This window comes from Taudactylus pleione, unplaced genomic scaffold, assembly GCF_031769625.1.
Source record: "Taudactylus pleione unplaced genomic scaffold, aTauple2 ptg001123l, whole genome shotgun sequence".
Classification (NCBI taxonomy): domain Eukaryota; kingdom Metazoa; phylum Chordata; class Amphibia; order Anura; family Myobatrachidae; genus Taudactylus; species Taudactylus pleione.
The window spans coordinates 1,582,893-1,654,981 of NW_028285524.1; the positions used below are offsets into that span (position 1 = coordinate 1,582,893).

General features: G+C 50.1%; 2 protein-coding genes across 2 annotated transcripts; one reads left to right on the top strand and one right to left on the bottom strand.

Annotated features, from left to right (window-relative positions):
* Nucleotides 1-10,453: 10,453 nt before the first annotated feature.
* MRPS14 (mitochondrial ribosomal protein S14) lies at nucleotides 10,454-36,698 on the bottom strand. Its single transcript, XM_088461884.1, has 3 exons — nucleotides 36,596-36,698; nucleotides 29,975-30,142; nucleotides 10,454-10,747 (listed from the first exon to the last, which is right to left on the bottom strand). The coding sequence occupies exons 1-3, from the start codon at nucleotides 36,638-36,640 to the stop codon at nucleotides 10,565-10,567; spliced, it is 396 nt and encodes a 131-aa protein (XP_088318010.1). The 5' UTR covers nucleotides 36,641-36,698; the 3' UTR covers nucleotides 10,454-10,564.
* Nucleotides 27,268-28,737, top strand: LOC148453651 (uncharacterized). The gene has a single exon (XM_088461896.1). The coding sequence runs from the start codon at nucleotides 27,268-27,270 to the stop codon at nucleotides 28,735-28,737; it is 1,470 nt and encodes a 489-aa protein (XP_088318022.1).
* Nucleotides 36,699-72,089: the final 35,391 nt, after the last annotated feature.

Sequence of the window (72,089 nt, forward strand, 5' to 3'; positions counted from 1 at the left end):
TTAGAAATAGGGACCTCCATTAATCAGAGAAGCTGTGACGTGGCCTGGAGGCTTAGCCATATTTTTGCAAATATATGCAACTAAGATCTCTGAATTATATACCACCATGTAGTTTTTAAAATCTTATTGCTGATATCAGAGTGCTGGGGGATACCCTTTGCTGTTTCTTGTATAGACTAAAGGTGCATACACACTAGACGATATGCTCCCTGAGCGATATCGTCTAGTGTGTCCCCGGCAGGCTGTGCTCAATGTCGTTCATGACATTGAGCACAGCCGCTGAACGATATCATTAGCGATATCATTCAGCGCCGGGCTCTCTCACCCATTCCCTGACATGCAGCAACCTGACGAGGTCGTCAGGTTGGCCTGCATGTCAGCCCGATGAAGGAGGATGGCGAACGACCCGCGGGAACGCGCGTCGTCGTCATCGTTCATCTTTTTTGTGTTAAAAATGGACGACTGAACGATAACGATATCGTTATCGTTCAGTCGTCCACTTTAATCGCCCAGTGTGTACGCACCATAACCCCTCCCTTTCATGCACCTGAGTGATATTACTAAGGTGATTGAGCAGCTACCAATATGCATTGCAGTTATCACTCATAATCAACTGTTGATTGTATATTTAATTTTTTCTCTTTGTATTTTTATATTATCTATACCCTTTATTACAAAAAAAAAAAAATAATAATTTTTTTGTAAATAATGTATTTGCTCATCTTGAAGCTCTACATCATGCCTGGCCAACCTGAGGCTCCCCAGCTGTTGTGAAACTACAAGTCCCAACATAGCTTCCCACCAATCCGCTGATAAAGCATGCTGGGACTTGTAGGTTACAGGTCTGCTCTACATTGTGTATTTTATGTAATCTCAAAACCATGTTATCTTTCATATTCAGAAAGTATCAAGTTCATCCAAGTATTTCCAGATCGCTCTTGTCCATGAACTTATTGAAAGTAACAAGAAAAAGATAGCAACTAAAATAAAACCTGTTTCCACACATGCTGCTACATGTGACACATTCATAAAAATGGCTTTGGCGTGATAGTGTTCTATTTAGATTACTTGTTTCTCTTTGCATGAGCTGTCCTGCAACATTGTCCCGGGTGATGGAATAAAAGCAGCGATATTTAGTGCATACAGGGAAGTGTTGTACCCTTAGAGTAAGGGAAAAAAATAAATCATCTTTAGCCATGGTAAATTTAAATGGAGGGCTGAAGAGGATGGAGCATTGCAGCTTAGTTCATATAAAAGGATAAAGACCCTTTTTAAAAGGAGTTATACTCTCCTAGGGGTCTATTCATTATCACTTAATTCCAACAAAAGCAGGTGAAAATTAAGATTTCTACTTCAGGGTCCATAGGAGGTCCACAGAGTTGACCTTGGGGGATATAGCTGGATCAGGATCCATGGGCACCACACAGTTAAGCTTTTAGCTCCCAGGATGCACTTGGGTCCTCCTCTATACCCCGCCCCCGAGCCACAGGCACCTCAGTGTAAGTCGGTCGGAGTCGGTCACCGCGCAGGGGGGCTGCAGGAGCAGCCCCCAGAAGCTTTTTTAGTTTAACATACATTTAGTTTATTTAATCTTTCTTTTTACTACAGACTGCAGCGAAGGGCTGTCTATTCAGACGCCCACGCTGCCGCTCTGATCCCCTACTGGCGCCGCGACGCCAGTACTGATCTGGGGATCGCGGCGGGAGGACAGAGTCCGTGCTAGCCGGACTCTGTCTACCTCCCAGGACTGCTGCCGGAGTCGCCGGGGATTCAGGTAAGCCGCGCGTCGCTGGCTAGCGGCGACGCGCGGAATGCCTTAAAATGCAGTCCTTTAGCCTCCGGTCCTGGGGACAGACCGGAGGCTGCTGGCAGTGGCGGCGGGCCCCCCATAACCCGTGGGACCACTAGACCACCAGGGTTAACAGGCATGCGGGAAGCCAGCATCCCTGGGGTTATGGCCAGCCAGGGGAGGAAGCCTTCCCTGTTCAGCGGCTCCTCCCCTCAGCTCAGCACGCCTTTCAGCACGCAGTCTGGCGTCGCTGAGCTGCAGTTTCACGGCCACTCCTCCTCTGAGGTCTCTGGGGGCCATTTTCTCTGTGGCAGCGCAGATCTCAGGGAGCACGCGGACCGGTCCCCCTGTGTATCTCTCCCCCGATTTAAGGGCAGTGTACACAGCACTATAGCCCTCCCAGACACTGAATCTGGGCAGGTTGATTGTAGTGGAAAGGTGCAGTGAGTATATCTTCTCTGCATGGTATGTGACTTTTGCTAGTGCTGCCTGTCTGTGCTTATTTTCCGCTTACTGTCAGCTTATACCTGTCCCTTTCCTTCTCCTACAAGCCCTACAGGTGTGTGGGGGAGGGGCGTTTCTACTGACCTCACTTATATAGATCACGTATTTGTGAGGTCCGTCACATACAGTTGTGTGCTACACAGTGCCATATTGTGGGCTGTTGTTCAGCACACCGGTGAGTGCGTTTACTTCTGCCCTGTTGCCAGATAGAATATATTATATAGTCAAAAAAATATATGTCATGTCAGACGAGGAGGTTGAGCGCTCAGTGGCTTCGGTGTTGGCCTCCTGCGGACGCTGTTCTGCAGGAGTGGATAGGGAGGATTTGTCACAGGATGGCCTGTGTAGTCGATGCCAGGTGGCTCCTGGCCCATCCAGACCTTCTCTGACGCAGGAACCACCGTGGGCGATGTTTTCTCAAGTGCTGGTGTCTATTGCGGACCGTCTGTCGGTCCCGACTGCTCTTCCTACTAGGGCGTTACCCCAGCCGACCATCCCTCATTCCCCGTGTGTCCCGCAGTTATTGCGGAGTTCTCCTGGGTCTCAGTCAGTGGGTCCCTATGCGGGGTTGCCTATGTATATACAGGCTTCCCCTGTGCCACAGCAGCCTGTGGTACCTTTTCAGGCCCCTGTGGCGACTCCTCCACCCTGGGTGGATGTGCTCTCCAACTCCGTGCAAAATTTGGCGTCCGCTTCCTCGGCTTTTCAGTCAATGTTGCATACTGACATGCCTTCTAGGATTTCAAAACGCCCACTCATGACACGGGCTGCTCAGGTATCGGACTCAGAGGGTTCCTCAGATGATGGGGAGGTCCCTGATGACACTGACTCGGACGCCTCGGTCCAGGAAATGGATACCAAGTCGTCCATTAATGTGCGAGCACTAGTTAGGGTGGTGCGAGCTATTCTTCTTATAGAGGATGAGGCACCGGTTCCTAAGTCGAAGTTTCCTAGTTTCAAAAAAACTAAGGTGGCTTCTGCGGTGTTTCCCCTGTCGGATCAGTTGACGGATCATATGGCGGTAGCTTGGCAGGCGCCCAGTAAGAGATTCCTTCCTCAGAAGCGGTTGGCTTCTAATTATCCCTTCCCTGAGGCACATTGTAAAAAATGGGAAACTCCACCGCCGGTGGATTCCCATGTCACCCGTTTAACTCGGGGCGCTACCTTACCATTACCGTCGATATCCTCGCTGAAGGATCCCACGGACAGGAAAGTTGAGACTTGCTTAAAGTCTATTTACTCCCTCTCCGGCGCGGTGGCCCGACCGTCCATGGCCATCTCCTGGGTGGCCAAGGCCATTGAGGGGTGGGCCAATGCATTGGAAGATACCTTCCCGGACGACGCTCCGGATGTCCAGCGGGCGTTGTTGGGACAAATGAGGGACGCTGCTTCTTACATTGGAGAAGCTTCTTTAGATGCTAGTCTGCTGACCTCGCGGGTATCAGCTGTAGCGGTGTCTGCCCGCCGATCCTTATGGTTGCGGTCCTGGAGAGCGGACTCTGATTCAAAGAAAGGTCTGGAGGCCTTACCTTTCAATGGGGAATTACTATTTGGTCCGGACTTGGACAAAATAGTGGATACCCTGGTTAAATCCAAGTCGGCCTTCCTCCCTTTGGCGGCACTGCCTGCTAAGGTTCGGAGTTTGGCTTTTTGTTCCTTTCGGGTTCAGGGTAAGGCAAAAGGTCAGTCCTTCCCGAGGCGAGTAAGACTGCCTCTAAACCCAAGAAGCAAGCCTGGAGTGCTCGGCGCCCTTCTTCCAAGCAGGAAGATAAACCTGCGGCCTGATGGGACGGGCCTCCCTCTGGGGGACCTCAGAGTGGGAGGCCGACTTCTTCTATTTGCCCAGTGCTGGCACAATACCACCACGGATGCCTGGGTTCGAGAAGTGGTCTCCCAGGGGTACGCCCTGTCTTTTCGGCACAGACCACCCCACCAGTTTTTCTGCACAAGTCCTTCTCAGGACAAGACCAAGGCGTTACAGGTTCAGGAGGCTATAGAGTCCTTGCTGAAAGCAGGGGTCATTGTTCCCGTTCCTCAATCACAACGAGGGACGGGGTATTATTCGTCTCTGTTTCTGGTGCGGAAACCCAATGGTTCTCATCGCCCTATCCTCAACTTGAAGTCTCTGAACAAATTCCTCAGAGTTCCCAAGTTCAGGATGGAAATGTTACATTCCATCATTCTGGCGATGGAACCGGGGGGGTTACATGGTGTCCCTGGACATCCAGGACGCCTACCTCCATGTTCCGATAGCATCTTCGCACCAGCGGTATCTGAGGTTCGCTATCCTTCAACACCACTATCAGTTCCGGGCGCTACCCTTTGGTCTCTCCACGGCACCGAGGGTGTTCACGAAGATTATGGCGGTCATGGCCGCACATCTTCGGAACCAGAATGTACGGCTGCTGCCGTATCTGGACGACCTCCTGTTGCTGGCGAGCTCCCCGGAGGTACTGCTTCAACATCTCCACCTGACGATCGCTTGCCTGCAAGCACACGGGTGGTTGATAAATTGGAAAAAGTCCTCCCTGATTCCATCACAGCGGATTGTTCATTTGGGAGCCCTGCTGGATTTGCGTCAGCAAAGGATCTTCCTCACTCCGGAGAAGGTCGCCTCCCTACAGCTGCGGATACGCAGTTGCCTGAGCAGTTGCCGCTTGTCGGTCCATTCGGCTATGAGTGTTCTGGGGTCCATGGTGTCGACATTCGACATGGTGGAATTTGCCCAGTTCCATTCCCGGCCCCTGCAGGGGCTGATTCTATCGGAATGGAACGGGTTACCTCACCGGATCCGCTCTCAGGTGCTGGTGTCTCTGGACGTTCGGAAATCTTTGGCTTGGTGGCTTCAGATAGCTCATATGGTCGAGGGGCGCCCCTTTTGGATCCCGGACTGGGTCCTGCTCACGACTGATGCCAGTCTCCGGGGTTGGGGGGTAGTGACCGGCTCATTGTCTCTCCAGGGTCGTTGGTCTGCGGAATATGCACTTCTTCCCATCAACATCCTGGAACTGCGGGCAGTATACAGGGCCCTGCAGTCGTCCGGCCCCGCTCTTCACGGAAGGGCGGTACAGGTGCAGTCCGACAACGCCACCACGGTGGCGTATATCAACCACCAAGGCGGAACTCGCAGTCGGGCAGCGATGTCAGAGGTGTCTCGCATCCTGACTTGGGCGGAGGGTCACATTCCAGCGATCTCGGCGGTCTTCATCCCCGGAGTCCTCAATTGGGAAGCGGACTTCCTCAGCCGTCACGACGTGCATCCCGGGGAATGGTCGCTTCACCCAGAGGTGTTTCAGCTACTCGTGGACAGATGGGGACTGCCGGAGCTGGACTTGATGGCCTCCCGTCACAATCACAAGTTGCCCGTTTACGGGTCAAGGACAAGAGACGCAGGCGCAAGTCTGGTGGACGCGCTGTCGGTGAAATGGTCTTTTCACCTGGCGTATGTTTCCTCCGATATCCCTACTTCCTCGGGTTCTGCGGAAATTCAAGCAGGACGGCGGCACGCTCGTGCTGGTGGCTCCGGCGTGGCCCAGACGGCCTTGGTACTCCGATCTCAGGAGCCTCTCCATCGACTCGCCGTACCTTCTTCCTCAGCGTAGGGACCTGTTGTCTCAGGGGCCCTGCCTTTACCCGGATCTGGGTCGGCTGTCTTTGACGGCGTGGCTCTTGAGACAGCCGTCTTGAGGTCTCGGGGCTTCTCCAGTTCGGTTATTGGTACCATGCTCAGGGCACGCAAGCCTGCTTCAGCACGGATTTATCACAGAGTGTGGCACACTTACTTTCAGTGGTGTGAGTCTAGACATTATGATCCTCAGGTGTTCCGAGTTTCTAGGATCTTGGAATTTCTTCAGTCAGGATTGGACTTCGGCTTACGCCTTGCATCTCTGAAGGTTCATGTGTCCGCCTTGTCCGTGTGGTTTCAACGGCGGATTGCAATACTGCCAGACGTTCACACCTTTTTCCAAGGTGTTCTCAGGATCCAGCCTCCCTTTGTGCCTCCTGTGGCTCCTTGGGACTTGGCAGTGGTGCTACGGGTCCTGCAGGGTCCTCCGTTTGAGCCTCTTGAGTCGGTGGAGCTCAAGTGGCTGACATTTAAGAGGTTTTTCTCCTGGCAATTGCTTCAGCCAGGAGGGTGTCTGAATTGGGGGCGCTTTCCTGTCGCCCTCCTTTCCTGATTTTTCACCAGGACAGAGCGGTGCTCCGCACTCGTCCTGAGTTTTTGCCCAAAGTGGTCTCGAAGTTCCACATTAATCAGGAACTTGTTGTGCCAGCTTTTCAGTCCCCTGATCTTTCAGCTGGTGAGACTTCCTTAGATGTGGTCCGGGAGCTTAGAATTTATGTAGACCGGACGGCTTCGGTTAGGAAGTCTGATTCCTTGTTTATCCTCTTTGTTTGTTGGCAGGCCAACCCCTCTTGTGAAAACCAAACGTTAGCCCGTTGGCTTCGTTCCGGTTTTTTTTTTTCAGAACTTGTTACTGTATGCCAGATAGTTTTTTTTTTTGTTTGTTTGTTTTCAAGCTTGCAGCACAGGGATCATTTCAGCTCCATCTCTTCTCCCCTTATTACAAGCAGCATGTATGACCAGGAACACTAGCAGGCTAGGAGAGCCATGTGGGGACACTGACCGGGAGAGAGGGCAGCGGGGGACACTGGCCGGGAGTCCTAAAGAGAGGCATGGGAGAGAGGGGCACTGGCCTGGATTCCTGAAGAAGGCATGGGAGAGGGCTGTGGGCAGTAAGGGTCACTGGCCGGGAGTCCTGAAGAGGGCAGCGAGGGACACTGGCCGGGAGTCCTGAAGAGAGGCATGGGAGACACTGGCCGGGAGTCCTGAAGAGAGGCATGGGAGACACTGGCCGGGAGTCCTGAAGAGAGGCATGGGAGACACTGGCCGGGAGTCCTGAAGAGAGGCATGGGAGAGAGGGCTGCGGGGGACACTGGCCGGGAGTCCTGAAGAGAGGCATGGGAGAGAGGGGCACTGGCCTGGATTCCTGAAGAAGGCATGGGAGAGGGCTGTGGGCAGTAAGGGTCACTGGCCGGGAGTCCTGAAGAGAGGGCAGCGGGGGACACTGGCCGGGAGTCCTGAAGAGAGGCATGGGAGACACTGGCCGGGAGTCCTGAAGAGAGGCATGGGAGACACTGGCCGGGAGTCCTGAAGAGAGGCATGGGAGAGAGGGGCACTGGCCTGGATTCCTGAAGAAGGCATGGGAGAGGGCTGTGGGCAGTAAGGGTCACTGGCCGGGAGTCCTGAAGAGAGGGCAGCGGGGGACACTGGCCGGGAGTCCTGAAGAGAGGCATGGGAGACACTGGCCGGGAGTCCTGAAGAGAGGCATGGGAGACACTGGCCGGGAGTCCTGAAGAGAGGCATGGGAGACACTGGCCGGGAGTCCTGAAGAGAGGCATGGGAGAGAGGGCTGCGGGGGACACTGGCCGGGAGTCCTGAAGAGAGGCATGGGAGAGAGGGGCACTGGCCTGGATTCCTGAAGAAGGCATGGGAGAGGGCTGTGGGTAGTAAGGGTCACTGGCCGGGAGTCCTGAAGAGAGGGCAGCGGGGGACACTGGCCGGGAGTCCTGAAGAGAGGCATGGGAGAGAGGGCTGCGGGGGACACTGGCTGGGAGTCCTGAAGAGAGGCATGGGAGAGAGGGCTGCGGGAGACACTGGCCCTGATCTTTCAGCTGGTGAGACTTCCTTAGATGTGGTCCGGGAGCTTAGAATTTATGTAGACCGGACGGCTTCGGTTAGGAAGTCTGATTCCTTGTTTATCCTCTTTGTTTGTTGGCAGGCCAACCCCTCTTGTGAAAACCAAACGTTAGCCCGTTGGCTTCGTTCCGGATTTTTTTTTTCAGAACTTGTTACTGTATGCCAGATAGTTTTTTTTTTTTTTGTTTGTTTTCAAGCTTGCAGCACAGGGATCATTTCAGCTCCATCTCTTCTCCCCTTATTACAAGCAGCATGTATGACCAGGAACACTAGCAGGCTAGGAGAGCCATGTGGGGACACTGACCGGGAGAGAGGGCAGCGGGGGACACTGGCCGGGAGTCCTAAAGAGAGGCATGGGAGAGAGGGGCACTGGCCTGGATTCCTGAAGAAGGCATGGGAGAGGGCTGTGGGCAGTAAGGGTCAGTGGCCGGGAGTCCTGAAGAGAGAGCAGCGGGGGACACTGGCTGGGAGTCCTGAAGAGAGGCATGGGAGACACTGGCTGGGAGTCCTGAAGAGAGGCATGGGAGAGAGGGGCACTGGCCTGGATTCCTGAAGAAGGCATGGGAGAGGGCTGTGGGCAGTAAGGGTCACTGGCCGGGAGTCCTGAAGAGGGCAGCGAGGGACACTGGCCGGGAGTCCTGAAGAGAGGCATGGGAGACACTGGCCGGGAGTCCTGAAGAGAGGCATGGGAGACACTGGCCGGGAGTCCTGAAGAGAGGCATGGGAGAGAGGGCTGCGGGGGACACTGGCCGGGAGTCCTGAAGAGAGGCATGGGAGAGAGGGGCACTGGCCTGGATTCCTGAAGAAGGCATGGGAGAGGGCTGTGGGCAGTAAGGGTCACTGGCCGGGAGTCCTGAAGAGAGGGCAGCGGGGGACACTGGCCGGGAGTCCTGAAGAGAGGCATGGGAGACACTGGCCGGGAGTCCTGAAGAGAGGCATGGGAGACACTGGCCGGGAGTCCTGAAGAGAGGCATGGGAGAGAGGGGCACTGGCCTGGATTCCTGAAGAAGGCATGGGAGAGGGCTGTGGGCAGTAAGGGTCACTGGCCGGGAGTCCTGAAGAGAGGGCAGCGGGGGACACTGGCCGGGAGTCCTGAAGAGAGGCATGGGAGACACTGGCCGGGAGTCCTGAAGAGAGGCATGGGAGACACTGGCCGGGAGTCCTGAAGAGAGGCATGGGAGACACTGGCCGGGAGTCCTGAAGAGAGGCATGGGAGAGAGGGCTGCGGGGGACACTGGCCGGGAGTCCTGAAGAGAGGCATGGGAGAGAGGGGCACTGGCCTGGATTCCTGAAGAAGGCATGGGAGAGGGCTGTGGGCAGTAAGGGTCACTGGCCGGGAGTCCTGAAGAGAGGGCAGCGGGGGACACTGGCCGGGAGTCCTGAAGAGAGGCATGGGAGAGAGGGCTGCGGGGGACACTGGCTGGGAGTTCTGAAGAGAGGCATGGGAGAGAGGGCTGCGGGAGACACTGGCCGGGAGTCCTGAAGAGAGGCATGGGAGAGAGGTTTGCAGGCAGTGGGGGACACTGACAGGGAGCACTGAAGAAAGGTATGTGAGAGAGAGCTGCGGGGGACACTGATCAGGAGTTTTGCATTGAGGGATAAGAGCATAGAGAGCTGTGGGCAGCAGGGTTTCTGCATTCAGCCGCAAAGACGGGCTGCCTGAGGCACTGTCAGGAAGTACAGAAGAGGGGGCAGCGGGGTACACTGAGCAGGGGGGGGGATCCTGATGTGAGAGAGCAGCAGGGAACACTTGAGCAGGGGGTCCTGCAGTTAGCTGCAGTGTCGGTCTGTGGGGGGCACTGACAAGCAAATATCATCGACACAGTAGGGGAAAAGGTGTAATGCCTCTCACTTCTGAAAAGCTGCCTCCGCAAAAAGAGCAGCTTTTTGGAAGTGATACTTTAGGCAGTGAGGCACGATGAATGCCTCCGAAAGCTTGTTTAAATTCGCAGCGAGTTTAAAACATAATTGTCACTAGTGATAATTATGTAATGATAATTAGACCCCCTAGTATCATACTTTTGAGAGAGATGAAAGGGGAGAAGTTGCCTATAGCATTAAATCAACCATTGTATATACTGAGCTAGATAAATGATAACGGATTGGTTGCTATGGCATCTTCTCCACTGTATCGCTCTCAAAGGTTCTATACATCTCCCCATTATTGAGTTGAATGGGGATCTAGTACATACAATTGTAAGGGGCTTCTGGGGAGCCTCTGTAATCATCTCTGAGGACCTGCCTATTAATTGTAGCCTTGCATTGGCACCTTCAGTGGTAATATTATTACAGACACTAGCCAGCAGTAGGCCACAGTAACTTAAGGACCTGGATCCTGCTGAACCCTAATTAAAAGAAATTGAAAACAATGAATCAAAGAATTGATTACTTGAATTGATAACTTAAAAATTTTGTCATTATTATGCTTTTTTTTTTTTTTTTTTAACAATTCACTGCAATTAAAAAAACAAAAAACAAAACCTTTAATTCTTGTGAAACATGTCAGATTGCCAGTAAGCCACAAGAACACAAAACATTTGACATTTATATTTAAGCATTGAAATACAGTTCTACCACATGGCCCTTTGAATGCCAGACATTTGGCTGTGGTCTGCTAGATGGCGGAATACTATTCGGCTCAACCGCCAACGTCTCTTTACACCACGCGGCCGGGAAGTGAGAACGCAACGGTTCCGGATCCTCACCGGACAACTATCCCTGGGCAGTGCAGCGATCTCCTTATCTGCCACTTCCTGCAAGACAAAACGAATGTTTCAAGGGATTTCACAAACTTGTACGGCTTGGTTACATACAGACATATCAATCAGATAACAACCTCTGACAATAGCTGACGACTGTATGAAAATACCCATGTGGTATTACTGCGTTAAAACAGTTTGTAAACACTGGTTAAAACTCAGGTGGCTATGCCAAGATTGTGCAGCTGCTGACAACACCAGTCTCCTTCAGTTTATCCCAATAATTCCACATACACACTACACCATGTGGGGGGGAGCGGGGACATGCTGCATTCAGCAGCAGGCATGGCGACAGGTGGGGGGACTAGGGGCACAGCCATACCAGGCCCCAAGATTCTAGGGACCCTGGAGGGGCCTAGAGGCAAACCCAGCTGTACCTGCTGCAGGCATGTACGGGCTCAGTGGTGTAATGTACAGCGGTGCAGCCCGGGGCCCGCAGCGGCATTGACAGCAATAATGTCAAGAGTCAGACTGACTTATTACTGTACATTGCTGCGGGCCGTAGCAATGAAGGAGGAGGTGATCCGACTCAGACTCCTCCCCTCCTCTTACCGGCGCAAAAAGCAGATGAGAGGAGTCTGGCCTGTATTCCTAGGGTATGCGGGTCCTGGTCTCCTCCATCTCTCATAGGGCTCTGGCTTTGTCCTGCTGTGCCGGCCAGGGGAAGATGCCTGCTGTAGATAGCGTCTCTGCACAAGGACTGGGTGTAAGGTGAGTTCCTTATTATTTTTTGTATTTGTTTATTCTCTCTCTCCTCTGTTTCCCCCACTGATACTTTCCCTTCATGTCCTAGTAAACTCTTCCAACCCAATTAACCCCCTTTACACTCTCCTACAGAGGCCTCACTTACCCTCTGCCCCTACCGTCACCAACTGCCTCTCACCCTCCACAGTCACCCACACCCTTTCCCTGTCACCCACTGCTTTTCCCCATCAACCTCTGCTTCTCCCTATTACCCTCTGTTTGTCACCCTTTGCCCCTACCTGTTACCCTCTCCCTGTCACTCTTTCCCTGTAACCTTCTGCAAACTCTCAAGCGACTGACCCGTACCTGAGAGACCCAGGAATGGAGGGGGTCCTAAAAATGTGCGAGTACCGGGCCCTGTGATTTCTGTTGCCGGCCCTGTTCAGCAGCATGGCATCGCTCACGATATCCCCAGATTGGGCTACTTGTACAGCCGACTGGGGATATCGTAAACGACCAGCGAATGTTTTTCGCATACACACTGGCCGATCGTGTGAACGATTACGATACGGTTATCGTTCCAAATATCGGCAAGTGTGTACGCGACTTAAAGCAGCATACACACTAGACGATGTGTGCATGCGGCGAGTGGCCAATGCTGACTGGCGACGAACGACGGCAAGGGGGGGGGGGGGGGGGGGGAGCTCTGTGGGAGGCACTAGGAGAGAGGCACGTGCTGGGACCCAGTCTATGAATGTACACCAGTCTCACTGCTGATCAGTACATATGTAAAGGTTATAGAGTCCCCATTACTGGCAGTGCCAGGTTATCATATAGGGACTAACATACAGGTAGCTCTGAGGAGAGCCTAACAGTTGTTGTATGATGGGAGAGAGGATGCCTAAAGAGGACCCAGAGAGGGTGGAGAATATTTTTTGGCTATACCAAAGGTTAAGGGTACAGAACTGTACAGAAGGGAAAAGCATAACAACGAGGCGCCTAAGGCTGGAATCCCGCACAGATAACGAACCCCACTACTAGTGATCAGATCAGCAGATGATTTATTGAGGCCATAACAAATCTGATATAATACCAACTACATAGTGACTTTCCCAAATCCTCAGGGACCTGGCTAATGATATGCCTTACCTAGCCGGGGGGATCGGTATGAATGACCGCCAGACGTGAGGCTGGCGGTTGAATCCTGACACCGGCAGCCTGAACAGCGCAGATCCCGACAGGGTAGGTAAGTACGCTATCCCTCCCCCTCCCCCCCCCAACCCTCCCTTAGGGGTGCCTAACCCTAACCTCCCCCCAGGAGTGCCTAAACCTAACCACCCCCACTCCCGGCAGCCTAAACCTAACCCTCCCGGGGGGTTGCCTAGCACTAACCTCCCTCTGGGGGTGCCTAACCCTCCCAAAGGTGTGCCTAACCCTAAGTCCCCCTGGAAACCCTAAACCTAACTCTCCCTGCGGCTGTTCGCTCGCGACGCCCGGCTTACCTTTGTTTGGTATCCCGGGTCTCGGGATTTCGGCGGGTGGATAATGATAGGCTTCGGGATTTCGACACCCATCATTACTCTCATGCCGAGATTCCACAGTCGGGAAGCCGACCGCCAGCTTCTTGACTACATGCTCTAGCCAGGGGAGAGTGCCTTGTGGCCTCCTCCTCTCCTATTATACAGACTGTGAGGTGGGATGGGAATCGGTATGAAATACCGCTGGCCACATGGCCGGCGGTTCGATTCCCGGCAGCCCCTGGCCGACAACAGCAGAGTTTGCGGCAGCGGAAGCCCGACAGCGCTGGAAATCCCGATCGTGGATAGGTAAGTACTAACTAACCTAACCCTCCTTAGGGGTGCCTAACCCTAACCTCCCCCCAAGTGCCTAACCCTAATCCCCTCCTTCCCCACTGCCTAACCTAAGTCCCCCGGGGGGGTGCCTAACCCTAAGTCCCCCCCGGGTGCCCTAAACCTAACCCTTCCCCCTGCGGCTGTCCACTCGCGGGGCCCGGCATCCCTTCGATCGAGATGTCGGGCGCCGGTCTCCCGGCGTCGGGGAAATGTCAGGCGTCAACATCTAGACGCCCGGCATTTCATCCCTCGACATGACAGTCGGGAAGCCGGCTGCCGGTATTAAGGCAGCTGGCTTCCCGATTGTATACCGGTGGGATGTTATAGCGTTCCCGCCAGGCTGTTTTAGCGGGGTGCGGCGCCCTGCCCTCCTTCTGGAGGGCAAAAAGCACCCAGAAGGAGGGTAAAAAGCGCCCCGTCCTCACAGCCTGCGGGTGCCGTCTTCACCCGCGGGTCGCAGTGTCCTGCGGGTGGAGAAATGTGCGGTGACCCGGTCAACGCCGGAGAATAGATGCCGGGCGCATACGCCCGGCATCTATTCTTCCTGTCTGCAGCACTTGGGGGCTGCCTGATGTGTCCATAAGGGCCGTGCACGCCCCCAAGTGTGACGAAAAGGGGACACGTCTTATAGACACGCCCCCTTTTCACGCGTGCGCTCCTCTGGCTCTGGCGCCCTGCCTGCCACCGAAGCTAGAGTGAACACTATGTTACATCTAGGGATAGATACTGTGGATGTCACCTTTGTTATATGCAAGTGACCTGGGTCATATTACTACATAATAGTAAGCACACCAGAGACCGCTGCACCGGAATATACCACCTAGCATTGACAGATTTATAAAAAAATCTATTGCAACTGAGACTACTGTAGATGTAAGATACTAAAGGGTCTATGTACTAAGCCTTGGAGGGAGATAAAGGGGATGCAGATATAGTATCAACCAATAATCTCCTGTCACTTTACAGACTGTGGGCCAAATGTAATAGGTAGTCAGTTTTAAAAAGTGCGAGTTTGTACTGAAACTCGCAAATTCAATAGCCTGCGAACTTTTCAGTTCGAGGCTACTGCATTTGCGAGTTTAGGCGAGTTTTTCCCTACGTAAACTGACACGTTTTAATGCGACTAGTATTAAAAGGTGTGAGTTTTACAGAAGCCATCACAGATCAGTGGGATCTGTGATGGCTTCTGTGAGTGATTTAAAAAAAAAAAAAGACGTGCACCCCCTCCCCAAAAGCCTGTTCTGGTTCTAAAAATACAGGGGCCAAAATGCGTAGGGGGCCCCTGTATGTTAAGAACCAGCACAGGGCTTTTTTGAGCTGGTTCTGGAAAATCAGGGGACAAAACGAGTAGGGGTCCCCTGAATATTGCAAAACCAGCACCAAACTCTTTCTAGCGGGGGGATAATGCCGCAGCCAGGGAAAACCTTTCACCGGTTTCCCCGGCCAAGCATTATCCCTGACCGCTAGTTAGTCCAGGCCGGGGATCCCTGGGGAGTTGGGTACCCCCCCAATAAAGGGGTACCTCTCTCCAGGGCACCCCAGGCCTAGACTGATAGCCTGGGGCTATCCCCGGCACCCTAGGGCGGTGGGTGCCGGGTTGATAGTGTAAAATTTTAGTTTCCATATTGTCTCTAGTTGTAGAACCACAAGTACCAGCAAGCCTCCCCCGCATGCTGGTATTTGGAGAACCACAAATACCAGCATGTGGGGCATTATCGTAGCCGCAAAGCAGTTCAACTAAGGGCGGGGACGCTCCTGTGCTGAAAGGAGTACCCGGCGCCCGAAGGATGCATCCTGAGAGGCGATGGTGTCAAACGCATAGAACCTCAAAAACGTTTGAATGGAAGACCAAGTGGCCGCCTTACACAGCTGAACAGCGGAGGCGCCACGTCTAGCAGCCCAAGAGGGACCCACAGAACGAGTGGAATGAGCCTTAACAGAGGCTGGCACAGGTAAACCCTCCTGTGCATAAGCCTCACAAATAACTGAACGAAGCCAACGGGCTAACGTTTGCTTGTTGGCAGGCCAACCCCTCTTGTGAAAACCAAAGAGGACAAACAACGAATCCGACTTCCTAACCGAAGCAGTCCGGTCCACATAGATTCTAAGTGCCCGGACTACATCCAAGGAAGCCTCACCAGCTGAAAGATCAGGTGACTGAAAAGCTGGCACGACAAGCTCCTGATTAATGTGGAACTTGGAGACCACTTTGGGCAAAAATTCAGGACGAGTGCGGAGCACCGCTCTGTCCTGGTGAAAAATCAGAAAAGGGGGGCGACAGGAAAGCGCCCCCAACTCTGACACCCTCCTGGCAGAAGCAATTGCCAGGAGAAAAACGGTCTTGAACGTCAGCCACTTGAAGTCCACCGACTCAAGAGGCTCAAAAGGAGGACCCTGCAAGACCCGTAGCACCACCGCCAAGTCCCAAGGAGCCACAGGAGGCACGAAGGGAGGCTGTATCCTGAGAACACCCTGGAAAAAGGTGTGAACATCCGGTAGTGTAGCAATCCGTCGCTGAAACCACACGGACAAAGCAGACACATGAACCTTCAGAGAGGCCAGGGGTAAGCCGAGGTCCAAACCTGATTGAAGGAACTCCAAGATTCTGGAAACCCAGAACACCTGAGGATCATAGTTTCTGGATTCACACCACTGAAAGTAAGTGCGCCACACCCTGTGGTAAATCCGTGCGGAGGCAGGCTTGCGTGCCCTAAGCATGGTACCAATGACCGAACTGGAGAAACCCCTAGACCTCAAGACGGCTGTCTCAAGAGCCACGCCGTCAAAGACAGCCGACCCAGATCCGGGTAAAGGCAGGGCCCTTGAGACAACAGGTGCCGACGCTGAGGAAGAAGGTACGGAGCGTCGATGGAGAGACACCTCAGATCGGAGTACCAAGGACGTCTGGGCCACGCCGAAGCTACCAGCACGAGCGTGCCGCCGTCCTGCTTGAATTTCCGCAGAACCCGAGGAAGTAAGGATATCGGAGGAAACAGATACGCCAGGTGAAACGTCCATTTCACCGACAGCGCGTCTACCAGACTGGCGCCTGCGTCTCTTGTCCTTGACCCGTAAACGGGCAACTTGTGATTGTGACGGGAGGCCATCAAGTCCAGCTCCGGCAGCCCCCACCTGTCCACAAGTAGCTGAAACACCTCTGGGTGAAGCGACCATTCCCCGGGATGCACGTCGTGACGGCTGAGGAAGTCCGCCTCCCAATTGAGGACTCCGGGAATGAAGACTGCCGAGATCGCTGGAATGTGACACTCCGCCCAAGCAAGGATGCGAGACACCTCCGACATCGCTGCCCGACTGCGAGTTCCTCCTTGGTGGTTGATATACGCCACCGTGGTGGCGTTGTCGGACTGCACCTGAACCGCCCTTCCGTGAAGAGCGGGACCGGACGACTGCAGGGCCCGGTAAACTGCCCACAGTTCCAGAATGTTGATGGGAAGAGCTTCTTCCGCAGACCACGACCCTGAAGTGACAACGAGCCGGTCACTGCCCCCCAACCCCGAAGACTGGCATCCGTTGTGAGCAGGACCCAGTCCGGGATCCAAAAGGGGCGCCCCTCGACCAGATGAGCTGTCTGAAGCCACCAAGCCAAAGACTGCCGAACCTCCGGGGACAACACCAGCAACTGAGAGCGGATCCGGTGAGGTAACCCGTTCCATTCCGATAGAATCAGCCCCTGCAGGGGCCGGGAATGGAACTGGGCAAATTCCACCATGTCGAATGTCGACACCATGGACCCCAGAACTCTCATAGCCGAATGGACCGACAAGCGGCAACTGCTCAGGCAACTGCGTATCCGCAGCTGTAGGGAGGAGACCTTCTCCGGGGTCAGGAAGATCCTTTGCTGACGAGAATCCAGCAGGGCTCCCAAATGAACCATCCGCTGAGATGGAATCAGGGAGGACTTTTTCCAATTTATCAGCCACCCGTGCGCTTGCAGGCAAGCGATCGTCAAGTGGAGATGTTGAAGCAGTACCTCCGGGGAGCTCGCCAGCAACAGGAGGTCGTCCAGATACGGTAGCAGCCGTACATTCTGGTTCCGAAGATGTGCGGCCATGACCGCCATAATCTTCGTGAACACCCTCGGTGCCGTGGAGAGACCAAAGGGTAGCGCCCGGAACTGGTAATGGTGTTGAAGTATAGCGAACCTCAGATACCGCTGGTGTGAAGGTGCTATCGGAACATGGAGGTAGGCGTCCTGGATATCCAGGGACACCATGTAATCCCCCGGTTCCATCGCCAGAATGATGGAACGTAACGTTTCCATCCTGAACTTGGGAACTCTGAGGAATTTGTTCAGAGACTTCAAGTTGAGGATAGGGCGATGAGAACCATTGGGTTTCCGCACCAGAAACAGAGAAGAATAGTACCCCGTCCCTCGTCGTAATTGAGGAACGGGAACAATGACCCCTGCTGTCAGCAAGGACTCTATAGCTTCCTGAATCTGTAAGGACTTGGTCGTATCCTGAGAAGGACTCGTGCAGAAAAACTGGTGGGGCGGACGGTACCGAAAAGACAGGGCGTACCCCTGGAAGACCACTTCTCGAACCCAGGCATTCGTGGTGGTATTATGCCAGCACTGGGCAAATAGAAGAAGTCGGCCTCCCACTCTGGGGTCCCCGAGAGGGAGGCCCATCCCATCAGGCAGAAGGTTTATCTTCCTGCTTGGAAGAAGGGCGCCTGGCACTCCAGGCCTGCTTCTTGGGCTTAGAAGCGGCCTTGGTCGTCGACTGCCTCGGGAAGGACTGACCTTTGGCCTTGCCCTGAACCCGAAAGGACCGAAAAGCAGAGCTCCGTGCCTTGGTAGGAGCAGAAGCCGAAGGGAGGAAGGCTGATTTAGACTTAGCCAGAGTGTCCACAATTTTGTCCAAGTCTGGACCAAAAAGCAACTCCCCATTAAAAGGTAAGGCCTCCAGCCCCTTTTTGGAGTCAGCGTCAGCTCTCCAAGACCTCAGCCACAAGGACCGACGCGCCGACACAGCTGCAGCCGACACCCGAGAGGTTAGCAGGCTTGCATCTAACGATGCTTCCCCAATGTAGGAAGCCGCATCACTCATTTGACCTATCAACGCTCTCTGGATCTCCGGAGCATCTTCCGGAAAGGTATCCTCCAAAGCATTGGCCCAGCTCTCGATGGCCTTAGCCACCCAAGAGATGGCCATGGACGGACGGGCCACCGCCCCCGAGAGAGAGTAGATAGACTTCAAACAAGTCTCCACCTTCCTGTCCGTGGGATCTTTCAGGGAGGAGATCGACGGCAAAGGCAGCGTAGCGCTTTTAATTAAGCGGGTAACGTGGGAATCCACCGCTGGAGGAGTTTCCCACTTCCTGCAATGAGCCTCCGGAAACGGATAGTTCGAAGCCAACCGCTTCTGCGGTTGGAACCTCTTGCTGGGCAACTGCCAGGCCCCTGCCATATGATCCGTCAATTGATCGGACAGGGGAAAAACCGTCGAAGCTACCTTGGCCTTTTTAAAATTTGGGTATTTTGACCTGGGGGCGGGCACATCCTCCTCAATGTAAAGGATGGCCCGCACCGCCCTAACCAATGCCGGCACATTAATGGAAGACTTAGCCTCCACCTCCTGGGCCCCGGCATCTGAAGACACGTCCGTGTCCGTGAACTGAGCCGCCAGTGAAGCCGGAACGGAACGCTTGGACGCCCGTGGGGGCAAATCACTGTGCAACATATTTTGAAAAGCCGATGACGAAGCCGCCAGACTCTGAACAGAGCTGGAAAGGACGTCCACCCAAGGTGGGGGTACTGCCCGAGGATACCCCTGAAAAGGTACCATCGACTGCTGCGGCACCGTGGGGGATTGCACGTATACCGGCAAACCCGCATAAGGACCCACAGTCTGAGACCCGGGAGGAGACTGCACCAGACGAGTCACACCCGGGGAACGGGGGATGGTAGGCTGGGGCAACGCCCTAGAAGGGGCCGCAGTCGGGACCGCAAGTCGGTCCGCGATTGATGCCAGCACTTGCGTAAACATCGCCCAGGGAGGATCCTGCGCCACCGGGGGTTTAGAGGGTCCAGGTACCAACTGGCACCGCCTGCACAGACCGTCCTGAGACAAATCTGCCCCGTCAACCCCTGCCGAACAGCGTCGGCAGGAAAACAACACAGGAGCCACAGAGTGCTCATTCTCCTCAGACATGACACAAACTTTTTTGCAATAAAAGTGTCTCACCGAAACGTGGTAAGGAGTATAACACCCACGCACTCCCAAGTATGCAACCCAAACAGCCCACAATATGGTACTGAGGAGCACACCGCAGTATGTGACGGACCTCACAAATACGTAGATTTATATAAGTGAGGTTACACAGAAAGAACACCCCTCCCCCACGCACCTGCGGGTCGTAGGAGAAGGAAAGGGATAGGTAAAAAGCTGACAGTAAGTAGAAAAAAAGCACAGACAGCAGCACTAGCAAAAGTCACATACCATGCAGAGAAGTATTACTCACTGCACCTTCCGCTACAATCAACCTCCCAGATTCAGTGTCTGGGAGGGCTATAGCGCTGCGAACACCGTCCTGATCAGGGGAGAGGTACGCAGGGGGACTGGTCCACTGTAAGCCTGCCTGGGAGCTCTGCGATGCTGCCTGAAGATGGCCGCCGGAGAGCACAGAGGAGGAGTGGCCAGGAGATAACAGCCCAGCGACGCCAGCACGCTTGAGAGAAGGCGCGCTTTGCTGAGGGGAGGAGCACTGAAGCAGGGAAGGCTGCCTCCCCTGCTAGTATGAAACCCCCAGGGAAGCCGGTTCCCCGCCGGTCTTACACCCTGGAGGTCAGCAGACACGCGGGGTATTCCACATAGTGGGGGAGCCCGCCGCCGCTACTAGCGCCGCCGGTCTGTCCCCAGAGACCGGCGGCTACAAGACTGCATTATCCCCGCGCGCAGCGAAGCGCTGCATGCGGCTTACCTGGCCCCTTGAGTCCGGCAGCAGTCCTTGGGAGGTCCCGGAGCCACGCTAGTACTGACTCCGGGGTCCCGCTGCGATCCCCGGATAAGTACCGGCGTCGCAGCGCCAGCGGGGCTGTTGGAGCGGCAGCGTGGACGTCCAGATGGACAGTCTGATGCTGCTGCTCTGAAGATAGTAAAAATAAAATAATAAAATCTTCTTCTGCGCAGGGTGACCCTTCTTCTGCGCAGGGTGACCCGACTCCGGCCGGGCACCAACTAAAACTGAGGTGCTGTGGCTCGGGGGCGGGGTATAGAGGAGGACGGACCCAAGTGCATCCTGGGAGCAGCAAAGCTTTAACTGCGTGGTGCCCGTGGATCCAGATCCAGCTATACCCCCAAGGTCAACCCTGTGGACCCCCTATGGACCCTGAAGTAGAAACAGACACCCTATTACATTGGGCGAGTTGATTGTTTTCAATGTGAAAACATCTGGATGCGAGTTTGAGAATGGGGATTTATAGTAACTCTGAAAAATGCGAGTTTTAGTGAACAGACATCCTATTACATTGGAGAGTTGTGAAAAATTGAGTTTAGCTCCAAACTCACAATTTACCAAAACTGACACTCTATTACATTTGGCCCTGTATTTGAAAAATGACAGTTAGTAGCAGATTGGTTGGTACTTTAGCTCCATCCACTTTATCTCTCTCCAAGACCTCAGCCACAAGGACCGACGCGCCGACACAGCTGCAGCCGACACCCGAGAGGTTAGCAGGCTTGCATCTAACGATGCTTCCCCAATGTAGGAAGCCGCATCACTCATTTGACCTATCAACGCTCTCTGGATCTCCGGAGCATCTTCCGGAAAGGTATCCTCCAAAGCATTGGCCCAGCTCTCGATGGCCTTAGCCACCCAAGAGATGGCCATGGACGGACGGGCCACCGCCCCCGAGAGAGAGTAGATAGACTTCAAACAAGTCTCCACCTTCCTGTCCGTGGGATCTTTCAGGGAGGAGATCGACGGCAAAGGCAGCGTAGCGCTTTTAATTAAGCGGGTAACGTGGGAATCCACCGCTGGAGGAGTTTCCCACTTCCTGCAATGAGCCTCCGGAAACGGATAGTTCGAAGCCAACCGCTTCTGCGGTTGGAACCTCTTGCTGGGCAACTGCCAGGCCCCTGCCATATGATCCGTCAATTGATCGGACAGGGGAAAAACCGTCGAAGCTACCTTGGCCTTTTTAAAATTTGGGTATTTTGACCTGGGGGCGGGCACATCCTCCTCAATGTAAAGGATGGCCCGCACCGCCCTAACCAATGCCGGCACATTAATGGAAGACTTAGCCTCCACCTCCTGGGCCCCGGCATCTGAAGACACGTCCGTGTCCGTGAACTGAGCCGCCAGTGAAGCCGGAACGGAACGCTTGGACGCCCGTGGGGGCAAATCACTGTGCAACATATTTTGAAAAGCCGATGACGAAGCCGCCAGACTCTGAACAGAGCTGGAAAGGACGTCCACCCAAGGTGGGGGTACTGCCCGAGGATACCCCTGAAAAGGTACCATCGACTGCTGCGGCACCGTGGGGGATTGCACGTATACCGGCAAACCCGCATAAGGACCCACAGTCTGAGACCCGGGAGGAGACTGCACCAGACGAGTCACACCCGGGGAACGGGGGATGGTAGGCTGGGGCAACGCCCTAGAAGGGGCCGCAGTCGGGACCGCAAGTCGGTCCGCGATTGATGCCAGCACTTGCGTAAACATCGCCCAGGGAGGATCCTGCGCCACCGGGGGTTTAGAGGGTCCAGGTACCAACTGGCACCGCCTGCACAGACCGTCCTGAGACAAATCTGCCCCGTCAACCCCTGCCGAACAGCGTCGGCAGGAAAACAACACAGGAGCCACAGAGTGCTCATTCTCCTCAGACATGACACAAACTTTTTTGCAATAAAAGTGTCTCACCGAAACGTGGTAAGGAGTATAACACCCACGCACTCCCAAGTATGCAACCCAAACAGCCCACAATATGGTACTGAGGAGCACACCGCAGTATGTGACGGACCTCACAAATACGTAGATTTATATAAGTGAGGTTACACAGAAAGAACACCCCTCCCCCACGCACCTGCGGGTCGTAGGAGAAGGAAAGGGATAGGTAAAAAGCTGACAGTAAGTAGAAAAAAAGCACAGACAGCAGCACTAGCAAAAGTCACATACCATGCAGAGAAGTATTACTCACTGCACCTTCCGCTACAATCAACCTCCCAGATTCAGTGTCTGGGAGGGCTATAGCGCTGCGAACACCGTCCTGATCAGGGGAGAGGTACGCAGGGGGACTGGTCCACTGTAAGCCTGCCTGGGAGCTCTGCGATGCTGCCTGAAGATGGCCGCCGGAGAGCACAGAGGAGGAGTGGCCAGGAGATAACAGCCCAGCGACGCCAGCACGCTTGAGAGAAGGCGCGCTTTGCTGAGGGGAGGAGCACTGAAGCAGGGAAGGCTGCCTCCCCTGCTAGTATGAAACCCCCAGGGAAGCCGGTTCCCCGCCGGTCTTACACCCTGGAGGTCAGCAGACACGCGGGGTATTCCACATAGTGGGGGAGCCCGCCGCCGCTACTAGCGCCGCCGGTCTGTCCCCAGAGACCGGCGGCTACAAGACTGCATTATCCCCGCGCGCAGCGAAGCGCTGCATGCGGCTTACCTGGCCCCTTGAGTCCGGCAGCAGTCCTTGGGAGGTCCCGGAGCCACGCTAGTACTGACTCCGGGGTCCCGCTGCGATCCCCGGATAAGTACCGGCGTCGCAGCGCCAGCGGGGCTGTTGGAGCGGCAGCGTGGACGTCCAGATGGACAGTCTGATGCTGCTGCTCTGAAGATAGTAAAAATAAAATAATAAAATCTTCTTCTGCGCAGGGTGACCCTTCTTCTGCGCAGGGTGACCCGACTCCGGCCGGGCACCAACTAAAACTGAGGTGCTGTGGCTCGGGGGCGGGGTATAGAGGAGGACGGACCCAAGTGCATCCTGGGAGCAGCAAAGCTTTAACTGCGTGGTGCCCGTGGATCCAGATCCAGCTATACCCCCAAGGTCAACCCTGTGGACCCCCTATGGACCCTGAAGTAGAAACAGACACCCTATTACATTGGGCGAGTTGATTGTTTTCAATGTGAAAACATCTGGATGCGAGTTTGAGAATGGGGATTTATAGTAACTCTGAAAAATGCGAGTTTTAGTGAACAGACATCCTATTACATTGGAGAGTTGTGAAAAATTGAGTTTAGCTCCAAACTCACAATTTACCAAAACTGACACTCTATTACATTTGGCCCTGTATTTGAAAAATGACAGTTAGTAGCAGATTGGTTGGTACTTTAGCTCCATCCACTTTATCTCTCTCCAAGACCTCAGCCACAAGGACCGACGCGCCGACACAGCTGCAGCCGACACCCGAGAGGTTAGCAGGCTTGCATCTAACGATGCTTCCCCAATGTAGGAAGCCGCATCACTCATTTGACCTATCAACGCTCTCTGGATCTCCGGAGCATCTTCCGGAAAGGTATCCTCCAAAGCATTGGCCCAGCTCTCGATGGCCTTAGCCACCCAAGAGATGGCCATGGACGGACGGGCCACCGCCCCCGAGAGAGAGTAGATAGACTTCAAACAAGTCTCCACCTTCCTGTCCGTGGGATCTTTCAGGGAGGAGATCGACGGCAAAGGCAGCGTAGCGCTTTTAATTAAGCGGGTAACGTGGGAATCCACCGCTGGAGGAGTTTCCCACTTCCTGCAATGAGCCTCCGGAAACGGATAGTTCGAAGCCAACCGCTTCTGCGGTTGGAACCTCTTGCTGGGCAACTGCCAGGCCCCTGCCATATGATCCGTCAATTGATCGGACAGGGGAAAAACCGTCGAAGCTACCTTGGCCTTTTTAAAATTTGGGTATTTTGACCTGGGGGCGGGCACATCCTCCTCAATGTAAAGGATGGCCCGCACCGCCCTAACCAATGCCGGCACATTAATGGAAGACTTAGCCTCCACCTCCTGGGCCCCGGCATCTGAAGACACGTCCGTGTCCGTGAACTGAGCCGCCAGTGAAGCCGGAACGGAACGCTTGGACGCCCGTGGGGGCAAATCACTGTGCAACATATTTTGAAAAGCCGATGACGAAGCCGCCAGACTCTGAACAGAGCTGGAAAGGACGTCCACCCAAGGTGGGGGTACTGCCCGAGGATACCCCTGAAAAGGTACCATCGACTGCTGCGGCACCGTGGGGGATTGCACGTATACCGGCAAACCCGCATAAGGACCCACAGTCTGAGACCCGGGAGGAGACTGCACCAGACGAGTCACACCCGGGGAACGGGGGATGGTAGGCTGGGGCAACGCCCTAGAAGGGGCCGCAGTCGGGACCGCAAGTCGGTCCGCGATTGATGCCAGCACTTGCGTAAACATCGCCCAGGGAGGATCCTGCGCCACCGGGGGTTTAGAGGGTCCAGGTACCAACTGGCACCGCCTGCACAGACCGTCCTGAGACAAATCTGCCCCGTCAACCCCTGCCGAACAGCGTCGGCAGGAAAACAACACAGGAGCCACAGAGTGCTCATTCTCCTCAGACATGACACAAACTTTTTTGCAATAAAAGTGTCTCACCGAAACGTGGTAAGGAGTATAACACCCACGCACTCCCAAGTATGCAACCCAAACAGCCCACAATATGGTACTGAGGAGCACACCGCAGTATGTGACGGACCTCACAAATACGTAGATTTATATAAGTGAGGTTACACAGAAAGAACACCCCTCCCCCACGCACCTGCGGGTCGTAGGAGAAGGAAAGGGATAGGTAAAAAGCTGACAGTAAGTAGAAAAAAAGCACAGACAGCAGCACTAGCAAAAGTCACATACCATGCAGAGAAGTATTACTCACTGCACCTTCCGCTACAATCAACCTCCCAGATTCAGTGTCTGGGAGGGCTATAGCGCTGCGAACACCGTCCTGATCAGGGGAGAGGTACGCAGGGGGACTGGTCCACTGTAAGCCTGCCTGGGAGCTCTGCGATGCTGCCTGAAGATGGCCGCCGGAGAGCACAGAGGAGGAGTGGCCAGGAGATAACAGCCCAGCGACGCCAGCACGCTTGAGAGAAGGCGCGCTTTGCTGAGGGGAGGAGCACTGAAGCAGGGAAGGCTGCCTCCCCTGCTAGTATGAAACCCCCAGGGAAGCCGGTTCCCCGCCGGTCTTACACCCTGGAGGTCAGCAGACACGCGGGGTATTCCACATAGTGGGGGAGCCCGCCGCCGCTACTAGCGCCGCCGGTCTGTCCCCAGAGACCGGCGGCTACAAGACTGCATTATCCCCGCGCGCAGCGAAGCGCTGCATGCGGCTTACCTGGCCCCTTGAGTCCGGCAGCAGTCCTTGGGAGGTCCCGGAGCCACGCTAGTACTGACTCCGGGGTCCCGCTGCGATCCCCGGATAAGTACCGGCGTCGCAGCGCCAGCGGGGCTGTTGGAGCGGCAGCGTGGACGTCCAGATGGACAGTCTGATGCTGCTGCTCTGAAGATAGTAAAAATAAAATAATAAAATCTTCTTCTGCGCAGGGTGACCCTTCTTCTGCGCAGGGTGACCCGACTCCGGCCGGGCACCAACTAAAACTGAGGTGCTGTGGCTCGGGGGCGGGGTATAGAGGAGGACGGACCCAAGTGCATCCTGGGAGCAGCAAAGCTTTAACTGCGTGGTGCCCGTGGATCCAGATCCAGCTATACCCCCAAGGTCAACCCTGTGGACCCCCTATGGACCCTGAAGTAGAAACAGACACCCTATTACATTGGGCGAGTTGATTGTTTTCAATGTGAAAACATCTGGATGCGAGTTTGAGAATGGGGATTTATAGTAACTCTGAAAAATGCGAGTTTTAGTGAACAGACATCCTATTACATTGGAGAGTTGTGAAAAATTGAGTTTAGCTCCAAACTCACAATTTACCAAAACTGACACTCTATTACATTTGGCCCTGTATTTGAAAAATGACAGTTAGTAGCAGATTGGTTGGTACTTTAGCTCCATCCACTTTATCTCTCTCCAAGACTTAGTACATAGACCCCTAAAGCATCATTACTCAGTTGTTGAGATAATAGTTATTCACTTTTGGTGGTTATTGAAAACAATTATAAATATGTAACAGTGTGTGTATGTGTATGATTGTGTTGTATGACTGAGCGTTAGGGTAACATTGTATAGCACCTAAACAGGGAAGTCAGGAACAGTATATTACTCCATTTCCTCCCCTGGGGAGGGGAAGCTACTGTACATATGTAAGGACATTGGCATGATACTGTAGTGAGGGAATAGCACAATGGTAATATATGTTTAACATTTATCTTACAGCATTACTTAGCCTAAATAGTACAGTATAATATAACCAAGGTACAGTTCTTCTAAAGTGTTTTATAATGTAAGTTGTAGAGCACCTAAAGCATAATCTCTAGAAGGGTCATCTAGCCAATACACACAGGGGGGTAATATATATATACACTTAAGTTAGAAACTGAATTCTGTTTAACTGAATTATAAATGGTTTTGTCTTTACACAAAACCTTCTTCTCATCCTATAAATAAAATACATCTACACTCTGCAACTATTGGTTATATATATTTTTACCAGTGTATTGTTTATAGGGAAGGGGTGGGACAAAGTTTCATCAAACCCATAGCTTAGGTCATTGGGGTTTCCCTGAGCTGACACCAGGGGCACATACAGCAGCTATAGTCAGTGTGTCAGTGGCCCATTGTGACACGCATGTGTTCTATGACATGTCACTGGCTATATAATCCGCTGGTTACACTAGGAGTCACCCTGTTACTGCAATCCTTGGAGAGCAGACAGGGCTTCAGACAAGTTCCCCAATTATAGGCTGCTAGACAACGTGCCCGCTCTGCAGTGTGCATCACCCGGCTCTGCGGTACACATCTGCACTTACACGCCGCCTGGGACATGCTGAGCTGTGAGTTACTTTTTCTGATGCTCGCTATTGATTGGTAGGAAGATGCTCCTGATCTCACCCTGAGTATGGAGAAGTGCTCATCAGAGCCCATGTACACGGCTGGAAGCACCTCACAGTCCCCGGGCCCTGCACTGACCTCCCACACATCACAGGCTGGGAAGGTGCTATCTGTGTCCCCAGCTTCTGGATCCTTGGATGAGAAGAATGCCAAGGAAGTTTTCCAAAACCCTGGAGCCAGCAATGGACCAGAGCAGCACCAGCAGGGGGCAGTACAGAGACAGTCCAGCATCAGCTCTCCCTGCGCAGCACATTCAGACCCAGTTACAGTGCAGACATCCACCAGTCAGCTCCTGCAGTTCCTGGGAGAGTATGTCTGCAGACGGTGTCCCAACCTGAGAGATCTGAACCCAGAGAAAGTCACTCAGTGGTTCCGAGATGCTGACTTCTGGCTTCTGCAGTGCGGCCAAGAACACAGCTTCATCACTCCAGCCAACGTGGTGTTTGTGTATATGATCTGCAGAGAGGCCATTGGTGATCACCTGGACATTGAGAATCAACTGCAAGCCACCTTCCTCACCTGCCTCTACTTAGCCTACTCATACGTTGGCACTGAGACATCATACCCACTAAGGCCCTTCCTCATAGACTCTGACAAAGGGGCCTTCTGGCAGCGCTGCCTGACCATCGCAGACTGCACCAGTGCCAAAATGATGCAGATCAACAATGACACCCATTACTTTACACAGGTGCTACAAGACCTGTGTAATGTAGGCATTAGGCCAGGAATGAACCAAAATGTGCTATCTGTGTCCCCAGCTCCTGAAACCTTGGATGAGAAGAATGCCAAGGAAATTTCACCAAACCCTGGAGCCAGCAATGGACCAGAGCAGCACCAGCAGGGGGCAGTACAGAGACAGGCCAGCGTCCGTTCCTCCTGCATATCACATCAAGACCCGGTTATAGTGCAGGCATCCACCAGAGAGCTCCTGCAGTTCCTGGGAGAGTATGTCTGCAGGCGGTGTCCCAACCTGAGATACCTGAACCCAGAGAAAGTCACTCAGTGGTTCCATATTGTTGACTCCTGGGTTCTGCCACACTTCCAAGACCACAGCTTCATTACTCCAGCCAATGTAGTGTTTGTGTATATGATCTGCAGAGAGGCCATTGGTGACCACCTGGACAGTGAGGATGAGCTACAAGCCACCTTCCTCACCTGCCTCTACTTGGCCTACTCATACATGGGCGCTGAGACATCATACCCACTGTGGCCTTTCCTCGTAGAGACCGACAGAGGGGCCTTCTGGAAGCGCTGCCTGACCATCGTAGACTGCACCAGTGCCAAAATGATGCAGATTAACACCGACCCCCATTACTTTATACAAGTGCTACAAGACTTGTGTAATGTGGGCATTAGGCCTGGAAAGCAGCAAAAGAAGAAATCTGTGCTGACATCTGCACTCACATGGGTGAGGCGAGTGGCGTCCTCTGCAAAAAGGAGGATTTTGAGGAAAAAAGACCAAACCCTGGACACATAAATGGTTCCGGACACTGGTGATTTCATCAGATGAACATTTCCGGATTGCTGTTTCTATTCAGCCATTTCCATAACAATCAATAAAAGCAGACTTTATTGTTTGCATTTAAAAAAAACAAAAAACTGCTTTAAGTTATTGTAATGTATGCATTTATATGTAATGACTGTAACTGGTTATTTCATTTAATCTTGGTGATGTGATCCTCGCCTTGTCCTCGCCTATAACCCAATTCTATTGATCCTGAAAAGGACCCCACTGTTTGCTAACATGCATGCAAACAGTGGCATAACTACCATGGGTGCAAAGGGTGCAGCTGCAAAGGTACCAGAGTTGCCTCTGTGGCCCACCGCTCCCCCTGCACCTAGTCAAGAACGCAGGGTGTGCCGGTCCAGTCAGGGCCACTGAGGGGTGCCCGGATGTCAGCGGTGCTGATTTGGTGCCAGGCCGCTAGCTGATTACAGCTGGCACACCAGCAGGCAGACATGGAGAGACAGCGCCGCTGGTCGCCAGGCAATCACAGCTCGCGGACCTGCAGCCAATCAGCAGTGGTGGCTCCTGCTTGACTGCTGGTCCATGAGCTCCGACTGGCTCGCGACCGGCGCCAGAATTCAAATTGCGCCGTGCTGTCTGTCCACATCTGCCGCTGCGCCAGATGTAATTAGCTGGCGTCCCGGCACCAAATCCACACCTGGTGGCTGCTGATGGCACACAGGGGGAGGTGAGAGGCTGCTGGAGGGACATGGGGAGGTGAGTTGCTGGAGGGGACAATGTGTAAGGGGCATTACTGTGTGGCATAATGTGTTATATGGAGCACTACTACTCTGTGGCATAATGTGTATAAGGGGTACTGAACTTGCATGAGTCATAAAATTTGACACTTGTTTAGACTGAGATTAAAAGGATACTTTTGTAGCTTTCACACAGGTTTTTGGCAGTCCCGGTACCTGTGTAATTTTTAGAGTGTCCCCATTTTTAGGGATTGCGTGACAGTGTGTGGCCCCCGATGACGTTCAAACCTAGGTAAAAACCTAATCCTGGTCAAACTACACCACCCCTTGCAAATTTGGTGGAGCTAGGTCTAAAACTCTGGCCGTGCATAAAGGACAAACAGACAGACATGCTTTCTTGCTTATTATATAATATTTATTAAAATAACCCCTAGTGGAGAAAGTACAAGTTAGATGATGGGCTGATGCCAATAAAGGGACAAGTGTCCTCTCAAACAAGACAGAAATACCTGAAGTTCCTTAGGAAGTATATTGTTTTTCCGCAGTGCATTGATCCTTAGCCTTTCATCTGCATATTCATAAGCCATCTTCCTCCTCTTCACATCCCGCCACATTCGCCAGTCTGCATAATAACCTCTCACTTGATTGGAGCACGTCATTGGAGGCAAAGTAAACAACTACAAGGAGAATTAAAAAACCACAATAAGTTAATATGCACAAATAGTACGTACGTGTGGTTATGTATATTTACAAGGGTTTAATAATATCACTATATAACTATTCACACTGCTGGCTTCTCTAAATACACAATTATGGCATGGCTTGTACTGTGTGATGTAGAACAATTGAGTTATTGAAATAAATTAGGGTGGCGGACTGCGCTTCACAATTGTGGTGTGGTGGTGGGGTTAGGGTGGGGGGACTGGAAGGGAGTTGGGATGAGGGATGAGGAAATGGTAGGTGCAGCAGCGTGAAAACAGGAGTACCTGTGCCTGTTGGTTCAAACGGAGGAATATGTGGTACATGTGCGCTCCTAAGGGTGTGTGTGTGGGAGAAAGGGATCGGGAAAAAAGGGGGGGTTGTGGGATAGGAAGGGAGTGGAAATGTGGGATAGGTAGGGGAAATGGAAGTGTGGGTATGTGGCTATTGTATAGATAATGTTTGTGGGTGTACGTGGGTGAATACAAATGAGGCAGACAATAAGTGTAGGATCCAACCTTTTATTGGGTAAGGCACAATGCTTCCCTAGGCAGTTCCGGTATATGGTGTGGGGATTAGCAGATAAGTATTGTGATCCTCGGTTGGGGAGTGGGTGTACCCTTTCAGGGGGCTCTTACTCCTGCACGTTCCCCTGCAGGACCTTTGGTCTACAGTCTTACTGAGCCGGGATGTGGGGTGTGAATAAAGTCCAGTACTTAGTGCAGTAGCAGCGTCCCGCTCTGTCACTGGGATCTTTGTACCTATCGGTAGGTGTGGATTATCCTGTGGTTCTTTGCAGCTTTGGCTGTGATCCCAAGTGTTAGCCGGATGTTACGTGACACCTCCGCGAGCCCGCGGGGTGTCTGGCAGCCGTGCGCCCGTCGACGTTCTTTGGTGGTGTGATGCGATGCGGACAGCCGTGTGGTGGGGTTGATCCACGGTCCCGTGGAGTCAATGGGTGGTATTGGGCACAGTGGTGAGGCTGGTGGGGGGGACCCAGGGTCTGCCTTGCGGCGCGGTGCTGGATCCTCCTTGAAGAAGGCACCAGTGCCGAAACACGTTGGAGAATCAGCACCCCCCACCAAAACTCTGACCATTGTACTCATTACCACACCACAAAGAAAGGCTGCAGAGGATCCAGCACCACGCTGCAAGGCAGACCCTGGGTCCCACCCACCAGCCTCATCACTGTGCCCAATACCACCCATTGACTCTCCGCATTGCATCACACCACCAAAGAACGTCGACGGGCGCATGGCTGCCAGACACCCCGCGGGCTTGCGGAGGTGTCACGTAACATCCGGCTAACACTTGGGATCACAGCCAAAGCTGCAAAGAACCACAGGATAATCCACACCTACCGGTAGGTACAAAGATCCCAGAGTCAGAGTGGGACGCCGCTACTGCACTAAGTACTGGACTTTATTCACACCCCACATCCCGGTTCAGTAAGACTGTAGACCATAGGTCCAGCAGGGGAATGTGCAGGAGTAAGGACCGCCCGGAAAGGAGCCCCCTGAAAGGGTACACCCACTCCCCAACCGAGGATCACAATACTTATCTGCTAATCCCCACACCATATACCGGAACTGCCTAGGGAAGCATTGTGCCTTACCCAATAAAAGGTTGGATCCTACACTTATTGTCTGCCTCATTTGTATTCACCCACGTACACCCACAAACATCTATACAACAGCCACATACCCACACTTCCATTTCCCCTACAGCCCCACATTTCCACTCCCTTCCTATCCCCCTCCCCCACCCCTTTTTTCCCCCTCCCTTTCTCCCACACACACACCCTTAGAAGCGCACGTGTACCACATATTCCTCCAATTGAGTTATTGTCTGATGTCAGAATTTACTGTCAAAGTAACAATAACTTTTACAGAAACAATTAATGAACCCTCACCCAGATTTCCTGATAAGAGGGAACATGGGTAAAGAATTATACTACACAGATAGCCTTTTATAAACCTCCATCCAGCAACCTTTATTATTATAGTAGCATATGCAACATTTGTGCATCGGCAAATAGTAAATTCAGTTTTCACCTGCACAGATCAGGCATTGTGACAAACTACTGGAGCAATAGTGCTGATTAATATCTAAGAAAAGCACTAGTGTGCCAGAGACTTGGAAGTCACACTGTCTGTTTTATATAAGTAACCAATGGGATGCAGTCATTATTATGGATGGCCAAAGACCATCAATGATTCAAAATCATCGATGGTTTATGGCCAATGTCAAATGGTTTTTACATCGATGGAGAGAACCAGATAGAAAAGTGTTTTTTTTTGGTTTTTTTTACCAAGTGTCGAGATACGGAACATATTTTTGCCCCCATGTTCTGATTGGCCTACGGGGCAGTCAGTCAAAAGACAGGGATGACCATCGGTTGGTGAAACCATCAATGGTCATCCAGTGAATAGTTTGTAACCATTGATGGTTACGTGCTATTTTACCATCGATGGTTACACCACCGATGACCATCCCTACATTATATCGACATTTTCAATATCGACAGTTATGATGTCGGCATTGTTGAAATGCATCTGCAGATTGTTGACAAGTGCACAATGTTGATATTCTGCACAAACTGGAGGCATATGGTTAGGCTGCAGCAACTGAGGGCTAGGCTATGGCAGAGGAGGGTTAGACACTAGGTGGAGGGTTACATTTAGGTGGTTGCGATATTCACCGTTGGTACCGATGCAGAATCAGCTGGAAGTCACTGTCAGCTATACCCGGAAGACACCACTGGAGCAGCAAAACCAACTAAGTCACCCCTAGACCACCAGGAATATTTTGTCGACAATCATTACAGCGAAGTCGACATGATAAATGTTGACGTAGTCAATGTTGACACTCATGTCGACAAAATATACAAAACCCGTAAATAACACATATGAACAGAGTGTAACATTTGGTTGTAAGAGTTATTTCCTTAAAGCACTGTTCTAGGCAGCGAAGGAGGCAACTCTGACATTCTGTAACTTCTAGCTCCTACTACAATCAGGGTGCCCCCAAGTGGCCTAACATCTGTTCACTTCTTAAATACTGCTGTACCAGTTTTCCCAGACTACCGCCACACAGGTGTTACAGACAGCAAAAAGTGTTCTCAACCCAACAGTTTTTCTTACTTGAGGACAAATGTATCCAGCCTCATAAAGGGGGAATTCAATTGTTTTTTAGCTCCCGATCTCCCACCTAAAGTGATGGGAGATTGGGAAGACGATATTCAATTGTTTTGGACGCCCATTTAGTTTTGCACATGTTGCCCCCAAATACACCTAAAGTCCTGGTAAGCTGACCCAAACAGTATTTTATGCACCCATAACCAAGTTTTCGCCTATATCTGCTCGCCACCTCGGGAGGGTGCGAGCAGAAATGCGTGCGCCTCCGGAATGTGGGCGAAAACAATTGATTTCCCCTCAAAAAAGTGGAGAAGTTGCCCATAGCAACCAATCAGCTTCTAGCTAGCATTTATCGAATACATTCTAGAATCTTGTTAATTGCTATGGAAAACTTCTCCACTTTTTAGAATTCTTGATACATCTCCTTGGTCACAACTGTTGGAGAGAACGTTACCCAGTATGTATGAATCATCTAGCATGTCAAAGACTGGAGTAAAGTTCTCAGACCCCCTTGACAGCTCCCTGCCACCAAGTTTGCTTCCTATAATGTACACCAGGGATGTGGAACCTCAGGCCTGGGGGCCGTATAAGGCCCGTGGAATCATTTGGTCTGGCCCTCGTAGCTTTTTTCTGCTAACCTCAACTGGCTAGCAGGGTACCTCGACAGGCACCCTGCAACCAAAATCTATGCAGCAGTGCCGCCTGGACGTCCTTAGGGCAGCGGTGTGACCGTCTGAAGCGTCCTAACAGCTCCCCGAAGCATCCTGGGCATTGCTGCAGTCACCAGCTATTGTGGCACCGCCCCATGTGATGTCACGCGGAGGGGGCGTGGTCTGCACCGGGCCCGCAAATTATGATATATATATATATATATATATATATCAAAATGGCCCTCAGCAGAAAAAAGGTTCCCCACCCCTGATGTAGACCATGTGAAGCATATGAGCTGCACATCCTCTTCCTTATTCCAGTGATCGAGGGAGAGAGTGTGTGTGTGTGTGTGTTTGGGGGGGTCCTTAATTCAGGGCTTGACAAATTTTTCTAAAACTTAGGAGCCAGGATGAAAGTGTAGGAGCCAGACCCCCCCCACCCCTTCCCCCCGGGAAGCATTACTGAGCACCTACACCCCTGAGAACCAACCCCCATGGCCATACCACTAACGGGGTGCCCCAGTAATAATCCCCCCTCTGCAGTGCCCCAGTAGTAATCCTCCCTCTGCAGTGCCCCCAGTAGTAATCCTCCCTCTGCAGTGCCCCCAGTAGTAATCCCCCCTCTGCAGTGCCCACAGTAATAATCCCCCCTCTGCAGTGCCCCCAGTAGTTATTCCCTTATGTAGTGCCTCTTTAATCAGTGCCCCCAGAAGTGCTCTCCCCTATGCAATGCCCCCAGTAGTAGTCCCCCCTATGCAGTGACCCCCGTAGTAGACCCCACTATGCATTTCCCCTAGTAGTAGCCCCCCATAGTGTCCCCGATAGCGGCCACCCCCTCCTATGCAGTGTCCCTACAGTAGCGGCCATCCCCCCTATTCAGCGCCCCTTAAAAAAAACCCCAAACCCGCAACTTACCTCATCCCCGCTCCTACCGACGACTGCCACTGTCCGCTCCTCCTGGCCGCTCTGCACTATGGGAGAGACGTCATGACGTGACGTCTCTCCCAACCTGCTGCGGGGTGAGCCGGAAGGTGGAGCTCATGAGTGAGCTCCAGCCGGCTCACTCCGTGAACGACGCAGCAGCCAATGAGAGTCTGATAGACTCTCATCAGCTGCTGTAACAAACATACAGCCGCCGCTGACAGATCTGTTTGTTACTCTGTAGTATGGATCGCGCTCGCGGTCTGCACTACAGGGCCCGAGGGTTGCAGCCAAATCTGGTCTCCATGGCGCCCTGGCCCCCAGGTTTTGTCGAGCCCTGCGTTAATTTATACTTTGGACTTCCAGACAAAAATAAATAAATCAGAAAACAAATATAAAAAAAAATATTGAGATGAGGAGACAAAAAACAGAGATGGGTTATAGGGAATATAGTGTTCATTCTAACACCCTGCACCTGTCACAACCCATGCAGTTTATCTTTCCAGCCTGGTGTGTCTTTCTCTACTCTAGTGTAGGGATGGACATCGGAAGCCGATGGTTAGCAACCATCGATGTTTCCGCTTCAATTGATGTACTTTTTCCATCGAATAGTGGAAATTTGATGGTTGCCAGCCATCGGATGCAGCTTTCCGATGCCCATCTGATTACTGGCTGAGGAGGGGGAGCGCACACCCGTTTTGCATAGCAGAGCAGCGGGTATGCATCAAAATAGGGAGAATCATGATAATAGAAGACATGGCATGGCATCTATTCTCTTTATAGGGGGAGCTTGGGGGCAGCCCAGCATAACGGAGAGTGCAGGGCACGCACCCACAGTGACGTGGGCTAGAGTGCTGTGAGACTCCACCCCATTTCCCACAGGCCCTGCCCCCCTTCCAACCGGTACTATAACCATTGCAATGGTTACAGTATCGCATGATTTTATGTCAGATGCCCGCTTCGATGTCCATCCCTACTCTAGCACACTCTGCTCAGCAGTTTGTTGCATCAGCTGAGTGTGCTAGAAGCGCCAGAGCAGAGAGCGACACCCCATGCAGGAAAGAGGAACTGCACGGGTTGTGAGTGACAGACGCAGGATGCTATAATGGACACTAGGGAATAAATGGAGAGTGCTCCCTACATACAGAAGCATACCACTTTTTAGGTTTACATTTTGCTTTTTTTTTTTTTAATACACCAAACCCCTCTCTGCGCTATAACCATTTGCCTATCTCACCGTTGGCACTATACAAAGAATTATAGTAATAACAGTCAACCCAACAATATCCATCTAGACTTGATAACATTTCACATGACCAAAGAATGACACTGATAATTTGCTGGTTACTGGGGCAGGGGGCACAATCCGGGCACCACAGGTTCTGACACTCCGTTGCCACAGGGCAGGGACACCACATAATTTGGGGAGATGTATTAGTCCTTCGAGAGAGATAAAGTGAATAAGTTGCCCTTAACAACGTTTGCACTATATCTCTCCCCTTATCTAGGGTCCTAACGTATAAAGGGTGAGCACTAGGAGACATGTAAGAGCTAATAGGGGATCTACCGTTAAGACCAAGCATAGTGTATGGAGGCTTGGAGAGCTGGCTGATTGGGTTTTACAACCTAGAGATGAGTGACCTGCGGTCTTGCAGCTCTGCCAACTAACTCAGGTCCGCCGAGATCCCTACTTCTATCCCTGCTGCCCGGTCCTCCCACTAACCTGCCGGGCACCGCGCAACACTGACCCCAGCACGGACGCCGCCATCTTGTCTCTGACTCTCTGATGTCAATTCAAACGGACGCAACTTTATTGTACATGACCGTGTTCCCAGCAGACAGCACAGTGTGCTGCTATTAAACTACTTTTGTCAGGTAACCTGAAAACTTGGTCACTGCAGCTATGCACAGTACATGCTGCTTTGGTGAACACATGATTACACTGACAGCACTTGTTACTTGAAAGTGTAAATTTAAAGAGTATTTTGATTTACAGCCCTGCAGCGTAAATGACAGCAATCAAACAGGTAGATATAGATTTGCACATGTAAATTACCATTATAATAGTAATACGATAATAAGGATCTTAAGGTGCGTACACACTGGGCGATTAAAGTGGGCGATTGAACGATATCGTTATCATTCAGTTGTCCACTTTATCGGCCATTTTTAACATGAAAACGATAACGATGATGCGCGTTCCCACGGGTCGTTCGTCATTCGTCATTATCGTTCTTCGAGTAAACATGTAGCAACCTGACGATGTCGTCAGGTTGCTGCATGTTGGGGAATGGGGGAGAGAGCCCGGCGCTGAACGATATAATTAATTATATCGTTCAGCGAGTGTGCTCAATGTCATGAACGACATTGAGCACACCCTGCCGGGGACACACTAGACGATATCGCTCAGGGAGCATATCGTCTAGTGTGTATGCTCCTTAAGTTGCCAACTTGCCCTAACTTCATAGGGCACGATTCTATTCAACGCGATGTAAATAGCGCCGGGAGTGAGCTCCCGGAGCTATTCAATACACTGCGCTGCCAAGTCCGACTAATGATTTCTTCTCTCATCCCTCCGGGGATGAGAGAAGAAATCCAACAAAAGTCCTGGCTCGAGGCTGTTTTCTGCCCTCCGCGCCTGGAAAACAGCCTCGCGCCGGGAAGTTAGGTCGGGGAATGCCCGTTACCGCGCCTAAACACCCTGTTTAAGGTGCGAGAACGAGCCTTCCCCGACTTAACATCGCAATGAATTGAATAGCTCCGGGAGCTATCTCCCGGCGCTATTTACATCGCGTTGAATAGAATCATGCCCATAGATTTTAAACATATTTGTAGCCTTTTTTTGTCCCTGACAAATTTCCCTCTTATACCCCGTTTCCACTGCCGCAAAAACCTGGGTTATTGCCGTGTCAACCCGGGTCGCGGCTTAGTGGAAAAGGGTCCTAGGAAAAAAAATCCAACGTTTTCTCGGGTCTCAAGCAGGGTTTTTCACGGGTAAAACCCGGGACCCGTTTACCGCATGGTGATTGGCTGTCATCCGGAAGCTGTCATCTGGGAGTGAGAAATTACACCCTCCCCATATGGTCCGTACCGATAAGGTTTTTACCCCATCCCCGCTTTATACGGGGAGGCTGTAATCTCTCACAGACAGCTTCCTGAATGACACCCCTCCTGGATAAGATCCCGGTCTGGCGTTCAGGGGGAGATCTGGAGTTTCCGACGCTTGGTGATGACATTATCTCCAAGCGCCGTCACTGCACTTGTGTGCAGTGTGAACTGCGCCAATCCGGGATATTTTGGGGTATTAATCTGTGACACTGAACAGATCATCACCGGGCCCCATAGTAAAACCTAGGTAGGTTACCAGTGTAATTTAGAAGACAAAAATAAAGCAATTATGTGACAACCAGTATTTTTTTCACTCATGGGGCCATTTCCTTTTAGCCGCGATAAGGATAAGTTTGCACGGGCGTAAACTTACGGCACTGTTCGCCCAAATATGTCATTTATCGCGTCTTTGTGGGCTTCTGCTTTTCGCACAGTCTTATTGCAAAAGTCGCGCAGCAGCATTTGCACGGAAAATCTCATGGTGTTAGCCGCGAAAAGTACAGGTGAAAATGGAGAAATCTGCCTGTACCCTACAAAAAAGTCAAACTAATATTGGGTAACATTATAGAACTGTATTAGTGGCCATAATCAAAGGGTCTGGGTTCTTAAATAGTGTCAAATGGCGGTTATAGGCATTTGTTCCTTACAGTGAAAAAATTATAGAAGGCAATATTTTTTTGGACAAAATATATGTTGTAGTTAAATTAGGGGTACATTAAAATGAGTGTAAGTAAATTTTTGTGTCATTATAGGGAATTTTAATTTAAAAAAAAAAAATAGACCTGTCACTTGCACCTGTAATGTTTAAAACACCTGTCCCATCCATACAGCACCCCCATACACTCCAACACTTTTTGCTTTTTCACCCCAAAAATTTAATTATGACAAATTAAGTTAGTCATCCCAGTGGCTCTGAACCCAGTCCTGACATGTTTAGCCAAAAATAGGGGTTTTTTCAAAACTTTGCACCTACTCAGCAAATGCTATGGAGAAGTCGCAGCTAATAGGATTGCGTGAGAAGTCTAAATTCGTACCATAAGCCGTTTTTTGCGGAAAAGCTGCTTATTGCGGATAATAGGATATGGCCTATGGACCAGATATATTGAACTTTTCTGTCATTCTGTAATTGTTATTATACATTCCAATTACACTATAATAAAATGTCTATTGTTTTCCTATATCACCCATATTTATGCCTCTCTTATGCTTCCATTGGCCCTTATTAACTAATAGTGATTGGAAATTTGTTATGTCAACTGTTTAATATTGTTTTATCATCTGATGGTTTTATAACCCTTAGATTTAACCTTTTGAAGGATATTGCCAGTATGTATGTTGTATTTGTTTCCTTCCCATCTGTATAATTCCTCTTTATCCATATTTGTTGACGCTTTGGAATACTTATTTTTTTATCCAGGGCTCCCTGTGATTATGTGTAGCATGAAGGTAACTATTACTATTATTATCTTATTTTCTTTTTAAATAAAACAAACATTCATCCTGTACTATAATGTCCAAATCTAAAAATGTATTATGATTAACACTATTGAATTAAGTAAATTACAAATTTACTACATTATTATGAATATATAGATTTTAAAAAAAAAAATGTTTATTCATTATCATCCTAAGTGAAGTAGATATAGATATAGTTGCTATATTCCTAATATATTGATTACTACCACAAATATGTGTCACTTCCCAATACCACATAAACTAATTGATAATCTCGATAGCTACACCAGTGGGCTTGAATGTAGCTAATCTCGAAATGCGTTGACAGTGGGACCTGAGAGGGTGGCCGAGCATGCACGCTGGGGTCCAGTCGTTTAGCTTTTGGACTGTGAAGTTTCCAGGACTTCCTACCTATAAGTCATAGTTACTGACATTCGGTGCAGAAGGAGTTGTGGGAGCGGCTGAAGTGGGCGGTGCGGGGAAGTGCCGGTCGTCATCGCGGCCCCCCTCTTTATAATGTCAATATTACCGGCGTTATAAAGCAGGGGGATGGAGCTACGATGAGATATTCAGTGCAAATCGCGTCATTGCACCCCCGGACTTTCGCGAGCAAACGCGGGTGGGGAGGGCCAGGGGTGGAGGGCCATTTGGGTAGGGGCCGCAGCTATTCTGGGGGACTTGCCTACTGTTGCAGGGTCCCAGGAGAGTAGGCAAGTATGCTATAAATTATACGCCTGTTGTCCAATTAGTATCTGGAAGGCAGCCTCTACCTGTGGGACTGGTCTTTTGAATTGCTCCATTGATTGCATTTATTATATGCCTCGTTGATAGGCACTCAGTTGTATGTTTTTTATTAATTCATTTTTTTAGGAATTAATATATTGTCGGTAGTATTGCACTATATATATATATATATATATATTTTTATTTTTTATTTTATTTCTATGCGTATACATCATTGGAGTTTACAAGAGTATCACAGGTGATATCTGGGATAATCTGATATCTCTTATTGGGAGAAGGATACTAGCACCATCTAGTGGCTGAAGTGTTACACACACAGTGAATAATTTATCTTCAAACCAATTGCACTATGGGCCTGATTCATAGATTTACGCTAATACAATCGCAACTGAGTTCCCTCATGGATCACAACTGCTAAAATATGCTTATGCCTTCCAAAGCTTACACGAGCCTGGGGACGCCCGCTGCTGCCTTCTTATATCAGTCCAACGATGTGCAACAGCATAAACATCGGTAACATCGAAGCACATCGGGGCGGCCATGCAGCCTCTAAGTCAAGTCTGACCTGTCTCAAACACTGTGTCTCCCGAGACATGCTGAGAGCTCTCATGTTTCGAAGGAGATCGCAATGGCTAATTTATGCAGGCCCATGAGTTTAAACGGTCAGAGTGACACGTCTGCATTTTTGTAACCCCCTCATTACCTCCCCCAAGCACTGACTACCTGTCACTCAACTTGCACGTGAATCCTCTGGGCGAGCATAATCACATGCAATCGCTGCACATGCGCAGTGCAGCTTTCGTGCATGTGCAATAGCTAACAATCGCTCAATCTCCGTGAATATCAGCATTGCGTGAATCTCAGGATCAGGCCCTATGTATCTTAATATTTTCTGTTTTTTATGTGCTGTGAAACATATTATATATGAGAGATCGCCACATCAGGAATCACACTACAACTACAAAAATTGTATCACAGATGGACGGTGAAAACTTCTCTGATACCGAAGTCCTGGGAATGACCCGAGATTTGGAACACAGGGCCTGATTCATGTTGGTTCACAGGGCTGCGTTCGCATGCACCCTTTTCGCTGCAAAAATATGCTAATAATTGCAATCGCACGGCAACCGCAGCACTATACCAAGACTCAGGGCCGTAACCAGGGGCGCCGAGAGAGGGGGGGGGTGCTGGTACTGTTTAGCCGGGCTCGGGCCTCCTGAGGGGCCCGGCAGGGGTGCGGCGCAGACCCCCCCTCCCTTCTCTCACTCTCACAGCAGCCCAGCACACACTGAGCTGCAGTGGGAGAATACTCGTGGCTGCTGAGCAGCAGCCTGCTTTGCCTGTGGGGGGGGGAGCGATCACACTGATCGCTCCCCTCCTAGCTTTGCGCCGGGCTGAGGGGCTTGCATGGCCACGCCTCCCACGATTAGACCTCGCCCCCTCTGTACCTGGGCCTGTCAGGGCTCTCTACGGCCCTGGCCGTAACTATGGTAGTGAGACCTGTGCCATGGCACAGGGCACCGCAGGGCAGGGGGCGCTGTTCTGGCCTGTCAATTTTCTGCTTATTATCATTCTCACTTGTAGCTTCCTCTCCTATTATCCCCAGCATCTCCTGGCTTTCACTATCTCTTCCCTTGCCCTTCCTCATGAGGCCATGGCCCTTTTTCGGGTGCGTGTCTTTTGGTCTTATTTGAAAAATAATGGGGAAAGGGGGGGGGGCGCACCAATGCTCTTTCTGGCACCAAAAAGTTTAGTTATGGCTCTGCCAAGACGCCCGCCACTGTATAAAGCCCCCACTTCCCATGACATGCATCCGCAAGTCAGCGAAAACATCGGTACCATCGAGTAACATCGGAACCATCCGCACAGTTGTGGTTGACCTGACCCTACTGCAGAAACTGCTAAACTTCCTGTCGCCATTTAGACTTCTGCCAGTGTATGCTATCGCAGGGGCTTAATTATGCACGCCCCTGTAACGGCGTTTAAACGCCCAGGCACGCCTGCTTTTGTCTTACCATCCCCCGTCACCACCCTCAAATGGTCACTTCCTGTCAATCACTGTGTGAAGACTCTGCGTGCTCACTGCGATCGCTTCCCGATCGCTGTGGCCAGTTCGCGCACACACACTGCGTCTTATATGCATGCGCAGAATGCAAACTTTGGCTGGCTGCATGGGAACGCAGCTTTGCGAACCAACCTGAATTAGACCCACAGTTTCAAAACAGGTCAGACCCAGGACAGACCCCTTTTCTACTGCGGTGCCGATCCGGGTTACGGATGCAGTGGAGCACTTCTCCCGGCGCTTGGAGATGACATCATCTCCAAGCGCTTAGAAACCCGGAAGTCCCCATGCTGTAAACGGGACCTGGGTCGGACCACCCGGCTTACTCGTTTACACTGCAGGGTTGCACGTGTCGTTCCCGTGTTAAACCCTGCAAGCTACCCAGGTTGGATTGCCAGGTCACTCGGCCCAGTGAATCCAACCATTGCCCCTATTACACCTAGCAGCAACCCAGGCTAACCCTGCAATAACCCTTTAGCTGTGGTGTAAAAGGCGTATAATAGTAAAGCAAATTTTCAATTTTCACATATATTGATCACATCCACAGAATCTTTTATATACAATTTCCATTGAAATACCACAGGTTTCATAAAGATTGCATATATTCTTATCTGTTTCACGGATAGTAAATCATATGCTGATATCTACAGTGTGATAATTCCCCTGCTTTATAAGCTGATAATTGGTGATTTGGATTTTACAGTGTTCCTAGAAAAATTATTTGTTTAATAAAAAAAAATTGTTATATTTTTGATTGTAATCAGATGTAACTTTTGTGATTGGGAAATATGAATGTAATGAGTCTGTGAGCATCTGTCTCCTTGCCTGATCCAGACCCGCTCGCTAGATGCGGCCGCTCGCTCCCAACGTATGGTAATTCAGCTAAGTGACGTCAAGGCAGCTGCTCGTACGGCAAGGCATAAGCACGCCCACTATGTCTTGGCGAGCGATCACTTTGTGTTTATAGACGCCCATCAGCCTGTCTTTAGCCGCCCACTAGCGTACGTCATCTCCAGGAAGTATATACAACCATCAGTACATCGTGAACCACTGGAACAGACCGCAGTGCTTGCGGTTGACTGTACCCTACCGCAAGCACTGCGAGCAGTTCAGTGTAAAAATCAACCAAGTGACATGTACTGTGACGCTGCCTGATAATTATGTATGCCTCTGAAATGGCGTTGAAACACTCTGGCACGCCTGCGTCCGCACCTCCACTCCCCCGTTACTACTGCCCTGCCCCTATTACCACCCACAAACGCCCTCTCCTGTCACTCATTGCACTAGGCTGTCATGGCAGGGCGAGCGAGCACATTCCGATCGCTCGTACTAGTTTGCACAAGTGCACTGCGAACTACACACATGCGCACATTAGCGAACATCATTGCAATGAGCGTCCGCTTGCTAGCGAGCGGGTCTGAATCAGGTCTGCCTTGTGTTTGCTGCAGCCCAATGTTTTTTTCCTTTAAACTCTGTAGCCAATAGGCCACATTTATGAAAGTAGCTGTGACGCGCAAATTTCCCAGTTCTTGTGTATATTGGTAGCCAGTGTCTAAGTGCTGGACTCTTAAGGTGTGTGCATGTTTGTGTGTGTGTGGGGGTGTTGCACTGAAATATTGGGAATATATCACTCGTACCATACTTAATAAAAAGATACATTTACAATCTCTCTTCTACATTAGATTTCTAATCCCAGATCCATACTGAATACATTGTTATGATCAGAGGTGGATTGGGATGGAAAACCAGCCCGAGCAATTTATGAAAGCAGCCGTAATTGTGGTGGGGTCTGAGGAGGGGACGGGAGTCTATCGAGGGAGCAGGATCCCTCCTTATAGGGCCTGATTCTGAGTTGGACACAGTTGCTGCCTTTTTTGCGTCTTTTGCAGCAGTTGCATCTGCGACTTTATGCTAATGCCACTACAATGCCCTTCCCTGGTTCACATCCGTGTGCCCGAAAGTGCAAGGGCTGAGAGACCCGCGTTCAGTGTCTACAGACGCTGCAATCATGCTTTGTGCATATTTAGACGCCACCATCGGTCGCACCATTAAAACTTTCACCAGCCCTATGCCAGGTGCAGATCATCCGTCTGAGTATGGCCTCCAATGTGAGCGATTCAGAGTCTCTGTACGCAACCACTTCCAGCAACCCGCCCGTGTCACTCCAATAACACACCTATACTGCGTTACATCTGTGTCTGATTAGCCAACTCCCTGTAAACGCCTAGGGACACTCAACACATTTCTAATACACTTCTTGGTGCGTACGTCTGATTCTGTATCGCAACTCAGTACAAACACCATTGTGATGCCTGCGTGGTGCAACTTAGACGCATGCGTAGACGAACAACATTGCACAAGAATGCAGTAAATCACTTTGGCCCCCACAGAAAAAAACAAACACATGATGACTCCCACAGAAGGAAAACAAACACATTGGCCCCTACAGAAAATAATAAAACACATTAGACTCACAAGAAAAAAACATCAAATTGGTCTCAAGTGGAAACAAAAAACCAACAAAATCACACACTTTGCTGCAGGGTGAATCAGGACTGACCCAATTGCCTTACAGGCCGCTGGCCACTTTCATAGAGACCACAGCAGGGTTCCCGGGTGGTCCATCTCCTGGCCAGAGGCGTAGTGAAGAGTTGCAACACCCTAAGCAGGTACATGCTATAGCTCCCCATTCTCCAGTACAGAAATGTGTCTGTGGTCTGGAAAGGGCCAGCACCCACTTTGTGTTTAGTGTGTGTTACAGGGGGCATAGTGTGGTTAGTGTATTTCCCCGGGCCGGGGAGTGTACTTTATGTCACTTTGGCCGGGGGAGGGGGATTTATGTCACTGGAGACGGGGGAGGTGGGTAGTGTATGTCCCCTGAGCTGGGGGGGGCTAGGGCGGGCTGAGTATGTCTTTGGGGCTGTGGAAGGAGGGGGTTGGGGGGTAAGAAACAATGCTAGGTTATTAATGTCACCTTGCCTTTGACCCCATTACTTAGGGTGGATAGTGTATGTCCCTGGGTTGGTGGGATAGGGACGGGAGTGTATGTCTCTGGGGCCAGGGCAATAATATAGGTCCCTGGGGCCGCGGGGGGGGGGTTTGCGGGCAATGTACGTCCCTGGGACCAGGGTGGTTGTGCATAGTTTATGTGCCTGGATTCAGGGGGGGGGGTGAGGTGGGGAGTGTATGTTGCTGGGGCCAGGGGGGGTAAAATATCCTAAGGGCCGAAGGTAAGATATGTTCCGGAGAACAGGGGGTGGTTGCTACGGTGCAACCCCCATGGAGCTAGATTCTGGAGCATGAGCTCCTAGCTAACGGTACCCGGAAATGCCCGCTAGCCGAAGCAAATTATAGCTTCCAGTTTGCATCACACAGCACAACATAATTCCCAGAAGCATGGTAGCCAGTAGGCTGCGTAAGCTGGGTTGCCCTGGGCCAGCAGGCAGTGTAAGCTGGCCCGGCAGAGGGGAGATTGGGACCGGCCCAGCAGGATTTTTCCCACTTTCCTGGTGGTCCAATCCACCTCTATTTTTATCATTGTTTGGTAAATGCCAGAGTGCTCCACAAGGCCGGATTAGGGTTTGTGGGGTCCCTAGGGTAACGAACTTGTGAGGGCCCCTGCCAATAAAATTGTCAAAATTATATACTGTTGATGTGATTCAAAACAACTTTAGTGCTCCCTGTTCCCATTTTGCCACATAGAACCCCCAGTTCACAGCCCCCACTATAAGTTGGTCTGTTCAGTAATTAAGCCTAAAGGGTAGTCGGTAGTGTAATGTCCAGTGATGTACCTGGGTGTGGAGACGCCAGCATTTGTGTGGGGGCCTCCGGGCCATCGCCCCGGCCGCCCAGTTATTTATCCAGCACTGGTGCCGGATAATGGTTAAAAGCGCACATACATAAAACAGGAACATGAAGGTAAAATAATATATGCAGATATGAAAAGAGAGAGTAGGGAGGGCCCTGCTCATGAGAAAATTTCCTGACGGAAAAATAGAAAGCTGAGACATACAGTATGTGAGGCTGAACCAAGCATTGTTTGACTAAAAGTGGTGGTTTGACTTTGTTGTAAAGGTGCTTTGTTCAAATGTGTAAACTAAAGCTTTTTCTCCTCCTCACATTAAAGCAAACTTCTTCTTTGCAGAAACAGCTGTCTTGTGCCAATATCATGTGATTGGGCAATATGCACCAGGTGCAATTTGCAAATAACATCCACTTATTTGGAGGTCTGAATTGTAAAGTCACCAGAGATTTGCTATTAATAATGCTGGCCTTCTGATTCTCGCATACATCTCAATGCTTATCGTACTTGTTCCCATGTCAGTTTACATCTTTCCACTTTGAAACACTGGGCCTGATTCAGACCCGCTCACAAGCACTATGCGCTTGCAAGCGGGTCGATGGCTGGGCAGTGTGCGAACCCCGGAGGAACGGCTGCCGTTTGAGGGCGGCCCTACTGATATCACGAGTGATGTCAGTAGTGAGCTTCCGGCTCTATTAGAGCCGGAAGCTCACTGGGGCTTGCGGCAGACGAGACCCTACCACATGGATCTCGTCGCAAGCCCGATGGTCACCTAACGAGCGGCCAGGAGGCCGTTTTTTTTAAAAAAACAAGCGGCCGCCCTGATTCAGAGCGAGCGCTCACTTTTTGCGAGCGGCTCTGAATCAGAGCCACTGTCCTTTATCTTAGCTCTCTTGCCTAGCCTCACATCCTCTATCTGCTTACAATTTGCGTTATTTTTCAAATTCTGCACACATTAGATTCCCACTTTTAATCCTCCCAATAACAAACTTGTTAATCTGCATACATATTTACCATCACTGTTCTTTCACTTGCATTTCTACAAATCTCTTGCATTCAGATTTCATTTACATTTCCAAATTCCAAATTTCATTCCTCTTGTTTACTTATAAACACCATGACAAGGTTTTCGTCAACTCCCTCCTTCACTCAGTCTCTACCTAATCTTCTGTTCTGCCCCCTGCTTCCACCTTTATCCTTTCCCCCTTATCTCTTCCACCTCCTCCTCCCCTTCTCCCCCCTCCTGTCTGCCTACTCTTCCCTCCTCTCCCATTACTCCACTTTCTTCCTATTCTATCCCGCCTCTGTCCTACTACCCCACCACTAAACCCTCCTCCTACATTCCTCTCCCTGTCACTTCACCCCACTGCCATCCACATCTCCCTCACTGCCCACCTTCTACAGGTTCCCTTTCTAGCTCAGGTGCCCGCATCATCACAAAACTCTATTCATATCGGTCCCCCAAATTAATCTTACCTCCACGTTATAGCAACCCGGATAATCTTATTCACATCTCCACAACAAATGCTATCTCTCTATCCTGTGCCCTCTGGAATGCCAGGTGAGTCAGTAATAAACTGTTCCCCACCCATGACTTTTTCATCTCCAACTCCCTGAATCTCCTTGCCATTACTGAAACCTGGATCTCACCCTCTGACACCACTTCTCCTGCTGCTCTATCCTCTGGGGGCCTTGCCTTCTCCCTCACCCCCCACCCTGGGGGTCGCCATTGTGGTGGTGTTGGGGTCCTTCTATCCACCAGTTATTCCTACCAGCTAATACCCTCTGAACCATCACTTACATTCCCCACATTTGAGGTTCATACTATACACCTCTTCCAACCAGTAAACCTCAGAGTAGCTGTCATTTACCTTCCCCCTGGCTCTCCCTCCAAATTCCTTGAAAACTTCTTTTCCTGGCTCCCTCACTTTCTCTCCTCAGATCTTCCCTCCATTATCCTAGGTGATTTTAATATTCCTATTGACATTTCCACAGAATCCTCTGCGGCTAAACTCCTTACCCTCACCTCTTCATTTGGTCTCGCCCAATGGACCTCTTCACCCTCCCATGTGAGTTGGCACTCACTTGACCTGGTCTTTACTCACCGTTGTGATATTTCTGATTACTCCAATTCCCCATTCCCCTCTCTGACCATCACCTTCTCTCATTTAACCTATCCCTCTCTCCTTCCCCTCCTTTACCTCCTAAGGCTACCATTACTAAGCATAATATTGAGGGTATTGACACTGTTGATTTTTCCTCCCTGCTGGACTTTCTTCTCTCCCCTATCCTTTCTCTCTCCAGTCCTGAACAAGCTACTTCCCTGTACAATTCCTCCCTTACTTCTGCTCTTGACTCTGTTGCTCCTGCAGTAACTACTCACCCTCGCAGATCCACACCACAACCCTGGCATTCCAAATGCAGCAACCTGCAAAAGTGTTCAAGAATTGCCGAGCGCCAGTGGAGAAAATCACGCTCTAAGGCTGAATTCCTCCATTTCAAATTATTCTCTCTTCCTACAGTGCTGCCCTGTCTCTCTCCAAACAAACATATTTCAAGAACCTCATCTCATCCCAGTCCTCAAACCCTCGGCGTCTCTTTGCCACTTTCAACTCCCTCCTCTGTCCTTCCCCTCCTCGGCTCCCCTCCTCGCTCTCTGCCCTTGACTTTGCCACCTACTTTACATTTAAAATTGACTCTATACATGAGGACATCATATCCCATCAGACCCTCAGCACTCCTCCCCTTCCTTTCTCTGACCACCCTTCCCCTTCGGTCTCACCAACTCTGACATCCGTTTATGGAGAGGAAGTTATGGCCCTCATCCGGCCCTCCCCACCTTCCACCTCCCCTCTTGATCCTATCCCTTCCCGTCTCCTGTTTCCTGTCTCCTTCTGCCTGTTCCCACCTCCTTAATCTCTCCCTCTCATCTGGCACTGTCCCTTCTGCATTCAAACATGCCCTTGTCTCCCCCATTCTTAAAAAACCTACCCTTGATCCTAACATACTTTCCAACTATCGACCCATCTGTCTTCTCCCTTTTGCTTCCAAACTCCTTGAGCGTATTGTTTCCAACTGCCTTACCACCTTTCTTTCCTCCCACTCCCTCCTTGACTCATTTCAGTCTGGCTTCCGTTCTCTCCACTCCACTGAAACTGCCCTCACGAAGGTCAGCAACGACCTCCTTGCTGCCAAATCCAAGGGCCACTACTCTCTGCTCATTCTCCTTGACATCTCTGCTGCATTTGACACTGTAGACCACCCTCTCCTCCTGCAAATCCTTTACTTTCTTGGTTTACGTGGCACTGCCTTCTCCTGGCTGTCCTCCTACCTCTCTGATCGTTCCTTCTCCGTGTCCTCTCATGACTTCTCTTTCCCCCCACTTCCACTAACAGCAGGAGTTCCCCAAGGTTCTGTTCTTCGACCCCTCCTTTTCTCCCTATATACGTCCTCTTTATGTGAACTCATAAACTTCTTTGCCCTCCAATATCATCTTTTTGCTGATGATACTCAAATTTACCTTTCCAACCCTGAGCTCTCCCCCTTGCTCCTTACCCGTATCTCCAACTGTCTCTCTGCTGTCTCTTCATGGATGTCCCAGCGCTTTCTTAAACTTAACATGTCTAAGACTGAGCTGATCATCTTCCCACCCTCTTCCACTACAACACTTCCCACAATTTCATTATCTATTGATGGCACAACTATCTCCTCTAGACCCAAAGTGCGCTGTCTTGGAATTATCCTAGACTTTTTTCTCTCCTTTAAACCACACATACAGCACCTCTCGCAGTCCTGCCGTTTCCACCTAAAAAATATCTCCAGGATTAGACCCTTCCTCACCCAGGATGCCACTAAAACCCTCATCCACTCACTGGTCATCTCCAGATTGGACTACTGTAACCTTCTCCTAGATGGCCTCCCAGTCTCTCACCTCTCTCCACTACAGTCGGTTCTCAATGCTGCTGCTCGGCTCATCTTCCTCTCCAGACGTTCTACATCTGCTTCCCCTCTCCTTCAAGCCCTACACTGGCTCCCCTACCCCTTCAGATGCCAATTCAAGGTTCTTACACTTGTCTACAAAGCCCTCACCAAATCCTCTCCCGCATACATTTCTGACCTTCTCTCCCTTCACACTCCCGCCCATCCACTTCGCTCAACAAATGCATGCCGCCTCTCTTGTCAACTGATTACTTCCTCCCACTCCCGCATCCAAGATTTTGCCCGTGCTGCTCCCTACCTTTGGAATGCTCTCCCTATCACACTCTCCACCTCTCTACAAATCTTCAAACGGGCTCTCAAGACCCACTACTTCATCAAGGCCTTCCAGCACTCATCCTAACCCACCTCATGCTCTTTCCTCCCTATCTTCCCCTTCGGTGTCACGCCTGTCTGTCGGCCCCTCCCCTTTAGAGTGTAAGCTCTCACGAGCAGGGACCTCTTCCCTCATGTGCCTCTCATTACATTTTCTTCTACTCTTTACTCCCCATAAGGGCATGTAACACGGGACTGCCAACTCCCTGCTGCTTATTGTGAGTGCTTTAATCGCTATTGCAGCAATGTATATAAATCGTGTCCTTGTCCTGCACTGTAATGTACTGCAAGTTACTTGTTTCTTGTTCACTTATTAGTTTATGTACTATGTAAGGCGCTGCGGAACACATGTGACGCCATATAAATAAAGAATAATAATAATAATTTGAGTGCCTATAATGTAAAGTCATCAAAGATCTGCACCATTCTTTTTAGGAATTGAGCAGCGTGCTGTAGGGGGATTGACAGAGCTGGTTACAGCACTTTTCTATAGGGCTGTGGAATCCCCCCCCCCCGCCTTCACACCCACACAAACTCATACAATGAAACATCCCTCTAGCATCCAAAGTTTTCTCTAAAAACTCACCTTTTAAGGCAAACTTATCACATTTTGGAATCAATCCTGATAATTTTTATGGCTAGTTCTGCCCAATCAGGGCTGGCCCGACATATATCCTGGCACTGCCTATAAAAGGTGCTGGGAGCAAAACAAATGACCGGTCACAGCACAGGATCTAGGGTTGGACAACAAAAGCCCACCATCAAATGATGTCTGGGCTTCTGATACTTTCGATGTGATGGTTACTAACAATTGCATCAGATGAATTTGTGAAAAATATAAAAAACATTCAGATGGTTTGTGTATGCGTAAAAAAAACATGTTTGCACATGAGCAATAGCAACCTACGGCCGTTCTCTTTGTTAAATAGCTGAATTCAACAGTATTTTGATATTGGATGTCCATCGCTTCCACACCTTTGGACATTGCAATCGTGCTGTCGTTTGTATAGCTAGTGATGTGCTAGGACTGAACGTACACTCGTTCAGTCCCGGCACATCCCTCATCCCCGCACATGCAGAACCTGACGAGATCGTCAGGTTGACCTGCATGTACGGGCGATGTCGGATGCCGGAAGCAACCCGCGGGCACGCGCATCGCGGGTCGCTTCCGTCCAAAACATTTTTGATGCATGCACGATGCATGCGCGATTTGCAAGCGATTGCACGATAACGACATCGTTATCGTGCAATAGCTTAAATCGCTTAGTGGATACCCCACATAAGTGAGACGCTACTTACCAGATGTGATACGGTCCGCCCCAGTACCACCCTCCATGCAGTTCACTGAAAGCTTACATTCATTCTTTTTCCATATTCAAACAATTTACTTACATACATTGCTTTGTGACTGGATCATATGGCCAACTAAGCCTTATTTGTCTACTCATTTAGAATGTCTGGGAGATTCACGAAATTCAGGAAGGTCGGATCCCGTCCCCAGTGAAGTGAGAAGCATGGTGTTCTGATGACATAATTCACTTCAAATCACCTTATCATGGCCTGCACCACAGCACCATAACAGGGCTTAAATGTGCCTTGTGCCGGGCACATCCCCTGAGCGGCCGGCGCCATGACGTTGCGTTCATGACATTATTAAGTCAGGCAGAGGGGATGGGGCCAGCATCACCGGGAAGTACAGCGCTGTATGGTGTGTCCTTAGGGTGTTCAAATCGGCTGTACAGGCTGCGGAGTGTCTGTCTGGGGCCTCTAAAGGACGCTTTGGCGGCACTGGAGCAGTGATCCTGGTTGCAGGGTGCCGTAGCCAGAAGCAAAGACAGTGGGGCGTTGGCACTGGTCACACACCTCTATTTACAGCCCTGCCCCGATATTGCTGTGCAATGCCGCAAATTGCTGTATTTGCAATGGGAGAGGGAGTGATGCGATGTTGCAATTCCTTTGGACCTACTCTCCAGGGTCTCCTGGAGGGGAGACATTAAAGGAAGGCTAGTATGCACTAAGCACAGGATAAATCTGTGACACATGTATCAATCTCCCTTTTTCCTATAAATTATAAGCCTGTGAGCGACACACTCTCACCTCTTTGACTGTTTAATACCTAGTTTTGTTTTTATACTGCATTCGTTCCTAATTGTAAAGAGCTGCTAAATATGTCGGTGTTATATAAATAAATGTTAATATGTAGCGCTGTCCATAGGGATAACTCTCTCTCTCACAATTGTGATTCTTTAAGGTCAGAATAATTTAAGAAAAGAAGAAAAAAAAACGATCAGCGAAAAAAAGGGAAGATAAAATAAAAACAGTTCTGGAATAGAGGGGGAAGCGGGCTCATCTCATGTGCCGGGGGACAGTGGTGATTACGGTTTTGTTTGTTGCTTTAATTATAAATGTCACTTTAAAACTATTATGGTTCAGCAGGGATCATACATTTCGGTTATACAAAATAACATTCTCTAATTTATAATCACCACTGATCTCATAAAATCATTTTCTAGGGGAGTAAAACATTTTATATTTGTTAATGTTGATGATGATACATTTATGTGTGAAGCATACTAATTCACCTTATAGGCCAATTAGGTTAAAACAAACAAAAAAAAACCAGACAATTGTTAACCTGAAAAACAAACAGAACAGTTTTCTTTAGGGAGATAGTAACTTTAATTAGCTGTAATCACACAGATAATGATTTAGAAATAATACTGCAGCTTTCTAGCACCTACAATTAACAGTCACTGCATATTCACCCAGCTAATATGGCAGAGATTAGCATAATCTTCCTTGTGTTAATAATAAAGAGAAATGGTTAGTAGTGTATTATTTACAAAACTGTTTGATATACTGTATAAGGTGAATAATTTGTCATTGTTTGCCCATATTTTATTTGTAATTACTTCCAAAGGCCTTTTCGGTGCATTACTTTCATTTAATGATGGTCAGGGCTGAACTAACAGCTGAATTAAGAACATATATTACCAGCAGTGCTCCCCATACATTACACCGCCAGTCCTGTTTATTATTCCAGCCATGCCTTCCATACAGTAGCCCAACACTGCTCCCTGCATATTATTCAACTGGTATCCCAGCAGGGGCGTTTCTAGAGAGGAGGGGGCCCGTGTGCACTCTCCAACACGGGCCCCCTCCTCTCCGCCTGGTGGACGGCAGCGCACTGAGCTGTGTGCGGCCAGCATCAGAGTTATAGACTCTGGGCACTAGAGTGTGCCCAGAGTCTATAATGTATGCACAGGTCAACGGGAAAATGGGCGCGGCGACCATTTTCCCTGTACTGTGCATGCGCAAACGATGGGAAAATGGCCACCGGGGCCATTTTCCAGTCGTTTTACAGCGCCGGACCCCCGCGCTGGCGTGGGACTCCGGAGAGGTAAGTAATATTATGAGTGCAGGGTGTGCGGTGCGAAGGTCAGACATGGTGTAAATGCTGTGTGAGTGGTCGATGGTACCGATGTTTAAACAGAAGAGCCACAGTGGACGGATGTGAGATAGCAGCAGTGGGTGTCTTTATGTTGGTGGTGCTTTGGCCATCATTAGCATATTTTCAAAGCTGCGATCTCATTGTTGAATCAGGCCCGGTGTTCGTAGCTAATAGCCAGCCCCACTAACCAGCTGAGCACCAAGAAACTCAGGGCCTGATTCAGACCCACTTGCTAAGATGCACAGTCTCGCTGCTGCCGATGGTATGCATTGTGCGCATGTGTATGTATCGCAGTGCGCATGCTCATACTTTAGCAAAAGTTCAAAATGCATTCACTCACTGCACATAGACAGCCCAGCAGAGTGAGTGACAGGGGAAGCCGTTTGTAGGTGGTAACAGGGGAAGGCCATTAAAAATGGGGGAGTGGAGGTGCAAATGCAGGCGTACCTGAGCATCTCAACAGCGTTTTAGAGGTGTGCATATGACAGCATCATAGTACACGTCACCTGGCTTGTTTTTACACTGAAGTGCGCGCAGTGCTTGCGGCAGGGTATGGTCAACCTCAAGCGCTGCAATGACATCCGATGTTACTCGATGTACCGTTGGTTGCATACACTTCCTGGACATGACGTACACAAGTGGGCATTTTAAAACAGGCTGGTGGGTGTCTGCATACACTATGCGATCGCTCTCTAATAAATACTGGGCGTGCTAATGCATTGGTTTGTGATGGCACTGCCTACGCAATTTGCATACATATCGTGCGAGCAATCGCATCTAGCGAGAGGCTCTGAATCAGGCCCTCAATCCCCAGCCCTTCAGATCATATTATGGTGATCGGTCATAGGTGACGTAATTGGACATAAATACTGTCACTTGGAAGCTCTCCAGCCATCATATTGCCACACATTTGGAATGGGTATGAAATACCGCCGGCCGATTCCCGTCAGCGGCAGCCCGACAAGAGCAGAGTTAGAAGCAACGGAAGCCCAACAGCGCTGGAAATCCCGATCGTGGATAGGTAAGTATCTACTAACCTAACCCCCCTAACCCTAACCCTCCTTAGGGGTGCCTAACCCTAACTTCCCCCCCAAGTGCCTAAACCTAATCCTCCCTCCAAGTGCCTAACCCTCCCTTTCCCCGCTGCCTAAACCTAAGTCCCCCGGGGGGGTGCCTAACCCTAAGTCCCCCCTGGGGGTGCCCAACCCTAACCCTTCCTCCCCCTAGCCTAGCCCTAACCCTCCCGGGGGGGTGCCTAACCCTAAGTCCCCCCCGGGAGCCCTAAACCTAACCCTTCCCCCCCGCGGCTGTCCGCTTGCGGCGCCCGGCATCACTACGATCGGGATGCCGGGCGCCGGTCTCCCGGCGTCGGGAAAATGCGGGCGTCTACATCTAGATGCCCGGCATTTCACCCTTGCCGGGATATGACAGTCGGGAAGCCGGCTGCCGGTATTTAGGCAGTCGGCTTCCCGATTGCTTCCCACACATTTGGAGCTAGATAAGTTTCAGTGTTTCTATCAGCACAGAGTACTATTTACTGTAGATATAAAGGTAAAATGCTGTATGTAATGTACACCCATCACCACTAAGAGAATTGTTTTATTAAATGCAGCTGTTCTGAATGGAGATTTAGGTCTTAAAAAGGCTTTTCTTAAGGAACAATCTTTATATACTATTAATCCATCAAATGAAACTACAACCTGATTCAGACCCATTCGCTAGGCTGCGATCGCTCGCAACCGGACGATTGTTGCAAACTGCGCATGCGTTATAAGTCGCAGCGCGTGTGTGCGAACCAGTCACTGCGATCTGGAGATGATCGCTCTCTGCAGAGCCGTAACTAGACTTTTTGGTGCCCTGTGCCAGAAAGATCATTGGCGCCCGCCTCATTTTTCAAAGGGACATAATGCACTCAAAAGGCCATGGCCTCATGGGGAAGGGCCAGGGAAGATATAGGAGAGGCCAGGAGATGCTGGGGATGAAATAAGAGGAAGCTACAAGCAAGAATGGTGTGAATAATTAACACGTAGCGCCAGCATACGCGTCATATGAGAGAAATAAAAGCAGCGGTGATCCCAGTGCTTGCGGTAGCCGTGAGTCTACCTTAAGCACTGCATGGTGGTTCGATGATGCAATGATTTCATACACTTCCTGGAGATGACGTCTGAAAGTGGGCGTCTTTACTCCTGGCTGGTGGGCGTCTAACTTCACCCAGCGATCTCACATTCAGACATAGGAAGCGTCCTCATACCCTAGTGTGCGATCGCATAATTTGCATATTTTCGTTCCTTAAGGCAGCGAACGAGCGCAGCCTAGCGAACGGGTCTGAATGAGCTCCTTATTTCTCTAGTAACTGCACCTTGGCTAACACAATCTAGATTCGTGTTGTGTGTGAGGCCTCTGTACTACAACGCCTCAAAATGGCTAGTTATAAAATGCTACTTATAAGCCAGTGCTCAACATAAGTTTGGACCCTGAGCATGGCCAAGCTGTGCTTAAAGGCGGGCAAAGAATGACCTCACATCCTGAGAATTTGACAGCATTAATTAGTGCAGGCAGAAGGACTGGCTGTAAGTTTTAAAAGTTGTATTCAGATCCTCTATCTGCCCGATACACTGATTTCTCTTTGGAGCTGATGCATATCTGAATGCAAGCAGGTCTGTAATGGCAAACACATTGCGTGCACGGATAAAAATGCATATATTCACCAGTATGCAAAGTTGTACGCATCTATACGACTGCACCACCCCTGTGTCGAGGCTTGGTTTCATATCTGTGATTATTATCAGTGCACATTTGCACCAGCATCACCTATAGATGCCTGCACCCATCACGAAACATGCAAGATACGTCTGCAAAACTGACTGTGGTCAACAAGTGGGATGCGATGCTGTCAAATTTACCAACTTCCTGAAGATGGCGTTAGCCGCTGTAGCCTATGGACTACATATTGTATAATTAGTCGGCAGAGATTTCCCCCAGAACCCTCCCCGGCAATGGCGGTCATACATGTGCAGTCAGCGTGAGTGCAGTCAGCGTGTCCTTTCGGAGTCCCTGTCCCTACGTGTGCCAGATGATACATCCAGACGCTATGATCGCATTTTGCAATACTATCATTGGCGGTAATGACATGCCCAGATCACATTGCAAATACGATCATTCATAAATGGGCCCCATAATCTTGCAGAGTGGGTTCAGATGGACATTGGATGTGGTCCTACACATGCTAAGTGCAAAATGGTAATATGAACTGCAAATATTAGTATGTCAGGCTAAAACAAGCAAGTATCACATGCTTCAAATAGCTATAATTTGTAGAGGATGTATTTTTAATTAAATTAAACTAACTGTCCGCAAGGACATAAATCAGAAGTTTGCAGTAGTTAGTTTTGCTGCTGTATCCCTATCATCCACTAGATGGTGCTATGTGTATTTCTATTTATCAACAGTATTTTGATGGGCATCAGAGCCTCACAAAGGGTAATTTATGAACTGCTAAATCTGCAGACCGTATTACTTCTTTATGGGCTTGATTCAGAGATGGTTGCTAAAGCAGCCACAGTCGCAGCAGCTCTCGCACTAGCGGTTGCGGGAATATGCAAATGCTAATCTCAGCCTTCCTTTTGTGCTCTGCTATGCGATAGAATGTACGAGCGTTGTGACGCCCACTTTCAGTCTCGGTGATGTGTGCATTTGTGATGAAGTCTGCAGGCACACCAACATCGATGCAACATCGGTCACACTATCAACATTTGCGGCAGCCTAGCATCTACTCTAGCTACTCTCCCCAAATCCAACTAAACATGGCCTCTGAAGCTGTGGATTTGCAATTGGGAATGCAGCAGTGTTCCCAGACACGCCAGTGTCACTCCCATAACATGCTTATGAAACTGTTCCTTATTGCCATCACTTTAGGTCACCTCCCAGTGTCCAGCCTGCTACACCCATTCCTGCTACACTCCTTCTCACGTGTTAGTGATACCTTACACAATAACGAACGGTACCATACACATTGGTTTTCTAGACTTTTCGCGCATGAGCAGAGCAAAGCATTGCACAACTGTGTAAATATCAGCACCTTGTCCGTCTCTGACATAGCCACTATGTGTGCAAATGCGCCTACCTGTCTGCCAAGCGCTTTCCAAGGCTGGTGCCCACTTCACGTTCTTATGAAATCCTCCTATAAACGCATTTTGCAGACAAACCTGAAAAGTGAACTTGGTGCCAATTGTCATAATATTACCCAAAGAAGTGTGTACGGCACCCCCTTTATTCATTTCAACTTTCAACTTTTTTTCTGCTAAAATGGTGCTTGGTTAACCTAATGTATGGCTTATTATTAAATTTATCATGAGAATGAGGGGACATCAGCAGGGGCACCAAGAGGGGGAAGGTACTAAGGACCTCATTCAGAGTCGGTCGAAGTGGCCGCACGGTCGTACGGGAAAAGGGGACGGATATTCAAATGATTCCCTCGCAAGTTGCGTCCCTAAGTTCGGATCGGTAGCTGGCCGACCAAGGGGAGGAAGCGGTCGGAATTCAAAAAAATACGCCCCCTTCTCGTACGCATTGCAAGTCATCTCCGGGCATATAAGGATTAATCGAGACCATCGGGAACCATCAAAACTGGTCGTAGAGCTTAAGGTTGACCATACCCTCTCTTAAGCTCTACGATCATGTCAGTGTAAAAACCTCCCATGTCACATGTGCCATGACGCTACTTTGTTAATTATGCACTCCCATAAACCGTATGCACTCCCATAAAACGCTGATCGCATAATTAGGCACGCCTGCGTTCGGATCTCCACTCCCCCGTTTTCAAGCACCTTCCCCTGTTACCACCCACAAAAGCCTCATTCTGTCACTGAAACTACCGACCTGGCTGTGTTCAAGGAGAGAGAAATTTCTGATCGTAGCGGCTAGTTTGCGCACGCGCATTGGGAACTTTACGCATGCGCAGTATAGCAAACATCGGTGGCGTACGACCGTGCGGCCGCATCGACCGACTCTGAATGAGGTCCTAATTACCTAGGCATCTGCCCCCCCGCCCCCTCACTCTATTTTACCTGTCACTGATCGCTACCCCCCTCCCTACCTTCCCTGGATCTGCCCCTGCCTGGAGGGGCACAAGGCACCCCCTGTTTTTAATTTTTCTTTTGTTTCAATTATTATAGGGGGTGTGGCCACATCAGCATGATTAGTCCACTCGCCCTACAGTACCCGGACCCGGCACTGTTCTATACGGCCCTGAACATCAGGACTTCAGTATCTTTATTATGTGTAGAACTTATGTATAACATAAGTCAATGCATCTACACTTTCCTTTCCTGCCGAACTGCAAATCGACATATAGTCCATGTAGACATTTTGGATGTCTAAATATTGCACCTGTCGACATTATGGTGTCTGTGTTTGGATTGTCTACATTTTGACTGTCCAAGGAACTTCTGTCTATTCTGTCTATACTCCTTTTATGGTATAAAAGTACATATACAAAAAGGTAAAATGCGATTATTTAAGTCAGACTAAGGGGTGGAGACTGCGCATTTACATGGGCATGTCCTTTTTGAGAGGATGTGGAGCCATTTGCTCCCCGCAAAATGTCTTGTCCCTATACAAATAATACCTAACACTGGTCAGAGCCGTAGAGAGCGGTGCTGGGCCCGGGTACTGGGGGCATGGCCTAACCACGGGGGCTTTTCCATGTGCCACACAGAGGGGTACCATCTGCCCCTCATCCAGAGGAAGATCCCCTCCCATTAACTGCAGGCAGAGAAGACTGCAGCTGTGCTCAGAGGCAGCAGACTTCCATGTACTGACTGCAGCCCAGAACCCAACAGTGTGTGCTGGTTGCTGCTATCTGGACCAAGACGGGGCAGGGGGGAGCGGTGGACCAGCACACGAATTCCGTGTGAGACTATCCCGATGTGACATCAGCCACACCCCCACATTACTCACAAGCCAGCCCTTGTCTAGATGTTACCCTCTGTACCTTAGAGGTGAGTGCATTTAACTGCAATGTAATAATGTGTTGGGCATGTATGCTAGTGTAAGGATTTGCAGGGAATTGGGGTCTCCAAATGATGGGCTGCAAGCTTAAGTGTTTTGATCAAAATATGATCAAAATCCCCCTATTTTTATTTGCTAGATACACACAGATTTGCAGTATATTATCGTTAGCGCCAATTACAAAAGTCTTTTTGTTTTGTATTCGTAAAATAACATTAATACTGCAACACAGCTGGTACCATGGGCCTGATTCAGACTTGCTCGTGAGCGCACAGCACTCGCAAGCGGGTCGATGGTCCCCCACTGTGCATGCCCACGCCGGTCCCGGCTACGGCGTGCGCATGCGCGAGCCCCAGCGAGCGACGGCAGCTCCGTCGCTCCTGGGCTCACTACAAGACGGGGCGGCTGTCCATATTGATTGACAGCTCGCCCCGTTTTGTAGGCGGGTAGGGGGGTGGCTATGCAAACGGAGGCATTCCCGAAGGAACGTCTGCCGTTTGGGGGCGGCCCTACTGATATCACCAGTGATGTCAGTAGTGAGCTTCCAGCTCTATTAGAGCCGGAAGCTCACTGGGGCTTGCAGCAGATGAGACCCTACCACAAGGGTCTTGGCGCAAGCCCGATGGTTGCAATGGTCGAGACCATCGCGACCATCACCTGGCCGCTCGCAAAAGCTGTGGGTGGTCACACACAGCTTAGCGAGCGGCCAGGAGGCTGGCTCCAATATAAAAAGAAAACACCCTGATTCTGAAAGAGCGTCCGGCTCTGAATCAGGGCCCATGTACAATATGGGTAAAACCTGAGCGTGGGCATATTTCTTTTCTGTTTTGCTTACACAGTACACATCACCACACTTCTGTTGTTGGGAGGTATGCAATAGTTATTCCCCATAAATGTAAATAGACAATTTTACAATAAATCCATATGAAATGACAATACAGAAAGAAACCAGTGTGCAAAAAAAAAAAAAGACAATTTTTTTAAGGGAAAATTAAGGTAAGCAGTAAGAGAGGGGCTGGAGATACAGTACTAGGATTTAAAACGCATTCCGATGAATGTCCTATGTACAAATGTAGAAAATATACAACAACAACAACAAACAGCAAAGTTTCCAGCAGGACTGGTTAGTACCTGATCAAACATTAGGATGATTAGGCCGCAGCCTAATGCCCCAGGACTAGAGGGGCACCACACAGTTGATAGCCGGGGAATAAGATTAAGACCTAATTCTTAGCATGTTGGCTTCATTAAAGAAGTTTGCTAGTTCTCCAGTCATCCTGATGTGGGGTTGAGGGAAAAACTTTAAAAGTGACTACCAGATGGCTGTGCCCATAACTCATACCTCCCAACATTGTGGAGGTTGTGATCGGGACTTTCGGTATATAGCCCAAAAAAAGGCGTGTGTCATCAGAGCCCAGAGGCGTGACCGTGCGGCACGCCCCCAGGTTTTGTCACACAGGTGGCATGCCAAGCTGCTGGACTGCCCTCGATCCATGTCCATAGTGTATGGATGCGGCTCTGCTATGCAGAGCAGTAGATGTGAGGTAGGTGTGCTCACTGATAACATATTTACTTCATGTACATGTTACTACAACGCCATCTGGTTAGCCTAAAGAGATCTGCATGCATGAGAGTTTTTAGAAGTGCAGATGTTGCCCATAGCAACCAATCAGATTCTACTTAACATTTAACAAGCACCTTCTAGAAGATAATAGCTAGAATCTGATTGGTTGCTATGGGCAACATCTCCACTTCTAAAAACTCTCACTCAAATTGACCTCTAAAGGTGCGTACACACATAACGATTTAGTAAATGAACGATTTTAGTAAACGATTTTTGTTCCTTTTTTCAAGGGAAAAATGAACGAAAACCGTTTACTAAAATCATTCATTTACTAAATGTAATGAACAATTTTTTTGAACTGCAAACGATTTTTGCATATTCCCTTACTGAAAATCGTTGAGTTGGTCAGACTGACTGAACTACAAACTACAAACGTGAACGCGCATGAACGATAATCGTTTTAACTCAGAAAGTGAACGATTTTTTCAACGATTGAACGATAAACGATATCGTTATCGATAATCGTTCAAAAAATCATTGTGTGTGTTTGCACCTTTAGAGTCTTCCTTGCATTTTATAGAAGCCAAAGCTGCCTTTACGCTGTACACTGCATAAGCATCATTAGATCATTAGATGAAATGGTCAGTTGTATGTCATTCGTTACCTGCCCATGTGCACCAGGAACGGAGATTTCCTGAGAATATATATAAAGACTGTGCTCTGTATTTAGTAGCAAGACAGGGGGCACTACAAGTGTATTAGTAGGGATTCTGGAACCCTTAATCAGGCCCTGCTGGTTACTCAGGACGAAGAATTTGGCATGTTCCTTTTTAACTTACTTGTACCTTAAGAAACGCGTTTAACCTTAAAAATGTATTTTCGGTCTATACTCCGCCTGTGTTTTTATGTGCACCTCTGAATAAGTCCCTTCTGATAGAGCTCCCAGTTTAATGAGAATAGATTGCAAAACTGAGTGTTAAACAGCAATTTTTCTCTTTCATATTTATTAATAGATATTTCAAGCCACTGCTTTCATTTATTGATTTTATTTCATTTTAAGTAAAACATTCATTTTCATTCCATTCATCTTATTTTATCTTTAGCAGTTAACTAATTTTCCTGAAGATAATGGTCCATCTTGCAGTTTTGCAGGTTGTATGGAGCCTTTTCTTGTGTAGATACTTTTCAAATCCCAACACTACGTCTGCTTGTCTAAGTGGCCATACCGGTAGAGCTTATTTTGCGAGCTAGTCTCCGGGTTCCGCTAGATTCCAATATTGTGTTGAGGTTCTCTGATGATAGTAGAATGTGTTAAAGCTCCTTGAAACAAAATTGCCATCTTGAGCAATAGACTGCACCTTTTGATCTTCAAATAATAGATTGCGAGCTCTAACAGACTGCATGGTTCAAAGTGTGATCTGTCTACAGGCTTTTGGAAATGTGTTCTTCAATGGAATCAATAATCGGAAAGAAAATGTGTTTTCATTTAGCCAGCCATTGTCCCTCGGCAATTTATTTAATTTTCCTCCTCTGTGTTGCAATTTACTGGGAGTCAAAGAGTTATAGCTGAACATAGATTATGTATAGAGTTTCATATAGATGTATTGCGTCTACTACTGTATGAATTTAATTTATATGTACAGTGAAAGACATGAAATCATTAAATATTATGTTTTCTAGAGGGTCTTCTTTTAATGCCTCTACCCAAGTGCCTATAATGTTCCGCGTTTATCCAAGTAATCGGGTGCATATTCCAAGTGTGACAGCTGGTTCTTGTTTTCTTTTCCATTGTAAGATTGATTACTATGAATGGATTTTACTGCTATAAGTATTTAGCTATTTGGTGAACCTAGGTTGTACATTTAGTAAGTAGGGATTGGATTTATTGGGCGCTCAGTGACTGCTCCCTAGAAGGGGATGTGTGCAGTCAGCCTACTGTCCATCAAGAGTGATTTTTTTTCTTTACCACATATGAAATCCGACTTTTAAGGGTGTGGTATTTTTTAATCAATATTCAGCATATTGAATTTTATAAAGTTGACATGGTTGTAATGTCAGCATGCATAGCATATCGTCATTGACCACATCGACATCCCTGGTGGTCTAATGGTGACTTACCTGGTACGGCAAGGTCCAGCGGTGTCTTCCTGGTCTGACAATGATGACTTTTGGTGGATCCTGCTCGGCTTCTGTCGGCGAGTATATCGCTAATCAGTGATAGTTTTCAGCAGTTCCTGAACCTCTCATTAACTATGACGTAATGTCCTGGGCCAAAATGTATTTTCCATGATATTAGTTTTATTTTGGAGACCCTTTTGAGTGCCTTCTTTTCTAAATACTATGTATATGTATACATATATATATATATATATATATATATATATAATTGTTTTTCTATGGCTCCACCTCCAGTAGCTCCACCCACAGCCGTGTCACTAATCTTAACCCCTAACCCTTCTCCTAGTGCCCAATCCTAACCTCCACTATTGTAACGTAACCCTAACTCTCCTCCTAGTGCCTACTACTCCTCTTCTGCAGCCTAATTCTAACCCTCCACTGCCGGTCCATGCAGAGTGTCAACATTTCACATGTCAACATTGTGAATATGTCGACATTCTGCCATGCCAACATGTTCAATGTGAAGATTTAAAAAATGTCGACTTCATAACTGTCAACCAGGGGTGTATCTAGGGTTCCGAGCACCCTGGCAAACTAAGGGACTGGTGCCGCCCCCCCTTCCCCTTTGGAAACAAAGAAAAATTAAAATAGAGATTAATTTAATATAAAAAAGCATTTTAAGATGGATGTAATAATAATAATAATGAAGAAAACACTAACCTTTTTCCTGCTTCTCCCGGTCGGATTCCCCAGGGGCCTTTCCTACCAAGTTGCTGCTGCTGTCGCCGCTCAGGCTACTCTTCTCTCCAGACACCAGGTCTCCAGCCACTCCCTATTAAAATCTCCCAGGAAGCACTCAGTCCCACCACTCCTCAGTGTCCCCCACTCTCAGTCGCACCAATCCTCAGTGTCCCCATCACTCAGACAGACCACTCCTCAGTGTCCCCCTCTTCAGTCCCATCACTCCTCAGTGTCCCCCTCTTCAGTTCATCACTCTTCAGTGTCCCCCTCTCTCAGTTCCATCACTCAGTCAGACCACTCCTCAGTGTCCCCCTCATTCAGTCCCATCACTCCTCAGTGTCCCCCTCTCTCAGTTCCATCACTCTTCAGTGCGCCCCTCTCTCAGTCCCATCACTCAGTCAGACCACTCCTCAGTGTCTCCCTCATTCAGTCCCACCTTTCCTCAGTGTCCCCCTCACTCAGTCCCACCACTCCCGTGTCCCCCTCTCAGTCCCCTACTAAACAACGTGCTCCTTGTCTCTCCCACCCTAGTATCTCCCTCTCCCCCTGAAGTCCACTGCCACATTATCAGTTCCCTGACCAAACCACACATTGGGCCTGATTCAGAGCCGCTCGCGAGCGCACAATGCTTGTGATCTGCGCATGTGCCATGTACGGTGTGCGCATGCGAGAGCCCCGTCGAGCGACTGAAGTTCAGTCGCTACGGGGCTCGCTACAAGACAGGGCGGGTGTCGATGGTAAGTGACAGCTCGCCCCGTTTTGTAGGTGTGTAGGGGGGTTGGATGGCCAAACGCAGGCGTTCCCTTAGGAACGCCTGGCTTTGAGGGAGGACCTAGTGACATCACAACTGATGTCAGTAGTGGACTTCCTGCTCTATTAGAGCAGGAAAGCCACTCGTCCTTGCGGCAGCCGAGACCGGGTCTCGTCGCAAGGCCAATGGTCGCGATTATCGCAACAGGCTCCAGGCCGCTTGCACAAGCTGTGGGTGGTCTCCCACAGCTTTGCGAGCGGCCGGGGAAGAAAAAAAAAAAATCACGCTCCCAGACCTCGCGAGCAGCCAGCAGCTGCGAGTGGGTGTGAATCAGGCCCTTTGTCTTACTTTAGCCCCCGTTTACCTCTGTTCCAGGCTGCCCGGAGACCACCTCACCTGCAGTATGTCCATGTCCGGAAAATGCCACTAATGCTGCAGCTATGGCAACCTTAACCTGCTGTCCAACAAGGAATAGTATTGAATGCGACTCGGTCACAGCTTGGCGCGCGGAATGCTGAGTGAGGTAGTACATGCACGTCCATCATTACAAGTGTTCAGGTAGGAAACAAACTATTCCCGGCAACACAGCCAATCACCGCTGGGAACAGAGTAATAGATGGGGCCTGCTGAATGATTCTGTCACAGATCTACTATGTGATTCTACTCCCTGCCTGTGGGTGGCATCACCGAGCGATGCCCTGCCCCTCGGCCGGCGCCCCTTGCGATTGCCATTCTGACCAAGGGGTAGATACGCATCTACTATCAACATTGTGAAGTCGACATCATAAATGTCAACATTATGACTACATAACATTCACAACTATTAATGGTGTTGAGATTTCAAGGAAACTCTTGAAAACCACTGCAACTTGTTGCATCATCACCCTATTCAACCCTCCATGATTTTGACTGAGAAACTAATACATGCAACAGAAATAAATACAATGAAAAAAAAAATATATGTAGGCTTTCCTTGTTGGGTATGAAATCCCGGGGGCTGTTCAGCCGTGTGAAATGCCGACACCAGAAGGCTGAAATACCAGAATCCCGACAGGGCAGGTAAGTATACTAACCCCACCCTTCTCCCCGCTCTCACCATAACCCTCCCTTAGGGGTGGCTAACCCTAAACCTCCCGGGGTGGTGCCTCACCCTAAGTCCCCCCGGGGGTGCCTAAGCCTAACCACCCTTTCCCTTAGACTAACCCTCCCTGGGGGAGGTGCCTCGCCCTAAGTCCACCCGAGAGTGCCTAAACCTACCCCCCCCCCCCACGGCTAACAGCTAACCCTTCCCGTTTACCTTAGTTTTGGGAGCCATCTGTCGGGATTCCGTCGTCAGGCTAAAGATAGGCGTTGGTATTTAGATGCCTATCTTTAGTACTAAGTCGGGATTTCGACGCCCGGGATTCCGTCAGGCAGCTTCTTGTGCATCGGTATTCTAACTACATCCCCCTTGTAATAGTGCTGCAGATTTATAAGTAAATGGGAGTAAGTTATTCAAAAGAAATGTTTTTGCCACATAAGATACACCGGGGGTACGTATGTCTCCGCATTGACGTCATGTATGACTATTTTCCAACAAGTCATCATCAGCAGCACATACATGCACCTCCCCATAGCAATTAATGTTAATTAAAACTCTGGATCTATCAGTCCCGTAGTAGGGTGCATATACACCCTGGCCCGAAACCCCACTGGCACGTGACGTTGTAGAACAAGCGCTGGCAGCAGGAACATGGATGGCAGGCATGGGACGCAGGCCTTCCATAAGCTGGAAAAGGGTGCGCCAGGACCGTGACCATGCGGCCCCTTAAGCACTGCTCCCAAAGTGGCGGCACAAATCGTACACCTCTACTGAGCTAGTCAATTCCCACCAGCTAATTGTGTGCTAGGTTGAATATTATATCCTCGTTGGTCATTTGTGTGATAACAGTTAAGATACACTAATTCATATATTCGGGCACAGAACAACGCAGAGGCACAGGGGGGCCTTGCTTTGGGTGCAGGCTGAGTTGCCGTAAAATTGAATTAAGACTGGTCTACTTGTATTTGTTTTCAATAATCTGAAGTCCTTCTTTAGTGACCAGAGATACACTGCCCTTGTTGCTAATGCACTGCTCTTTCATTGCTATAAAAAGTAATTGCCCCCTCCATCACTTTTCACATTTTATTTGATTGAAATCAAAATGGATTCATGTGGGAGTTATTTTTATCACTAGTCAGCAGAAAACACTCTTTAATGTCAAATAAAAAACAACTCCGACTTCTTCTTAACAAAATAAACCCTGATGGAGTCCACCTGTGACGTTTAAAGTCCTTAATTTGATTTTGAAATAACTGCATCAGCCTGTGAGTGGCCTGACCGTTGGTTAGTGTTCTGTGAAACAAAAGCTTAATCATGAAGTTCAAAGAACACTGAAAGCAAATCTGAGAAATGGTTGTTGAAAAGAAACCATCAATGGAAGGATATAAAAAGATTTCAAAGACTTATAATATTCCTCAGACCACTGCTCTTTGTAAAGAAATGAGAAAACATGGCACCTGTGAATTTATTTAGAGCAGACAGTCCTACACAATTGAGCATCTGTGAGTCTGATTGAGGCCATCAAGTGCATCTTATTGAGGCCATCAAGAAGCCCATGGTAAATCTGACAGATACACGGCGCGATTCAGAGGTGCACTCTAAGTCGATTTTGGGATGCAAGTGGACGATATTGTCCGCGTTGTGACTTATGTCCGCGTTGTATTGAATGGGTCTGGTAGGTTACCGTTGAAATCAATAGATCAAATTTAGGGCCTGATTCTACCAATTGTAGATTCCCGATGTTTGGAATCTGCGTGTTCGCGGGACACATTCTACGCATGTGCAGCACGGGTCTGCGATCTCGCACGCAGTCCAGCAGCAGACACTCAGTGATTGACAGTCTGCTGCCGTTTCTGGGTGGGTAAGGGGTAGCGAAGGCCTCCGTTTCCCAAAATAGAGGCGTGTTGCCGCTTTTGTGGGGAGTGACGAGGCCAGGATCTCCGTTGGATGACGGAGATTTCCTGGTCTCTTTTGAGCATCTGCAACAGCCGGCTTGCATGACCCCATAGGTCACTTACCTGGCCAATGGACACGCAGATGATCCAATGCTGCGTCCTAGCATGACGACTCCTGCTGCATTACCATATTGCAGCTATCGCAGCTGCTAACATGTTAGCAGCTGCGATAAGTAATGTGTCCTCTGCTGAATCAGACCCTTAGATGCAGAGAGAGGCAATTGCAATGGGCGTTCCTGGGTGGTAACAAGGATGGCTAGCCAGACATGGGCGTGTCTTGGTCGGCGATTGCGACTTTAGCAGCAGTTGCCTTGACTTCGGCGGCCATGTTCAGACAGACATTCTGCGCCTCCATAGGGCTGGGTGCAATGTTCGATGGTGCAACAGATGTGCGGGCGATGGTGCAACTTAATACACAAAGCGGCGGATTAGCAGACGTCTCTGTACGAATCTCAGCGGCTATGGTGGTTTCTCTGCAATAGGGAACCTCTGAAGAATTTGAGCCTCACTGGGCAGCATCTTCAGCCGGTATTAACTATTCATGTAGGAGATCACATTGTCTGGAAGATGCCTATTTACATAGAAATATAACCAATGTCATCATCATAACCAGATAATATATAGTAACAGAAGTTTGTGAAGAGCAAAATGTGAATTTCCCAGATCAAACTATTTCTGTGTCTCCCCAGGTCCCCCTGTGTTACTCCAGACCCCCCTACATCTCTCCATCCCCATGCACCCCTGTGGTTCTCCAGGCTCCCTATGTCTCGTCATCTCTAGGCCTCCGTGTCTCTCCATTTCCAGGCTCCCTGCCTCTCCAGGACCCCCTATGTCTCTCCAGGAATCCCTATGTCTCTCCATCCCCAGGACCCACTGCGTCTCTCCATTCCCAGGCCCACCTGTGGCTCTCAGCCTCATAGCCCCAGTGTGTCTCAGCCTCATTCCCTCAGCCTCAATGTATCTAAGCTTCATTCCTCCAGACTCAGTGTGTCTCTCAGTCCCATTCCCCCAGAACCAGTGTGTCTCTCAGGCACATTCCCACAGCCCCAGTGTGTGTCTCTCACCCCTATTCTCCCAGCCCCAGTGTGTGTCTCCCAGCCCCATTCCCCAGCTCCAGTGTGTGTCTCTCAACCCCAGTGTGTGTCTCTCAGCCCCATTCCCCAGCCCCAATGTATTTAAGCCTCATTCTTCCAGACCCAGTGTGTCTCTCAGGCCCATTCCCCAGACCGATTGTGTCTCTCAGTCTCATTCCCCCAGACCCAGTGTGCCTTTCAGCCCCATATCCCAGACCCAGTTTGTCTTTCAGCCCCATTCTCCAGCCCCAGTGTGTTTCTCAGCCACATTCTGCAGCCCCAGTGTGTCTCTCAGCCACATTCCCCAACCTCAGTGTGTCTTTCAGCCCCGGTGTGTCTCTCAGCCTCATTCCCCCAGCCATTGTGTGTCTCAAGTGACATTCCCCAGCCACTGTGTTACCCCAGCCCTGTGGCTTCAACCTCACCCCCAGCCCTGTGTCGTCAGCTCCAACTTCACCCTCAGCCCTGTGTCGTCAGCTCCAATCTCCCCACCAGCCCTGTGTCATCAGCTCCAACCTCTCTAACCCCCACTGTAGTCACAGCTACCAACACTAACCTGCTGCTCCTCTGTTTGACTGCCCGCTGCTTGTCTGTGGCCGGCGCCACCGTGCATGCTGCTTGTTGTTGCAGCATGCACTGAGATTGTCCTGGAGGTGGGGTCGGGGCACGGTGGGGTTGGAGGCGGAGCCATCAGTGGTGATTGATAGTCTCCGCAAAGGCTTGTGGGAGGAACTGCTGCGGCTGGGCATGCGCAGCAGCTACCCCTTCGGCCATTTTTTTTTACCATTAATAAGCCTCTGCACATGCACAGAAGCTGTAGAGTTACCCAATCGGAGCTGAGCTCCGATAGCGGCAGAAGGCGTGTGTCAGGTTGCGGCCTAGGATTGGCTCTTACCTCAGCGCCGACTTCCCCTGATCTCTAGAGCAGTCAGATGCCAGTTGCGTTGGCGAGTGACGCGCTGAGGATTATACCTGGGGTCTGCTAGGACATCCATGTGCTTGCTCCGTGAAATGGTTTCTGCGGTTACCGTCATGGACGCAGCCATGGCAGTCTGTTTTCACCTGGCTAACCCTTTATCCATTGGTAGCGTTGGTTGCGGTCAGCTGACTGTGTCCTCCAATGGACTGCTACCATAGGATATATAACCGGGCTCTGGACAACAGGAAGTTGCCTGTACAACGGGGTTGTAGTCCGGAAGCCGACGGTCTAAATCCCGACCGCCGGCTTCCAGACATTGTAATCCTGGCGTGGTACTAATGACAGGCGTCGAAAACTCGACGCCTGTCATTAACCAGACGCCGGAAGACCGACGCCCGGCATACCGAAGGAAGGTAAGCCAGGCGCCGGCAGCCGCGCGGGGGGGGGGAGGGTTAGGTTTAGGGCTCCCGGGAGGACTTAGGGTTAGGAATCCCCCCCGGGAGGGTTAGGCTAGGGGAAGGGGGGGTTAGGGTTAGGCACCCCCAGGGGGAGGTTAGGGTTAGGCACCCCCTGGGAGACTTAGGTTTATAGGCAGCAGGGAAGGGGGGGTTAGGTTTAGGCACTTACAGGGGGGATTAGGGTTAGGCACTTGGGGGGGAGGTTAGGGTTAGGCACCCCTATGGGAGGGTTAGGGTACGGAATTAGGTTAGCGATCCTTACCTTAGGTTGGTTCGCAATGATGCGTTCACATGCAACCGGCCGCTGTGAAAATATGCTAATAAATGCATTCGTACTGCCGTCGCAGCACAAGATGCAGACGCCAAGCACTACATAATGCCATCTGTTACCCTCTTCTCACATCCGTACTATTGTGCAAGTATGCAAAATCATCGGTAACATCGAGTAACATCGGAGCTGCATGCACACTTGTGGTTGACATGACCCTGCCGCAGAAGTTGCTAAACTTCCTGCTTGCCGTGAGTACTCAGGCTGTGTATGAGTTCGCTGTGAATAATTTATGCACGCCCCTGCAACGGCATTTGCTCGACCACCCCCCAGTCACCACCCACAAAGGGCACTTCCTGTCAGTCACTTAGTGATGGGTCTGTACACTGGCTGCGATCGCATTCCCGATTGAACCGCCTGGTTCGCGCACGCGCAGTGCATCTTGTACGCATGCGCTAAATGCAAACATCGTCCGGATGCGTGCAAACAAAATTGCGATCCAACCTGAATCAGGCCCCGAGTTCATCATTCAAGTTCCAATCTTGTGATACCATTCTCCTGTGCTGCATCTGAGGCCACAGTGTGTGTACCGAGTTCATTATTCAAGTACCATCTCGTGATACCATTCTCCTGTGTCAGTGCTGCGTCTAAAGCCACAGTGTGTGTACTTAGTACATCATCCAAGTACCTGCTCATTATCCCATCTCCTGTGCCAGCATTGCGACTGAAACCACTAAGTGTGTTCTCTGTACATCACTTCAGTACAATCCACCAATGTCTTTCTCCTGTGCTTGCTCTGTGGTAGTGTTCTTTCATTCTTTCCCACTTGTAGCGGACACCTGACCAAAGGGCCACAACCTGCCTACTGGGTACAGCTTAAACCCAAATCCCGCTTGGAGGGGCCACTGGTGAACACCTCCCAGTAGGTTAGACTCCGCGCCTTTGGTCAGGTTTCGCCAACATCCGGTACTAGTGGATCAGGAAGACACTAATCCAGGCCCTTCACCACCTGTTCCCTCCTCAACCTGGGTCCATGTCTTCTAATCTTGTGACGGAGAATCATCTTAGCCAGAGCGTGACAGCATGGGTGAGTGGAGGGCAGTCACCGGCCACTGTAGGGAAAAGCCCAGCGGGAGCCGGCCCGGTGTCCTGGTGGCCCAATCCGCCCTTGCTTTTACCACATATGTTTTCCCAACATTCTCCACTAGTCATATGTTTGCCAAGTCCCCCACCACAGAGGTCCCTACCCAATGCGATGTTCAGTGGCAGGGCCAGATTAATAATTGGGCAGATGGGACTACAGACCCAGGCCTAAATATACAAATAGGCCCTTCATCATGAAACCAT

Coding starts and splice junctions, on each gene's coding strand:
- LOC148453651 (XM_088461896.1), top strand. CDS start 27,268: ATGGAGAAGTGCTCATCAGAGCCCATGTACACGGCTGGAAGCACCTCA.
- MRPS14 (XM_088461884.1), bottom strand. CDS start 36,640: ATGGCGGCGTCCGTGCTGGGGTCAGTGTTGCGCGGTGCCCGGCAG. Junction 30,143..36,595: donor TGTTGCGCGGTGCCCGGCAG/GTTAGTGGGAGG, acceptor TTCTCCTTGTAG/TTGTTTACTTTGCCTCCAAT. Junction 10,748..29,974: donor TACTTCCTAAGGAACTTCAG/GTATTTCTGTCT, acceptor TTTGTCTTGCAG/GAAGTGGCAGATAAGGAGAT.